Here is a 72,089-nt window from a genome sequence, read left to right on the forward strand (position 1 = left end):
GTCTCAGTATTCAGCTACCCAGGGATCAGGTCCTCCAAACCTATCGAATCCACCTTGCTTCCACGATCTACCGAGATTTCTCTTGCTTAGCCTATAACTAGGACTTTCCTTACCTAACCAAAGTTAGGACTAGTCACTCGGTTGACTTCACACCCTTGCCTAGCCACGATTAGGACTTCCCATGAACAAACTCCATTAAACATATTTGTTGGACATTAAAACCTTGGAGGTCAATTGTACCAACAATCTCCCCCTTTTTGATATTTGACAAATATGTTTAAGTTAGGTCTATTCATAAGATTTAGATTTCTAGCTTAAAACCTTCTCCCTTTTGTCATTCATCAAAAAGAATCCTTTATAAATATCATTGATTTCTATGGTATCACTAAGTTTTGCACCAACAATGACGTAAAACCTCCCTCTTAAAAGACACTAATAAGATATATTTAGGATTTTCAAAATGAACATGAATGAAATATATCATGAAAGATATCGGTTCTTAGTGTCAAAAATTCTTTTGAAGGAGTTTGCAACATCATTTTCAAAAGAAAGATACTCTTTTAAAAATATTTCCAAGAAAATAAGTAAAATCTTTCAAATATATAGATATTCCAAGGCTTAAAATATTTCTGCAACACTAAGATATAGAAGAATGAATGCTTTTAAAATTTTCAAGAATATTTTCAAAAATATTGGTCAAGGAATAAGAGTCCCATAAAAATAATTTTTAAAAATATTTACAAAGAGTTTTTCAAAGTATGAAAAATTTTTAAAAGAATTTTCAAAGTATGATTTTTTAAAATGTTTTCAAAAATCTTAAGTTGGGGAAAAGTCCTAAGTTATCTTAGGTAAAAGTCTTAGTGGATTTTAAGCAGGTGGAAAACCCTAGGGGGAGGTAACTCTAAATCCTAGGGGCGGTAACCCTAAGTGATGGAAAGTCCTAGCTGCGGTTAGGCAAGTGGAAACCCTAGGGGGAGGTAACCCTAGGTCCTAGGGGTTGGTAACCCTAGGTCCTAGGGGTTGGTAACCCTAGGTTATAGAAAACCCTAAGGGGAGGTAACCCTAAGTCCTAGGGGTGATAACCCTAGGTTATAGAATACCCTAGGGGGAGGTAACCCTAGGTCTTAGGGGGTGGTAACCCTAGGTTATGGAAAACTCTAAGGGAGGTAACCCTAGGTCCTAAGGGGTGATAACCCTAGGTTATGGAAAACACTAGGGGGAGGTAACCCTAGGTCCTAGGGGGTGGTAACCCTAGGCAGAAAGTCCAGTCGGTCTAGAGGACCGGTCTAGCAACAAGTAACTTCTCCTTAGAGGAGTAGGTGAGGATGCGTTCTCCGGTGAGGGAACAGTAGGTGTCGGTTTGACCTAGGGTTTCCGGAGGAAATCCGAAGTCAGAATCGGACAGTCCGAAGGCTGTCAAGTTATTGAGTTATATATTATTTGCTATTTTATCTAACTCTATTTTGTAGGAAACTAACAGTTTTGTAGGGTCGGACTTAGCCTTGATCAGTCGGCTGAACCGGGGATCGATCGATCCAATTGGGGATCAGTCGACTGAACCGGGGATCGATTAACCGAACCTAAGAAACAAATAGATAGATTTCCAACAAGATGAACGGGTTCGACCGAAGGATTGGTCGACCGAACCTGGAGTTTGTTCGACCAAACAGTGGATATACGGTAACGGAGATCAGGCCGAATTGATCGGATCAGACCAGATAAGCTAGTGAGAATAGTAGGATTAGTCGACCAAATGACGGAATCGGTCGATCGAACGAGGACTCCTCTGTAGCTAAATCTGAATGGGAAGATGGATCGATTCAGGCAGGATCGATTGACCGAATTAGGGGATCGGTCGATCGATCAGCGACGAGTCAAACCTGATCCCGAGATTAGTGGATCTGGATTAGGCCTAGCTTGGCTATTTAAGAAGGGCTCAACTAGTTGCTTCAACAATGCAATTTCTGAGATCAAGAATGAACAACTACTGCTCTTTTCAACACTACTTCAACAATCGACGAAAGACTTCTAATTCTATTGTTGTCGGTAACTTTGTTATATTATACTTTAAGTTTTGTAATCTTTATTCGAACTATTAGTGATTATCCACCGAAAGCGATCAACAATCACGGGCCTTGGAGTAGAAGTCGTCACAGGCCCCGAACCAAGTAAAAGAAATTGTGTTAGCATTGCTTTTGTCTTTTCTTTATTCCGTTGCATTATTCTGAGTTTTGCGAAATGAACGAATTAGCCACGAGTACTATTCACCCCCCCCCTCTCTATCACATCATCAATCCTACACAAAAGACCCTAAATATCATGGAAAAACCAAATATATCGACATGAAGTATAACTTCATCAAAGATATAGCTAAAAAGGAAAAGGTGACTTTGAAATACATGCTTACGCGAATGATGGTGGTTGATCCTCTTACTAAACCAATCCCAAGAGATGTATTTATAAATCATGTTAGATCACTTGGATTGCGTAGGATGTGATTGTAACTGAACATATAAGTATTTAAATATTGTGCTCGCTATTATAATAATGTTCTATTATGCATTATGTATACATATTTACTTTATGAGTCATTTATTTACACATTAAAGGTATGTTTGACAAGTTGAGATTGACTCTCTCACACAAGCAATTGCCTCTGATGATAAGAAACATGTAGAGATGAGACAATATTGATTTTGTTGTGAACAAATTAATACCTATGTTGCCTTAGTAATATGTTACTAAGATGATATTACTTCATATTTTTTTTGTGTAATCGAAATAAATTTTCCCACAATCCATTAAAACTTGCCTAATAGCCAAATGAGAGTTTTCATTATATTGATACATGTTAAAGGAAAAACAAGAAAAAAAACTCAAGTTAAGTGTTGAGACACACTTAGACTACTATCTGTATGATATGAATATTTTATTATGACATATGCTTCCAAAGAGGAAGAAGCACATCGTAACACGTGTTTCATACCATGTGTACTGAAGTAACCATTTGGAAAATGAGTAGTTGAGTCTCATCTCATTGTGTGAGATCCACAAGTTTATTTATATATATATATACAAACCTAATTTAATACCCTTAAGACTTTCAACTGTTTCTTTTATTTATTTTTTTGTGATGCTACTTTAGCATGCAACCAATAGCTATGAATGATTCGGTAATATGGTACATGTCTAAGAAAGCAGCTAAAAATAAAGATTGAAAGATGTTGGATCGAAAGTGTTAAAGGGGGTGAATAGTACTCATGACTTTTTAACTTTTTCATAAATCAATCAAAAGTAAACGCAATGAAAAGTAAAGTAAAGAAAGAGAAATTGCTAACACTTTTTTTTAACTTAATTCAGACCTTGTGATGACTCCTACTCCAAGGCCGACGATCGACGATCACTTTCGTTGGGAAATTCACTATCAATTTGAAGTATTAAAAAAAGATATCTTGATTACAATGTAAATGTGAATGTATAAAAGTTACTGACAACTAAATATTTGGAGACTTGAACTTTCGGTCGTTGGAGTAGCATTTCGACGTTATAGTCGTTTTCGAAGCAGCGCACAAAAGAATGAAATTTTGAAATTGATGTTCTGAAGTTGCTGCTCAAAGGCCTTTGTATAGGACCTCTCCAGGTGCCTGGAACCCCCCCCCCCCCCATACCCCCACGGGGCTGGCGTGGTGTTCTCCGGTCAAAACTTTATCCGACAAGTTTTATCCATCTCTGGGTGGCTCGACTGGTCTGGGTTCGACTGGTCTGGGTGCTTGGATCTCTAACATTGGTTGGCCAGTCAAAGCATGCCACTGCAGTCTACGGATAAAGTTTGCCCGATCCGAGCACCTGGACTATCTGAGTGCCTCCTGTAATGTAAGCTGGACACCTGACGCATTCCTTCTCAACCGTTGACCTAGGCGACTAGAGCAACTCCAAGCGCCTAGACGTCCAGATGCCTGGAGCCCTTTTTTAGCTTTTGATTTTTTGCAATATAAAGTTATCCCAACAAGTAGTAATATGTAAAGCATAATAATATTTAACAGTCCCCGGACTATCCAGTCTTAACTCTTTGTTTCATCAAAACTCTAAATCGGGCCAATGCCTATTGTTCACTCTATGGGGAGCGCGTCCTCACCTACTCCTCTCAGGAGAGTTTACCTTTTGTCAAATTGGTCCTCCAGACCGTTTGGACTTTTGCTCAACATCCAAGACCTAAAGACTTTCCGCTAGACATTCGAACCTCAACCCGTCTAATCTTTCATCTGGTGTCTGCAACCCCGAGGACTTTCATCTAGTGTTCTCGACTCTAAGAATTCTACTCGACATTCTCGACTTGGCAAGACTTTGCCAGTCCCTGAGACCAAGACTTACTTTCCTAGACGCAACTAGGACTTTTCATCTGTTAAATTTTCAGGGATGTCCTAAGGCAACCGCCTTATGATTTTTACTAAATATATATTCACTATCTGAGTGCATTTTATATATTGATTGTCTTAAACTCATTTACTGAATGTCCGCAATACAATTCATAGCATGAGGGAAATTATGATTGGATCACAACTAATAATTATCTCAACATGTGTAATTATGAAGGTATTAGAATTTTCCTAATCATCGAATTTATGCATTTAAACATCATCAATTCTGTCAGACTAGCATGGGTTATAATCCTTGGTTCACCAAGCAGCTATTTTCTCACTAACTGGAGACATTGAGATGTCGAGAGTTAAACATGAATGCTAGTTATGGTAACTAGTTCATTGGAATGACTTGCTATAAGACTTCATATGATTACCTATATATATGGATATGTCTATGAATCTCTTATTGTAGCTCGAGTGTAAGTTTCCTTTGACTTAAGGTATACAAGTCATCTTGATCATGAAGACTTATACTTTGATATCTTAAGCAAACACCTCAATGAGGTGTAGACCCAAGATGATTAGATATAAGTCGAAATGCACGAAGATGTTTGGATAGCCCACAGAAGATTAACCACTCGTTGCGAGGAAACGTATATCCTATGGTCACTCATTAAGATTATTACTCAAAGTTTTTTGCCAAAGTTTTTGGCCAAAGCATCACATGTTAAGAGTACGAGACTCTTAGATACATGTACGAATAATTTGAATCTGTAGAACGAGAAAGTATTACTTGAGCTAGGTGTGACATAGTGGGGATAGACACATAGACCATGTCCTGAACCAAGTGGGTATAAGATGAGTGAAAGGAACAAGGCACGACTCACTATAGTTGCTGAAAGGTTTAGAATTAGTTCTAAGGCAACTGACGCTCTTTCCGGTCTATAATCCGTACCGGAATCTCCTCATAAGTGACGTCAGGCTGAACGAGAACTGAGATATTTATCAGCACATGTGTCGGGTCGGGTGCGTATCTCCTCAGCATAAATACGTGGAATACATCGTGAACGCCTGCCAGGAACGGTGGTAGTGCCAGCCGATAAGCTGTTGCTCCAATCCTCTCCAGGATCTGGAAAGGGCCAATGTATCGCGGAGCTAGCTTACCTCTGAGGTCAAATCTCTTCACCCCTTTCGTGGGTGAAACTCGCAGAAATACATGGTCGCCTGTAGAGAACTCCAGGGATCTGCATTTCCGATCAGCATAACACTTCTGACGATCCTGCGCCTCTGACATCCTCCGTCTAATAATACGAACCAACTCTGCCTCCTGCTGAGCTCTATGAGGTCCCAACAACTATGCCTCCCCAACCTCATCCCAGAGGGTGGGTGTCCGACAAGGCCTACCATACAAGGCTTCAAACGGTGCCATCTGGATAGCCGAATGAAAGTTATTATTGTAGGCAAACTCTACCAATGACAAATGGTCCTCCCAACTGCTTCCCAAAATCTAATACACAAGACCTCAGCAAGTCCTCTAGAGTTTAAATGGTCCGCTCCGACTGTCCATCTGTCTACGGATGGAAAGCTGTACTGAAAAGGAGCTGAGTGCCCAAGGCCTGCTGCAGACTCTGCCAGAATCGAGACATGAACCGAGGGTCTATCCAAAATAATAGTCAACGGAACACCATGTAATTTGATGATCTCCCGGCAATACAGATCTGCCAATCGATCCAGGGAATCAGTCTTCTGTATCGCTAAGAAGTCTACCGATTTGGTTAATCGATTAACGATTACCCAAATCGCGTCATGGCCTCGTCGTGTCCTAGGCAAACCCACCACAAAGTCCATGGTAATATGTTCCCATTTCCACTCGGGAATAGGAATCCGCTGAAGTAAACTGGCAGGTCTATGGTGCTCAGCCTTCACCTGCTGACAGATAAGACATCTAGCTACGAATTCTGCGATGTCTTTCTTCATACCGTTCCACCAGTAGGAACGCCTCAAATCTCGATACATGCGGGTCTCGCCTGGATGGATCGTAAATCGAGAGCGTTAAGCCTCCTGAAGTAGCTCCTGTAAGACCGGGTGAGACTGAGGTACGCCTAATCTACCTCAGAAGTATATAATATCCTCCTCATCTCGTGTGAACTCGGTCTGTTTCCCGGAAGCTATCTAGCTGCCAGTGAACTGCAAATGCTGATCACCAGCCTGGGCCTCTCGGATCCTCGTCTTGATCGACGACTGAGCAACCATGGAAACCAGAATACCCTGCTCTGTCTGTCCCTGTTCCTCAAGGCCTAACTCGTAGAAACCCTGAATCAAATCTGTGACCACAACTCGGTGGCAAACTAAAGTCCCTCTGGACTTCCGGCTAAGTGCATTGGCAACCACATTAGCTTTTCCTGGGTGGTAGCTAATGGTACAATCAAAATCCTTCAGGAACTCCATCCATCTCCTCTGTCGGAGATTGAGTTCCTTCCGAGTAAACAGATTTTTGATACTCTTATGATCAGTGAGAATCCCAAATATAATACCATACAGGTGATGCCGCCAAATCTTCAAAGCAAAGATGATGACGGCTAGCTCCAATCATGTACTGGATAGTTCTTCTCATGCTACTTCAACTGACGAGAAGCATAGGAGACTTACCTACTATGCTGCATCAAAACAGCACCCAAACCCTGTAGAGACGCGTCGGTGTAGAGCACAAATCCGTCCTCTCCAGCGATAAACCAAAATCGGAGCCGACACTAATCTCCGCTTCAGCTCCTGGAAGCTGGTCTCGCAGTCCTCTGTCCAAGTGAACTTCACGCATTTTCTGGTCAGGTGTGTCAGTGGCATAGCTAGACGGCAGAAACTCTCGACGAAAGGTCTGTAATATCCTGCCAGTCTCAAGAACTGCGGATCTCCTGCACTGATTTCGGCTGCTCCCAACTGGTGACAACCTCGATCTTCTGAGAGTCTACTGAAATACCTCGGGTAGAGACCACATGACCCAGAAAACCGACTGAAGATAGCCAGAAGGCACACTTGCTGAATTTCGCGTATAACTGATGTCTTCGAAGAGTCTCCAAGACTATGCGAAAATGTTATGCATGTTCCTCCTCGGAACGCGAGTAGATTAGTATGTCGATGAAAACGACAACGAACTGATCTAGATACTCCATAAAGATGTGGTTCATCAAATCCATAAATACCGCTGGAGCATCGGTAAGCCCAAATGACATTACCAAAAACTCATAATGTCTGTACAACAGACATCTCAACCAAAGATCCCCGATAACATATCCGAAATCTGATCAATAACTACAAATCACCAAAGAATAGATTATCTAATGTGAGAGCAATGCTCCATCACAAGAAATACTATATATGTGGGAGCAACGCTCTACCACCAACAAGGTAACCTATATAGGAGCAGCGCTCCACCACAACAATCCAAAATATATAGGAGCAACGCTCCACCATAAACAATTCATAACATGTGGGAGCAACGCTCCACCACAAGCAATCCAAAATATGTGGGAGCAACGCTCCACCACAAACAACCCGAAATATATGGGAGCAACGCTCCACCATAAACAGTTCATAATATGTACAAGACATCTAACTATTCAACTAGTGACTGCATGAAATCACTCTATCACATATCACTGTGAGCAACCCAGGGTATCACAATCCAGTAAGCAAATCAAATCCATCATCAACTCTATCAACATCATAGTGGGTCCCCCACTAATAAAAGAATTAGTTGACAGAGTAATACCACAATGACATAATGTAGACACTGCATATAAGTAGAATCATCATAACGCTACCAACAATACACCTGGCACATGTGCACCTACAACATAGGTATGATCAACATAATCCCCCAATTAGTACACACCAAAATACTCATAACACAGGTAAAAATCAGTGTGATACCTCCAACATTACATACCGAACCCGTCTGCATAAATCATCGTAGGTATAATCGACAATACACCTCAAATAACACTCACATGACATATATACACCTATGCCAAGAGTATAATCAACATATACTTCCAATAAAGCATGCTAAACCCAGGTGCACTCACAAATCAAACATAATCAACAAGATACCTCAGATATCACACCAAACACATATGTACATATCACAACACCAATGTAATCGACAAGATACTTCCAATAAGACACTCAGTCACATGTGCACATACCACAACACAGATTAAATCAACAAGATACCTCCAATAAAACAATCAGACACGTACACCTAACTACATAGCTATGATCCACAAGGAACCTACAATAACCATATCAGAACAAGTATACATATACTACTTGCAAATGGACAGTCTACCACAGGGCTCCTACAACACATAACAATCATATATACATGCAACATAGCTATGAATAATCAATATATTTTACCCAATCAACCTGACATTCCCTATGCTACCTTCTAAGTTATCCAACTAGGAACATATAGTCAAAAATGAAAGTCTACATGAAATAGGATACATCGATCCTCTATAGACTGACCAAACCGATAATGGTATACCACAAATTCAGTCTTTTCCATGTCAGTACAAGTCATGCACTCAAATGTGCTCCAGATACCTAACTAAGCACAAATAACCCAAAGATTCGTACCTCTAAAATAGAGTATGATAGTCCCCTACTGGTCGGACCAACAAAACTAAATCGGTCATCTACTAACTAATCAAGAATACATTAATCCTCCATAAGAAACTAAGGTATATCAATCCATGACTACCCAAATCAACAAGTGTAAATCAGACTTCTACTGATCGATCTAACAAGAGTAAATCAATTATCTACTGATGAAATTAACTAAGATAAAATGGTATTCTACTGGCTAAGTCAACATGAATATGTAGATAACATCCACTACCCAGGTAATAATAAGAAAGGCTGGTATGTGCCTCCATCTCCTAACCAACTAGTAGTAACAGAAGCTAAAACTACTGGTGATATGATATAAAAAAAAATCACCAGAGACTAGTCCTTGATCTCTATTAGAGTCAACCCTGATCAGTGGCTAACCCATCACATGTAATATGTGCTACAACAACCAGACAGGTACTAAATGCAAAGTGCTAATACATGTCATAACTATCATAGTCAACAATGCATACTAACAAAAAGGTAGGATAACTGTATACCAACATACCTCCTATAGCTTGGAGATGTCCTGTCGCTACCAGGTCCCAAAACTCGAAAAGCCACATCGAGAAAACTAAAACACGAAATCCGAAACACGGGATATAAGACTCGTAAATCGTGCTCTGATACCAATAAATTGGTATTAGATAAATCTCGAAAATCCAGAACACATAGCAAGTATCGTATACCTGCTCTGATACCACTAAATTATCACGCCCCGGGGAAGTCCCTGTTCGAAAAAATTTCGGCAACACCACCCCTGTACAGGTGACAATCTGAAATATTTCTACAGACACAGTATACATCAGCCACAGGCAGCTGGAACATACATACAACCACGCAGTTTATATATAGATCTAACAGCCCACTCGGCTATACCAAACCAAACACAGCGGAATACAATATAAAACCAAATACAAACCAAAATACCAGACTGCTAGCCGGCTAGGCTTACACAACCAACAAACAATATAAATGTCACGCCCCCAAGGAGTCCCCGTCCGAAGAAATTTCGGCAGCATCTCCCCTGTACGGCGGACAATCTGAAACTTTCTACATATTTCCATACCTCAGCCACATGCGGCTGGAATAATAACAATAAATATAACACAACCACACAAACATCCACGCAGTTATATATAATCAAACAAAGCAGTAATACTCTGACTCGAAAACCACCCTACTCAACTACACTCGTAAAGCTCAAAACCGATGAACTCACCTCTTCTGCCGTCTAGGCAGGCATGTAGTAGAATAAAATTCAAATTCAAATCCATCGACATAATAAAATCTGTACCATGTCCATAAGTAGAATAATCCAAAAACAAAACAAGTTTAAAACATAGTCTATGAAAGAAAAACCAAAAGACTAATCATATCCTCGAGGTCTGCAGGGACCAGCAACTGGAACTCTCTCCTGACAGCATCAACCTGAAAATATCAACAATGGAGGCGGGGTGAGTCCAACACTCAGCAGGTACAATTGATATGCAAAGTAAAGAAATATCACCTAGCACTAATCATGCGTACAGTCTCCTGATAAGAAAGATAAAAATGCATCTGAAGTAAACAGGAGAATACTGTACTAACCAGGTCCTGAGTATAAGGTCAAACAGTCCGAGGGATAGGGAAAATCCTGTATGCATGTCAAACATAGGTATCCAAACAATATGCAGCATATAAATGCAGCAAACACAAACACAACCAATAAATGCATCATGCATATGATGCCAATGATGCGTCCTGGTCACCCCTGACGCCAGTCGATCATCTCACACAATAGTGAAGCCGAGTGGGTAGGGCTGTGACAACCGTGCACTCTGTCGTCACTACTCCTGATGAGTGACCGAGTGGACGGGATGCTGTCGGAGTACACCTATCCTCCTACCCCAAATCATAAATGGGGGAGCGCAATGCTCTCAACTCCCGGTACACGATGACGGGGAGGAATCCCTGCCGGATAACACGTTGTGTCACACTACCCATGAGCGGACCAACGGTGCCTAACAGAGTCCCTGCTGCAACACACTCTGCCTGAATCGACCACTAACCCATGAGTGGTGGTGTGTGCAGATTCATGTAACTGACGATGTGCTCAACAATAATGGAGCGGACTATCGCACAGCATGCAATCATGCATATGGTGCATGGCAATAACCATAAAAACATCCTGACCTAATCCATATATCTATAAAAGTGCACCCTAGGTCAAAGAATCATATTGAATCAAAGGTACACAGAAGGTATAAAAACCTAGGTCCCGAACATGGTGAAGCATGGTATATCACTACCCCCTATAAGCATGTATAAACAGGTAAAATATACATGAGATGCAAACCAATCAATCAATCAAGCATGTACCAAGATTTGGGTAGTGATTAACCGAAACAGATAAGAAACACAATTAATGCAACATATTAATTTCATTACTAAGCATATCAAAGACAAAAAGTCAAAAGTACCCGCCTCCGATAAAATGGTCCAAATCCTGACTCCGAGATACTCGTCTCGCGTCAAAGTCCTGAAATACCAATACACAGATATTTTATTTAGCTAAAATTCAAATGAATTGCTAAATAAAATTCTCAACACAATTTAGGGCAAAACCCTGAGTCATAATCATCAACCTACCTAATTTAACACATATAATTTAGTTACTCAACATATATTAAATAACTAAATCAAACTACTCACTCAATTAGGGAAACCCTAATTATTGATCAACCTTAACTGATAATCAATTAACTTATCCACATCAAGACCTAAATCCACAAACGTTAAACCCAAAAACCTTACCTTTCACTGATCTCCTGGTTCAATCTGTATCACCAACTCCTGCAACCATTCTAACCAACATCTATAACGAAAATAAAAACCCTAAACCTTACCTCAAACTCACAGCCAGATAGTTCCTACCGGATAAGGGTTGTTTTGCTGCTGTAAACAAAAACAAGCAAACCTCACAATTGTTACGCAAAGCTTGCAACCTTATAAAAACTTCCACTGACAGCTACCTAAAATCACCAAATCCTTACCTTGTTGCTACTGGATCAAGACTTGTGGCCGAATTGGGCTGTCCGCCCCTAGAAGGTGACTGCCTGTTGCTTCCTCTGCCGAGACTTCACTGTAGGAGGTGGCTGAAGGAAGACACAACAGTGGAATTAGGGCACGGACAAACACACCAAGGCTAGGGTTGCTGCTCCCAACTGAAAACCTACTCAAACCTCTGAATTCCAGCGATCTAGGGCACAGCACAGTGGAGGAGGCCGGCACAGAGGAGATCGGCAAAGGCTCAACTAGGGCTTGCCTCTTCCGTGCAGAGGGCGACTCCGAGAAAAGAAGACAAAGCCTGCGGTGGTGCTCGGGTCAAGAGTCGGCGAGGGTCGGAGGACTCTTGGTGGCTGGCGGAGGCGTCGGTGTGGAGAAGGCCGGCGTCGCTGGCATCGGGGCAGAGGCTAGGGCACCGGCGATTGAGGTCGTCGGCTGAGGTGGCGATTAGCGCCGTCGCTTGGCGAGGAGGAAGATCGCAGAGGGCGTCGGCGTCGTCCGCACCTAGGGCTCGGGAAAGAAGTAGAGCCGCTCTGCGGTTAGGGCAAAGGAGAATAGGCGCGCGTGGGTTCGACGAAGAAGAGAAACGGAGGAAAAGAGAATAAAGGAAAGAAATAAAAGAAAAATAAAGGAAAAAGTAAACTTTTCCTCACTTAAATGGGTAACCTAAACATGCTTTCCCGGAACCCAAATTTTATCCCCGTTAACTCGTCCATACAAGCTCCGAAAAATTCCCGAAAAATTTCCAAAAATTCCGGAAAAATTCCTTTATTAACCTTTGCCTATTTTCGGTATTTTACAATAAAATACCATGTAACAACAACAACATTCCAGAAACAAAACCGGAGTGCAAAGCTTAATACACTGACACATAAATCAAATAAAACATAAAGGGAAACTGTAAGTCTTCTGATGTGACGTGGGGACCGTCAGACAGGATACTCCAAGCAACTTCATAACAACCTGGTACCTGAAAAAGATAGTGTCCACGAGGATGAGTTCAACAACTCAGCAGATACCAGTTGACATGTATAGTAAGCTATAACAGACAGTAATAACTATAGAGTATAGTCTCCTGAACAAAAAGTGAAAATGCACAATAGAAAAGGCTGAAGAGAACTGTACTCACCAGGGTCTCCTATCATAATAGTCAAGTCGTCAGACCGAGAGTATCATAAATCCTGTATGCATGTCAAACATATGCATCCATCCAAATGCAGTATATAAGTGCAGCAAACACAATCAGTAAATGTATAAATGCATATGATGCCAATGATGGGTTCTGGTCACCCCTGACGATAGTCAGCCATCTCACACACGATGGTGAGACCGAGTGGATAGGGTTGTGACAATCGTGTATTCTGACGTCACTGCTCCTGATGAGTGACCGAGTGGACGAGATGCTGTCGGAGTACACCTATCCTCCTACCCCAAATCATAAATGGGGGAGCGTAATGCTCTCATCTCCCAGTGCATAATGACGGGGAGGGATCCCTGACGTGCTACCACTCTACGTCACACTACCCATGAGCGGACCAACGGAGCACCGACAGAGCAAAACTGACGTGCTACCACCACTACAAGAAAAAAGCTGATAGACAACGCTTTAAAAGCGTTGTCTATGTGGCTGAAAAAGCGTTGTTAAAAGCACTGTTGTTAAAAGTCTGCTCAAAGACAATGCTTTAAAAGCGTTGTCGTTTATAGCAAAGACAACTCTTTTGCAACGCTTTAAAAGCGTTGTCGTTTTTTATAAAGACAACGCATAAAAAGCGTTGTCTTTTTTAAAGACAACGCATAAAAAATGTTGTCTTTTTAAAAGACAACGTAGAAAAAATGTTGTCTTTTTTAGCAAAGACAACGCTTTCACAATGTATAAAAACGCGTTATCTTTTTTTAGCAAAGGACAAGAGGTTTTAAGCTATTATCTTTTAATACCAAAGACATAAAAAATAAATGAAAATGAATCTACTTCAATTAACAACATATTATTAAATAAACAACCAAGATAAATATACAAATTATCATTCTTATACTTCTATAATAAATATAATTACTCGCATACAAAGAAATTTTAATTAGGAGACACTCAAAACTACTCCTATCGACTACATCTTATTGCATGAACTTAAAGGATCTTGATAGATGCTACTTATCCTCTTGACTTGAATGTTCTTTACTCATTGACTTTAACCATCTTCTCGCTTAAAGCCTTCTTGATAGTTCTTCGTCGAAGTACTTCTCAGTCACACCCCTGAAGTTCGGATGCAGTGCCACATAGCATATAGTTGTTGTTCCTGTAATCTTTACTAACAATCAAAATTTAATTTTTATTTTCAAAATAAACAAGGGAAACATGTAAAAAACCTGAAAGCAGGGTAATCTTTTGATGTCATCTTCGATCAGGTAAAGCAGCCTGAAATTTTACAAGTAACATAACATTATTTTCATTTGTAGATGTTAGCAACATATGTGGGCAAATGAAAGAAAAAAATAGCGTACTTTTGATTACTTTCTTCTTCAGTGAACACACTCATGTTTTCTTGCATTTTGCTATAAAAACTAGAACATTTCAGCACACTATGCATATTGTAGCATGTTAGGCATCTGTAGATAGAAGCTACATTTAGTATTGGAACCAAACCCGATGCACTCATCCAACTAGCATTCTTGCAAGGCTAGGTTTTCAACTTCTGTAAGAAGGGATGAAAATATTTGGCAAACTTTAATGATCTTGTATATAAGCAAACAATTTAACAACAACTTACTCGAAACATGAAGATTTAAAATGGGTTTATTTGATTCTGCCAAGAAAGCAATGATGAGTCATACCTGCAGTATTGGCATATCATTTTCAACCTCTCCTAGCATTGCATCATCTAAGCCCCTTAATGAAAAGATATATTACATTCTAATCATATAATTTGTAGCCTAAATTTATTAGTCATATCATAATATGACTCCTAGCAACCATAGATGCATGAAGATCATATACGCCATGAGACCTAGCCTTGCACTAGGCCGGTGCATCATAAGATGACCCCTGGAAACCCTACAAAAATCATGTCTTAGATTGAACGGTATTTCCATAATAACAAAAATAGTTTGCTAGTATGAAATAAGAATCTTGTAGGCAGAGTTGCAAGTTATTTCTTGATAACTTAAGTTTGCTGGTGCTAGGTACCATACCATGAGAAGAAAAATGCCTTGAAAATGAATTTATTTGCTTCGTCAAGGAAACTAAAATCTCTTCAAATATGAAGATCAATTTCTATGAACTGCTTAGATCATTAGTTTGCAAGCTTTATTTGAACTGACGTTAAAGAAAAGTTCAAATAAATCAGATATTTTGAAGCCTTAATGATGTTCTATGTAAAATGTATACTAGACTAGAGGATCTAATGACCGTAGTTTTATTTCAAATAGATATATGACTTTGCATTAAAAAAGATTTACAAGATCTTTGGAGGAAAATATCAAGAAAGAAAAATACCAAAACAACATCAAACTTGAAGATATTGATTTAGAACTCACCAAATATTATCAAGTCTATCCGCAATCAGTTTTTCTTGTCTTGGGATTAGATCAAAAGTATTCAGAGATTTGAAAACATGACTTAATGATGAATTCCTTTTCTGATCAGAAGGTTGAAGTGCAAACCTTTAGCATCAGACTCTACTGCAACTGAATGATCAGACCCAGACTCGATGTTTAGAACAAGATAGTTGTCAGATCGCTTTCGCATTGTTCTCAATTGAGCAGCAGTTGAAATAGGTAATTTGGCATTTTTTTCCTAGTGGTCCCTGCAAAGATGTAGCAACAATTAAAATAATATCTTGAAATAATCCTCGAAAGGTAAAGCATCATTTATGTTACTAACATGTAATTTTCATAAAATACAAGTCATCTGTTATCAAGTTACCAATAGACCTTTTTCCATATTGATTTGCTTGTAATGTCATATTGTCTAAACAAATATAATTCAAGATGACATGGCAGATAAATCTAAAAATATCTTATGGAAAAATGTCTTAACATGTTTTCCAAGTAATTTGATTTATAACAATGTTAGTCTATGCTTAAATGATTTTCAATAAATAAACTACAAATGATTGGGACATTTCATCAAACATTTGGTGAGCTTGAATTGAATTATGCTAAGTACGTACAATCATAACATAGAAGGATAATTTAATACAATCAATCAAACCATCAACACATAACAAAGATAAACAACAACCGACAACCAACTCAATCCAACACAAGTAAAAAATAACCTAATATCGTTGACGTGAATGAAGCTTCAGTTGCGGATGGACCTTCAGATGTAGTGGTTGTCTAGAAGTGACCTCTTCCCCTCTTCTAACCAAAAGAGGGAATATGGAGGGCTTCCGGAGTGGAGCAAGTTGCTTGGAAATGATGAAGGGCTGCCGGAGTGGAGGAAAGGAACTCTCCACTTCTAACCCGAAGTAGAGAGGGAATGGGGGTTGTCGGTGGTAGGTATAAAGCTCTCCTCTTCCTAATCCAGAAGAGGAGAGGTGGTGATGTTGTGGAAACGAATTCGGAGCTTGATGAGGTAGAGAAGAGCTAGTGAAAGAGGGGATTACCGAAAGTAGGAGTGGAGCTTCCTCTCTTCTAACCCGAGGAGAGAAAGGGGAAGGCTTTAGTTCCTCCTCTAACCCAAGGAGAAGTTGTCGGATGATGGATGGAAGAGAGGTGGCTGCCGGAAGGAAGCTATGGCCTCTCCTCTTCTAATCTGAATAGGAGAGATGAGAGTAAGTAACTCCACCAGCGGTGATGGAGAGGAGGTGGTTGGCCGGATGTAGTAAAGGAGGAAGATAGAGAAGAAGACAACGACTTATGCTGGCGCCGGGAAGATGATGTTGCTTGATTGGAGAAGATGGAATGAGGGATGGCAGTCGGCCGGATGACGGTGGAGACCTGGGAGTTGGCCGGTGGATGAAGGGGTGAAAGTTGGTTTCGGCGGAGATGAGTTTTGACGTTTTGGCGGAGAGGCTAGGTTAATTTCGTGAAGGGAGGTTTGTGGAAGAAGTTAGGTTACGTAGTGTTAAAAAAAATGGTTGAGGTAGATATTAAAAAATACTGGTTGACAACACTTTTTTGAAAAGTGTTGTCTTTGATAAAACAAATACCAATAGACAACGTTTATTTGCAAGAGTATTGTCTTTAATAAAAAATATAAAACATAGATAACGCTTCTAGTGAAAAGTGTGGTAGAAAAAAAAAAGACAACATTTTTTTAAAAAAACGTTGTCTTTTAAGTGTTGTGAAATTATAATTTTCTTGTAGTGCACGCTGCGTCACGCTACCCATGAGCGGATCAACGGAGCACCGACAGAGATGAAACTGACGATGTGCTCAACAATAATGAAACAGACTATCACGCAGCATGTAATCATGCGAGAGTAGCAGCTACTGCCGATAAACTGCTACATGTTATACTAGCTGTTTCTGATTAGTTGCTACAACGTATAATAAGTAATATCTATTATCATTTTAAAATATTTTTTTTGTTATACTTGTATTTATATTTTATATTTTATTGGATATAGGATCGGATATTTAAATAACTGATAACCCGTCGGATATCAGTTATTGTAGTGCACACTGCGTCACGCTACCCATGAGCGGATCAACGGAGCACCGACAGAGATGAAACTGACGATGTGCTCAACAATAATGGAACAGACTATCACGCAGCATGTAATCATGCGAGAGTAGCAGCTACTGCCGATAAACTGCTACATGTTATACTAGCTGTTTCTGATTAGTTGCTACAACGTATAATAAGTAATATCTATTATCATTTTAAAATATTTTTTTTGTTATACTTGTATTTATATTTTATATTTTATTGGATATAGGATCGGATATTTAAATAACTGATAACCCGTCGGATATCTGATATATAAGGATCGTCGGATATAAGGCCGGATGTAGGTCCTGATATTACATTATCTGATCTAGTAAGATCGGATAATTTTTTACCCCAATAATCAATCAATCCGATCCGTAATCACCCCTAGGTTTTTCTCTAAATTGAAGCTCCATTAACATATGCACTAACTTATATATATATTGTATTCCTGAAAAGCAACAGGCTTTATTTAACATACTGAACGAGTGCTAATACAACAGTATAAGTACTCCATACATGACAACTTTATTTAAGATAATAATACTTAGATAGCTAGCCAACATATATCGTAGGACACTTGCCGCAGCCTTATAATTAACTGGTTCAGTAGCACAGCCACGGTTACGAACCTGATACAAATTAAGCAAATATTAGTATATATATTTCACAGTAACAAAAGCAAAGAAAAAAGAAAAGAAAAATGTGGAGTTACAACATAAAATGGTATATATATATTATATGTATATGTCACTGGGATTATTGGATTATATTAATGTGTGCATATATATAGCCTCTGAAGTTTACATATACCTAATTCTAGTCGAGATGTTATCCTTTTCAACGTTTACAGGGAGGATAAGTGCATGGCGGATTCCGTCTGGGATACGTTGCATAAGTAGGAGGATATTGAGGATCACCATAATTGTCGTTCTTGCTGATGAATTTTTCTGCACGCATGCACCATCGATCATTTATTAGAAATATAATTACGAGAGAAAATTATTAGGAATATACCAGAAGAACCTGTATATTCACTTCCTTCTCACCAACAATGGGATTAATTATATATTGTTAAGACGAATCAGATTAACTTACTTTGAACAAACGCATGATTGCTCATCACTCTGGTAGCCAAAGCCGCCGGCGAGACGGCGATCACGGTGTAGAAGACAAGCACTAAGAGAAACAAATATGCAATCCGCTGCGCCATGCTCTGCTTCTGTTTCTGCTTATAGGAAGTGCGAATGGAGTTGCATGGCTTGTGGTATATTTATAGGCAAAAGGATACATATATAACGGTGACCACTTCTCAATTCTAAGTTATGTAATGAACATCTTCTTTATATTTTTCACATCAGATGTAATTAGTTTTATATTAGACAATGATTATTAATTAGATCGTTACATTGATAAATTATGGAAGCAAAATTAGCCTATTGGACATGAGGACTATTATTATTGTCCATGAAGCCGATGAGTATTGATTTGATTTATTTATTTTTTATCCTTTCAAAATCATATGCCGACTGGACATGATCACTCATAGAGTTAAAGTTAGGTTAAAGTCAAGTTTAAGTCAATGTTTTGTTGGAAAAGAGTAAATTAGAAAAAAAAAAAAGAAAAAAGGAAAAGAGTAAAGCCTACCATTTTGGAATTGACTAGGTAAACCTCTCCTTTTGTTCCCTGTTGGAATAATTGAGTAAGTAAATTCTATCATTTTTCTAGAGAAATAGAGACAAATGATAATAGGTGGAAGTCATCAAATATGTCATGATTGATACATTGTTGTCTTCTCTTTTCTTGACTATGTATTGTGGTTCAACTATTGCATTTGGATTATATATAATTATATATAAGATAGGAAATTGACTTGAGTAAACGGCAAAATTTTCTCTATGATTGTGCATTATTTGTCTTCTTTTTTTCTTTTTGACTATGTATTGTTACGTTGTCCAACTATATACTGTATTTGGATTGAATATAGATACATAAAACAGGAAATTGACTCTATTAAACGGCATATAATTGATATATTGTTCTACTTTTTTTTTTTTGAATATATATGTATGGTACCGACTAATTGCATTTATAGTATATATAATATAGTTATATAAGACAAGAAAATGACTTGAGTAAACGATATAATTTTCTCTGTGATTGATGCATCGTTCTACTTTATTTGTTTTTTCTTTCTTTTTGACTATGGATCATGGTCCAACTATTGCATTTGAATTATATATAGTTATATATAAGATAGGAAAAGAATTGACTTGAGTAAACGACATAATTTTCCAACATTCTATTACTATTTAATATGATCAAATTTATATCCTGGGATACCGTATAATGGTTAGATCTTTTAAATAGTTAATGAGATATTTAAAATTTAAAGTTTAGTTGTGGAACAATGTAGAGATTTTTGTCTAATGGAACAATAAATCTAAAAATATTGATTATTTGGATGGGCTTCTATGATTATTTTTTGATGTACTCTGATGGTATATATATATAATCGCACTGAAAAACGATAGCAATCACAGTATTTACCTAAATTACTAAAATGAAAAGTAATACAATCGAATACTATTGATCCTGTCTAAAGGCTAAAGAGATGGTGAAGTCTAAGGAGATGGCACGTTGACTTTAGTAGATGGTCTGTTGACGGAGAAAAGATCTTTCAATTCGCGGTGATGCTCCTCAACGATCCTACGCACAATCCAATGATTCAACAAAGCGTTAGTGACCAAAGACCAGGGAAAGGGTCCCTAGCAAGGCTCTCCGACCCTCAAATCAGTATATTTTCCGATGGGTGAATGAAGAACAGTAAAGGATACACGCAAGCATAAGATTTAAGTGATGCCAATTGTGTACAATGTCAATCGAGATGACCCCCTTTATATACCACCTCTCACAACCTCCGTGATCGTGAGGTGACTTCTTGCTTCGGAGTTTGTTAGGTGATGAAAAGTGTACAGTCTGAGTCATATGCAATAATTATCCGAGGAATCTTTTGTGTACCCATTGATGTACCTCTTTGTCGTTTATATTCGACGTCATTACTGAGACAGTTAAAAAAATATGCTGTTATGAAATGACCGCAATCAGAGATGTCTAGGATCATCAGTCTACGATACTTAGATTTATCTAAAATTGTAAAATACCAAAAAAAAAAAGGTTGAATAACCATAAGGAAAATTTTCAAAATTTTTAGAAATTTTTTCAGAATTTTTCGGAAACTGTATGCCTTCGGTTACGGGGATAAAAACTGGGTCTCGAGAAAGTCTGTTTAAGCTACCTCATTTAACGAGAAAAAGTTGATTTTCTTTTTTATTTATTTTTAATTTCTATTTTTTTCTTTCTCCCCCGTCAAACCCGAGTGCCCTAGCCTCTCGACGTCATGCCCTGCCGAACTCACGCTCGATTTGCCCTAACCACAAGCGTCGGTTCCTTTCTCCCGTGCATACAAAGCCCATCTGCAAAGCCCCTCTCCTTGCGTCGATTCCTCTTGCTCGCGAAATCCCTCTCTTCGCGCCTCTCTGCATTGTCTCCATCCGCCACAGCTCGACGCCACCGACCAGGGGAGATCTGGTGTCGCCGAGTTCCCCTCTCTTTTGTGATCATGTTGTGCCATCCTCGATTGATCGCTACCATCACTGATCGCTCCGTCACCAATTGCCCCCATCGCGCCGATCACCGACCACAGGAACCCTAGCGTCGAATCCTCCCTCTCCTCTCCTAGTCGCGGGCATTGGAGATCGCCGGGAGTCTATCATCCGAGTCTCCACCTCACCTATGCCCAGGGCCGCCGATTGCTTCTTCTCCATCGTGACACCGCTACTGCCCGTCACTGCCGACCCTCTTCCGGCTGCGAACACCGAGCAACCGTCGCCAGTCGAGGTCCCTACTTCTTCATCTCCCCTCGTGTCTGTGCCCTAGACTTCCGCCACCGCCTGTGGGAGTTGCTGGACAAATTATCCGATTACAATTCCTTCCTAACTGCCAAAAATATGAGGTAATCCTCAACTCTAACCACTGATTTGGGTAGGGGAATGTGAGATGGTTAGTTTGGGGTACTTGGTTTGACAGGGAAATTGTTGATTAGGGTTTCTGGTTTCAGTAGTGGCTCTAATCTTGATTCTGGCAGCAACCCCATCCAACAGCCCCTTGTTCCAGCAGCAACAACGACTCTGAATTGAGGTAAGGAGTAGGGTAATGAAATGAATATTGTTTATGTGTTTGAATTAGGTATGAGGTAGACTTCATGATTGGTATAATTGATTTAGGTCTGGATTATTAATCTAATGGGTTGATTGGGGATTAGGTGACTAACCCTAATTAATTGTTGGATTTAATTTTAGCTAGGTTGAGATTTATGGTTTAGAGTTTTCCCCTAAATTGTTCTTAAGGATTTTATTTAGCTATTCATTTGAGTTGTAACTAAATAAAAATGTATATATATTGGTGACACAGGACTTTGACGCGAGACGAGCATCTCGACGTTAGATTTGGACTGGATTGGACCTTTCTATTGGAGGCGAGTACCTTGACTTATCTTTTAGATATGTCATTTGATATGTATAGTAGTTTTAACAAGTAGTAATAATTATGTTTCTTATCTGCATCGGTTTGTCACTACCGGATACCTGTTACATGTTTGTTTTGCTTACTTTTTATGCATTCCATGTTAGTACCCACCTGACTTTATATGCTTATAGAGGTAGTGACATAACCATACTTTATTATGTTCAGGACCTAGGTCTTTATACCATATCTGCCTTGTATACCTAGACCATTGATTGGATCTATTTATCCTATGGTACACATTATGTAGAGATGGACAGGATCAAGATATTTCCATACTTAGTGTCATGCATCATCTCGCATGATTGTATACTGTGCGATAGTCGGCTCCATTATTGTTGAGCACATCGCCAGTTACATAGATCTGCACACACCACCACTCATGGGTTAGTGATATGTTAGGCAGAGTGTATGACAGTTCTGCTGTTAGGCTCCGCTGGTTTAGTGACTTAGCGTGGTAGCCGACAGACAATTCTGCTCCGTTAGGCTTCTTCGTTGGTCTGGTGACAGAGCGTGGTAGCCGACAGACAGTTTTGCTCTGTTTGGCTCCGTTGGTCCGCTCATGTGTAGTGTGACGCGGCGTGGTAGCCGACAGAGATCCCTCCTCTGGATTGTCTCAGGGAGATGAGAGCATTGCGCTCCCCCACTTATGATTTGGGGTAGGAGGATAGGTATACTCCGACAGCATCTCGCCCACTCCGTCACTCACTCAAGAGCAGTGATGACAGAGTGCACGGTTGTCATAGCCCTACCCACTCGCATCGTGTGTGAGACGGCTGACTGACAGTAGGGGTGACCAGGACATGTCATTGGCATCATACGTATTAATGCATTTATTACTTGTGTTTGCTGCACTTATATGCTGCATATTTGGTGGATGCATATGTTTGACATGCATACACGATTTCTATATCTCTCGGTCTATTATTCATACATCAGGTCCTAGTTAGTACAGTTTTTCTCCTATATATTTCAGTTTGCATTTATCATTCCTATATCAGGAGACTGTACGCATAATTATTGCTATTGGTTATTTCTTACTATCCATGTCAGTAGTAACCCGCTGAGGAGTTGACTCACCCCGTTGATATACTATTTTCATGTTGAGGTTGTCTGGAGGATTTCTAGTCGCTAGTCTCCCTCCAGATTTCGAGGATTTTCATATGGACATTTTTATTGTTCTCTTCTTACTATATAGTTGTCTATGTATTAGACTTATGTTGGTTTTACTTTATGGATATTGTATTATCTTTATTGTCGATGAGTTTTATTGGATATGTTTTACTACATGCCTGCTTGGATGGTAGAAGAGGTGAGTTGATTTTAATTGCGTCATGATTTGAGTTTTATGGGTGTAGTTGAGTAGGATATAAGTTTTGAGCTTTATAAGTGTAGTTGAGTAGGATATTTGAAAGGATTTTTTCTTATCGTTGCATTAGTTTAGTTTTACTATTAAAATGTGTGGGTGTTTGACTTATTTTTATTGTTATTGTTCCGGCCGTGTTGGCCGAGGTATCTGGATTGATGTAGTAAATTTTAGATTGTCACTCGTACAGGGGAGATGCTGTCAAAATTTCTTCTGGCAGGGACTCCCCCGGGACGTGACAAAAATTACCTTCCCTATGAAGGTTCAAGCTAGTAGAAGCTATATATGGTGTCAAAACATAGTTTTAACCAATACAAATAAAGCTCTTGCTCCGTGCCATTTGGCATGGAACATGTCAAGCTTATGAATTTCTTTAAATAAACATCATTAAATTTACAACAACAGTAAACACCACCAATTTATTTTAGAGTCACAACCTAGTTAGAGATTAAAGCTATATTAAAATACTATTAGATATTACCAATCACACGCTGTAGGCTTAAAACATACTGTTGGACCTAGCCTACTGAAATTTCTATACTATTTCACAAATCGTACCGAGTTTATATCTTATAGAAGGGAGATATGTGTTGATGCGGGAACCATTCGACGATCGAACTCGTGTTTTGATAATGGCAAAGGATTCAAAGTTAAGGTACCTTGTGATCTAACAAGTCTGCTTGAGTATTTCAGGAAAGTCCTAGCTGCGGTTAGGCAAAGGGAAAAACCCTAGGGGGTGGTAACCCTAGGTCATAGGGGGAGGTAACCCTATGCGGAAAGTCTTGGCAGGTCGATGGCTTCAGGCAAAAGTCCTAGGGGGTGGTAACCCTAGGTGGAAAGTCCTGGTGTCGCGAACCAGGTGAAAGACTGGACTAGCCGGGAAGCGGATGTCCAGCAGAAAGTCCGGAAGCGTCGAGTGCTGAGCAAAAGTCCATTCGATCTGGAGGATCGCACTGGCAACAGGTAAATCTCCTGAGTGAGTAGGTGAGGACGCGTTCCCCGTAGAGGGAACAGTAGGTGTCGGGTCGACCTAGGGTTTCCGGTCGGAAATCTGAAGTCAGACTCGAACAGTCCGAAGACTGTCATTATCATATTTATACTGTTGTTTTATGCTAAACTTTGTGCTGCAGGGTATTTTGGGGATTAACATATCTTGCAGGGACCAAAATGCATAATTGGCCTCGGATGAACAGTACCGAGGCGCCTCCATGGAGCTTGGAGGCGCCTCGGGTGCAAGGCTGGAGCTGGCTGCGAAGCAAGTTTGGAGGCGCCTTGGTGAACAGTGGAAGGCGCCTTGGACAGCTTGATGAAGGCGCCTTGGAGTGGTTGGAGGCGCCTTGAACCTGATAAGGTTCGACCAGTTCAGCACTTATCTCCGCGGCTGACTCGGCTCTTTCAAGGCGCCTTGTTGAACAGTAGAAGGCGCCTTGAACACCCTTTATAAGGGGTTTCGACCAGCAGCTCTCTTCAACAATTTCCAAGTCTTCTGTCTCCAACGTGCTGCTCTGAAAGACGCCCGAAAGTGCTGCTACAAGTTTACGACGACCCGAAGATCCGAGATTCTATTCTTGTCATCGGTATAATTAGTTTTTGCATTTATTTGTACGTCATCTTGTAATCATTTTATCGAGCTTATAGTTGTTGCCTACGCAAAGCGATCAAGGATCGCGGGCCTTCGAGTAGGAGTCGATCAAGGCTCCGAACGAAGTAAAATTCTCTGTGTCCTTCTGTTTGTGTTTCTTTCCTTTATTCCGCTGCGTTTTAATTACTCCGATAGTTTTTGCGATTCGAAAAATGAAATAGTCGCGAGCACTATTCACCCCCCCCTCTAGCGCGTCTCGGTCCAACAATATGGTGTCAAATTTTAGATTTGGAGAGCAAAAACTTGGAAGTGATCGGCTGAACAAAGAGGCCCAGGTCCCAACCTATCAGCCCAACTTAGGCCTGATATGTTAGCATATCGGACCCACAATAAGGCTGAGATGTTTCGTAGCGTTCGATCACCTCTATGGAGCTTTAAATCATTAATGGATAGTCTTGGCATACTAGAAACTCACAAGACTTGAAATGGTCGCAATTAGAGATGTCTAGGTTCATTAATAGATTTTGGTCAAAATCCATTGATGGCCCTATGATATTTAAATTTCTCCAAAATCACCTTTCTTATGAAGGTTTGAGCTAGTAAAAGTTATATATAGTATCAAAACTTAATTTTAACTAATACAAATAAAGCTAGTTCTAAGCTGTTGTGCAAGATGTAGATTTTATCGTTAGTAATGTTTGCGCATAGAATGTTGTTTGTGTTAGTTAGAGCCCTAGAGTCAATCATTTGATGATTGTTGTATGGACTCATTGTATCATATTTCTTATATATAAAGGAATTTGGTTTTTGGTTATTATGCTTACTTGTATTGGTGCCAAATAAACTAAATATAATAGCGTCCTTGAGTAGAAGGTTCTTACCTATATCAATCGATTGGTTGAATCGATAGTGAGATGATATAGGGAACACTACTCTTAATCATTCCTAGTCGAGTATTAACATTCAGGGGTAATGTTAATGCAATAAGACTAGCATGTAGGTCAACTCGATGACTTGATCTCACAAGTCATGGATATGAAGATATCAAGTTGACACATGGGTATGCATTGGAGAATGTATACTGAATGACCCGCCATGAGAAAGTATCATGGATCGTTATATGAGTGTCATATACTTTCTCATGTGACTATTAGTATGACTACTAGTCCTTAGACCTGAAGTCACCATGATTCCCTACATAAGGAGTTATGTACTTTGGTTTCGTCAAACGTCACCCGTAACTGGGTGGACTATAAAGGCGATTACTGGGTATGTAACAAATTATGCGGAGAGATGTGAGTAATGTAGATGAGATCTATCCCTCCTATATGACGGGAGTGACATCGATATTCTTGATAGAGTGAGACCACGAAGTGCATGGCCATGCCCAAATGAGTCAATATGAGATATTGAGCTCATTTGATTTAGTGAGTCTACTTGAAGTTCAAGATTTAGATTGATTAGAGGATGACACGGTCTATGCCTCACATTGATCAATCTAGATGTCTAGAATAGAAGGACAATGTCATATATTGTGAGGAGTCACAATTAGTAGTCACAAGGTGATGTTGGATCTCAACATTCTTATAACTTGGGTAGTAATGATGTGTTGCTAGATACCGCTCATTACTTATGCTTCTAAATGGGTTTAGGAGTATTGCCAACGTTATAAGAACCTATAGGGTCACACACAAAGGACAATTAGATGGAGATTAGGTTCATATGATGAACCAAGAGGGTTAGATTCATGTGATGAATCAAATTGGATTAAGAGTAATCCTAATTGTACTAATTGAGTTGGACTCAAGTTGATTCATGTGTTCAATGAGTCTAATTTAGATTTTGACTCATTGAATCAATTTAATTAAATGAATTAGATTCATTATATTAAATTGACTTGAATCAAATGGTTGGATTAGATCAACCATGAGAGTTATAATGTCAACTTTGACTTGACTTAAGAGGAAGAGGAAAAATCAAGTTTGACTTGACTTTATGTCACATCATTTGTGAGTTGGCATTAAGTGGCCAATAATGGTGTTGCACATCATCATGTTTAGAACATGTGTGTGCCACCTCATGGAGGTTACAAATCTCCTTCTCATTTTAATGGCCACATTAAATGAGAGGAGGTTACAATAGTGGCCGGCCACTTATTGTGATGAATGGAATTCATTTTTTTTTATTCAAGGCATTTTATTCCATCTTCTCCCTCTTGCTCTCATTCTTTTCTCCCTCTCATCCTACCTTGGCCAAACCCTACTAAGGTGCTAGCACACTTTAGTTTGGTTTTCTCCCTCTTTTGTTCGTGTGGATACGTGTAGAGGATTGTCTACTTTGACAATCTTGAGATCCGGCATCGACGAGCGGGATTCGCGAAGGGCGCGCATCAAGGGTAAAACTCTTAACCATCTAGAACTCTAATGTAGATCTAGAGTTAGTAAACTCGTACTCGAAGGTTTTTCGAAATTTTAATCTTCGCACGGATCCGGTGACGGGGGTTTCATGGTTTCCGCGACCCGAAAAAGCGGTTTTCGCGGCCCGAAAAGCCCAACAGTGGTGTCAGAGCCACGCGCGAAGTCTTGTATGAGTATATTTTGTATTTTTATGAAAAATAAAATTTCTGTAATATTCTGTAAATTTCCTATTTTTATAGTTTTTATGGGTATTTTTCTCGTAGAAGCGAAGCACAAGTGTTTTGACACTTGTAGGCTTCGACTACCGAGAAGATTTTTCCGAAACGGCAAGGTTTCGCCCCAAATCTTTTTGGGACAGCGGGCTAAGGCGCTGTAGGATCGCTAAGGAACACTCACGATGGTTAGATCGTGGGTAGGGGTGTTGCCCCTGGCCCCGCAAGGGGATTCGTTCCGCGATTGTGCCCGAAAACCCGCTAAACGGAACCGCCGGGAATTTTACTCATAAAAATTGTAAAAATTATAGTAAAAATTACAGAAAATTATAGAAAATACATAATTTAGAATTATGTATTATTTTATGATAGTCATGGCCCAAAAAAAGACCCAATCTGATTGAAAATATGTTGTAATTCATAATACGGCCTGCGTGCCGTCATGTGATGTGCGTGTTGTATATTTGATTCACGACCTGCGCGTCGTGCCTTTCTCTATTTTTATATTCTTGTTGTAAATTAGTTTAGACTCGAATGTAACTCAAGTATCAAAATTGTAATGTACAAAATTAGAGCAGTGGAAGGTCCACTCTGTTGGTTGCTACTCGGAAAACCTAGAGGTTCCACTGTACAAAAATTTTGTACAAAGGTCTGAACCTTTTCCTAGCTACCATGTGTTCTTTTAAATTAAATTTTGGATCGCCTGCGAAACTTAACACGTTTGATCCAAAACTTAATCTATTCGTTCTTTTAGGTTTTGACTTGGGTCTCCTGCGGAACTTAACACGTTCGACCCAAATCACCTTAAGTTATTAATTCCATTAAATATTAATTTCCATAATTGGTTCCCAGTACTGACGTGGCGAGGCACATGACCTTCTTGGATATGGGAGCAACCACCACCGACTAGACAAAACCTTTTATGGAAAGCTAATATTTAATTTCCTAAAATAACTTTACGTTAACCGAAAAGAACAATCAAATCACAAGGAAAAAGAAAACAAAAGAACACAACATCGAAAAATATATTCGAAATACTAGAATCGCATGCCTCTTGTATTTGGTATTATTTCCAAAAATAACTAGTATGATGCGGAAAGAAAAATTACTAGTTATACCTTTTAGAAAGACCTCTTGATCTTCTACCGTATTCCTCTTCTAACCTCGGACGTTGTGTGGGCAACGATCTTCCGAGATGAGAAACCACCAAAGCACCTTCTTTTCCTTTCTTCAAATTTCGGCCAAGCACAAAGCTTCCAAAAGATGAAGATCTTTTCCACCAACCAAGCTCCAAGGGATGTAAGCTTTCTCTCCTTCTTCCTCATGCTAGATCCGGCCACCAATTAAAACTCCATGAGCATGAAGAGGTTCGGCCACAAAGAGAAGAAGAAGAGAAGAAAGAAGGGCCGGCCACACCACCAAGGAAAAGAGGAAGAAAAATAGAATAGAGTCGTTAGCCTTGAAGCTTCCTCTACCCCCTCTTTTATAATCCTTGGTCTTGGCAAATAAGGAAAATTTAATAAAAACTTCCTTAATTCTTTTGCCATTGAAAAGGAAAATTTATTTAATTAAAAATAATTTTTCTTTTCAATTTTGCAATGGCCGGCCACACCAAGAAATCTCCAAGCAAATAAAATTTTAAACACCAATTAAAACTTCCTTATTTGCTTCCGGAAATTTATAAAAACTTCTCAATAATTTTTATCCCTTCATGATTGGTTTATAAAAAAGAAATTTAATAAATTAAAATCTTTTAAACATGTGGATAAAAAGAAAGTTATCTCTATAAATTAAAGTCTCTTTTAATCTACAAATAAGGAAAGATATCATATCTTTTCTTAATCTTTTGTAGAAACTTATAAAAGAGAATATTTAATTTTAAACTCTCTTTTAAATCATGAACATGATTAAAAAGGAAAGTTTTCTTAAAATTTAAAATCCTCCTTTAATCAACAAATAAGGAAAGATTTCAAATTTTAAACTCTCTTTTAAACATGTAGATGATTTACAAATAAGGAAAGTTTTTACCAAAAATTAAAACCATCCTTTTAAACTACAAATAAGGAAAGAGATTAATCTCTTCTCTTAATCTTTTGTAGAAAGCTATAAAAGGAAATTTTTAATTTTTAAACTCTCTTTTAAAATCATGATATCCACATAAGAAATAATTTTAATAAAAATCTTTTTTAATATTCTAGTGGTCGGCCACCTAAGCTTGGGACCCAAGCTTTGGCCGCCCACCTACATGACTCATCCACTTGATCTTGGCCGGCCCTAGCTTGGGTTCCAAGCTAGCTTGGCCGGCCCCATTGGATGGGTAAGAAGGTGGGTATGCGGTGGGTATAAATCTCTATATACTAGAGGCTACGATAGGGACCGAGAGGAGAAATTGGTTTTGGTCTCCCGATGAAATTAAGCATCCCGTGTTCGCCCCGAACACACAACTTAATTTCATCAATAATAATTCATTCCACTAAAGAACTATTATTGAACTACCGCACCAATCCTAAATTACATTTTGGGCTCCTTCTTATTATGAGTGTATTAGTCTCCCTGTGTTTAAGATAACAAATGTCCACTAATTTAGTAAGTTACTGATAACTCACTTAATTAATATCTAGCTCCAAGAGTAGTACCACTCAACTTCATCGTCATGTCGGACTAAGTCCACCTGCAAGGTTTAACATGACAATCCTTATGAGCTCCTCTTGGGGACATTCTCAACCTACATTACTAGGACACAGTTTCCTTCTATAATCAACAACACACACTATAAGTGATATCATTTCCCAACTTATCGGGCTTATTGATTCATCGAACTAAATCTCACCCATTGATAAATTAAATAAATAAATATCAAATATATGTGCTTGTTATTATATTAGGATTAAGAGCACACACTTCCATAATAACTGAGGTCTTTGTCCCTTTATAAAGTCAGTATAAAAGAAACGACCTCTAATGGTCCTACTCAATACACTCTTAGTGTACTAGTGTAATTATATAGTTAAGATAAACTAACACCTAATTACACTACGACCTTCCAATGGTTTGTTCCTTTCCATCATGGTCGTGAGCTACTGTTTATAATTTATAAGGTACTGATAACATGATCTTCTGTGTGTGACACCACACACCATGTTATCTACAATATAAATTAATTGAACAACTACATTTATCACAAATGTAGACATTTGACCAATGTGATTCTTATTTCTAGATAAATGTTTATACCAAAAGCTAGGCTTTTAGTATACACTCTAACACACTCGAGACGGAGTTACGAGAAGGGCGCGAGCAACACAAGGTGGTCAAAGGGAGGAGCTTGAGAAGCTGTTGACCTTAGGTTGACCATCCGATCTTCTCATTGGCTTGAGAAGATCGTAGTAGGGCCATGACTAATCACAAATAATTTAATTAATTGTTTGTGTGTATGTGATGCATAATTAGTAATTAATTAGTGTCTAACGATTAGATTAGATCTAAATCGTGTACAAGATGTACCCTCTCGATTAGATTAGATCTCAATCGCGTCAACTCAAATGTCTATCGTGTCGTGATACCTATCACTACCTCGATCACATGTGTTGTTGAATCTGCCAAAGCAGAGCAACACATATTATCTTGGTAGGATACGGAGGGACAATCTTGGTCCCGCTTATCAACGCATGGGTGAGTACAACTCAATTAGATTGAGTAATTAGTTAACTCAATTGGATCGAGTTTAACTATAGGCATTTTCCAATGGTTGGTAGATAGGTCAAAATCACATTTATATTAATTCTTGGTCGTATTAGCCAAAGCTAACTCGAGTTTTAATATAAATGCGGATCTTGATCTTATAAACAAGAGTTGCATAGAGATTTAATTGGTAAATTGTTACCTACCGATCATACTAAGTCTTGGGCGATTTAGCCAAAGCTAACTCAAGGCGTAGTATGATATGGATCTTGTCCCACATGAATTATAGAATTCAGTGGGAGCATCATTTAGTTAAAGGCTTAATTAAATGATTTAAAAGAATATAATATTTATTTTCTATATTTTTGTTGTAGATAACCATGACGTCAAATACGAACTCTTTCTCCCTGCGTTCTGTCCTTGAGAAGGACAAGCTCAACGGAGCAAATTTCCTGGACTGGTACAGGAACTTGAGAATAGTTCTCACTCAGGAATGTAAACTGTACGTTCTGGAGCAGCCCATTCCGGAGGCTCCTCCTTCCACCGCCACGCGAGCTGACTGAGATGCTTACAAGAAGCATCAAGATGACGCATTAGATGTGTCCTGTCTGATGCTCGCAACCATGAACTCTGAGCTTCAGAAGCAACATGAGTTGATGGGCGCTTACGATATGGTTGAACATCTTCGTCAACTGTATCAAGGACAAGCGAGGCACGAGAGATTCGAGATCTCTAAGGCACTATTTCAGTGTAAGATGTCAGATGGGGCTCCCATAAGCCCATATGTACTCAAAATGATTGGGTACATAGAAAACCTACAGAGGTTGGGATTCCCGCTTGGCCAAGAGCTAGCCACTGACCTGATCTTGCAATCCTTGTCGGATAGCTATAGTCAATTCGTTCTAAATTACAACATGAACGAAATTGACAAGCCACTGCCCGAGCTGCTTAGCATGTTAAGAACTGCTGAGCTGAACCTTAAGAAGGTTAAGCCCAACTCTATTCTCATGGTTCAGAAACACAAGGGCAAGGGCAAACCCAAAGGCAAAGGAAAGTCCCAAGCCAAGGGCAAAGGCAAGGCACTGAAGCCTAAAGGAGGGGTCGCCAAGGATGCTACCTGTTTCCACTACGGTCAGACCGGACATTGGAAGAGGAACTGCAAGGTGTACCTGGAAGATCTTAAGAAGAAGCGAAGTGAGACTTCCACTTCAGGTATATATGTTATAGAAGTCAATCTATCTATTTCTTCATCATGGGTATTAGATACCGGATGTGCTTCTCACATTTGTACTAATGTGCAGGTGCTGAGAAATAGCAGGGCATTGACGAAGGGCGAGATGGACCTACGAGTAGGCAATGGAGCACGGGTTGCTGCTGTTGCTGTAGGAACTTATCATCTATCTCTGCCCTCTGGGCTTGTATTAGAATTAGATGAATGTTGTTATGTGCCTGTTTTAACTAAGAACATAATTTCAGTTTTTTGTTTGGACAAGAAAGGTTTCTCTTTTATAATAAAGGACAAATGTTGTTCTGTTTATTTAAAAGACATGTTCTATTGTAGTGCACCTCTGATAAACGAACTCTATATTCTAGACCTTGAGAGCCCTATATATAACATAAATACCAAGAGGTTCAAGTCAAATGACATGAACCAAACCTATCTCTGGCACTGTCGCTTAGGTCATATAAATGACATGCGCTTATCCCAGCTCCATAAGGATGGTTTGCTGGACTCATTTGATTTTGAATCTTATGAGACGTTCGAGTCATGCCTACTAGGCAAGATGACCAAGACTCCCTTTAGTGGGCACAGCGAAAGAGCGACTGATTTGTTAGGACTTATACATAGTGATGTATGTGGCCCTTTCAATGTCGCTGCTAGAGGCGGTTATAGGTAAGTCAGAATCCTTTGAAAAGTTCAAAGAATTCAAGAATAAAGTACAGAACCAGCTTGGCAAGAGTATTAAGATACTTCGATCAGATTGAGGTGGAAAATACTTTAACCATGAGTTTCGTGACTATCTAGCTGAGTGTGAGATTCTATCCCAACTCACTCCTCCTGGAACACCACAGTAGAATGGTGTATCCGAAAGGAGGAACCGTACCCTATTAGATATGGTACGGTCTATGATGAGTCACACAGATCTTCCGACATTTCTTTGGGGCTATGCTCTAGACACGACAGCTTTTATACTCAACCGAGTTCCATCCAAGGCCGTGATAAAGACACCATATAGGATATGGACTGGGAGAGATGCCCAGGTGTCTTTCATGAGAATTTGGGGTTGTGAGGCTTACGTTCGACGTCATATCTCAGACAAGTGAGGACCCAAATCCGACAAGTGCTACTTTATTGGATATCCCAAGGAAATTAAGGGATATTACTTCTACATTCCCAGTCAGCACAAGGTAGTTGTGGCAAAGACTGGGGTCTTTCTAGAAAGAGACTTTGTTTCTAGAAAGACTAGTGGGAGTATGTTCGATCTTGAAGAAGTTCAAGATGCAGAACATAGCACTGAAGCCTCGATGGAAGTTAAACTGGAACCACAAAATGTTGTGGATGATATTGTTCCACAAAGAGTTGAGGAACAATAATCAGTTCAAGTAGACATACCTCTTCGCATGTCTGATAGGGTACGCCGTCAGCCTGAGAGATACTCATTTCTCTTGTCTAACCATGATGGCATTGTGCTCATAGAGGATGAGCCTACCACCTATCAGGAAGCTGTGATGAGACCAGATTTCGGGAAATGGCTAGAGGTCATGAGATCCGAAATGGAATCCATGTACACCAACCAAGTATGGACTTTGGTTGATCCACCTGAAGGGATAAAACCCATTGGGTGTAAGTGGGTCTTTAAGAGAAAGACTGACATGGATGGACTTATCTATAAGGGTTGCTTGGTAGCTAAAGGTTTCAAGCAAATTCATGGTATTGACTATGATGAAACCTTTTATCCAGTAGCGATGTTTAAGTCAATTCGGATCATGCTTGCTATTGCAGCATACCATGACAATGAGATATGGCAGATGGATATCAAAACCATGTTTCTGAATGGAAACCTGCTTGAGGATGTGTACATGACACAACCTGAGGGTTTTGTAGATCCACAGCATACTGGCAGAGTATGCAAGCTGCATAGGTCCATTTATGGACTAAAGCAAGCTTCTCGGAGCTAGAATCTTCGATTCGATGATGCAATCAAACAGTTTGGTTTCATCAATAATGAAGATGAACCTTGTGTCTACAAGAAGGTTATAGGGGATATAATTGTCTTCCTCATATTGTATGTGGATGACATACTACTCATTGGGAAAGACATCCCTTTGCTTCAGTCTGTCAAGACCTGGCTAGGGAGTTGTTTCTCAATGAAGGACTTAGGTGAAGCATCTCGCATTCTAGGCATACAGATCTATAGAGATAGATCTAAGAGATTGCTTGGCCTAAGTCAGAGTACATATATTGACAAGGTACTCCTACGGTTTGCCATGCAGAACTCCAAGAAGGGATTTCTGTCGATGTCACATGGCGTGAGTCTTTCAAAGACTCAAGGTCCCTCTTCTAGAGAGGAGAGAGATCGCATGGATCAGATCCCTTATGCCTCAGCCATAGGATCTATCATGTACGTCATGCTATGTACTCGACCTGATGTCTCGTATGCTTTGAGCATGATGAGCAGATACCAGTCAGATCCAGGTGAAAGTCACTGGATAGCGGTCAAGAATATTCTTAAGTATTTGAGAAGGACTAAAGAATATTTCTTGATATATGGAGGCAATGATGAGCTAGCTGTAAAGGGTTACAGTGATACTAGCTTCCAGACCGACCAGGATGATTATCGATCGTAGTCAGGGTTCGTGTTTTGCATAAATGGTAGTGTTGTGAGCTGGAAGAGTTCGAAGCAGGACACAGTAGCTGATTCTACTATAGAGGCCGAGTACATTGCTGCATCAGAGGCAGCAAATGAGGCAGTTTGGATCCGCAAGTTCATCATTGAACTTGGGGTGGTTCCTAGTATCGCTGACCCTATTGAGCTCTATTGTGACAACAATGGAGCTATAGCACAGGCTAAGGAACCTCGCTCACACCAGCGGACCAAACAGATACTACGACGCTTCCATCTCATTCGAGTGATTATCGAGAGAGGAGATGTGAAGATTTGCAGAGTACCCACAGAGGCTAACATCGCAGATCCCTTGACCAAGGCTTTGACACAGAGGAAGCATGATGGTCACACTAGGTCATTGGGGCTTAGAGCCTACACTGATTGGCACTAGTGCTAGTGGGAGATTGTTAGTTAGAGCCCTAGAGCCAATCATTTGATGATTATTGTATGGACTTATTATATCATATTTCTTATATATAAAGGCATTTGGTTTTTGGTTATTATGCTTACTTGTATTGGTGTCAAATAAACTAAGTATAATAGCGTCCTTGAGTATAAAGTTCTTACCTATATCAATCGATTGGTTGAATCGATAGTGAGATGATATAGGGAACACTACTCTTAATCATTCCTAGTCGAGTATTAATATTCAGGGATAATGTTAATGCAATAAAACTAGCATGTAGGTCAACTCGATGACTTGATCTCACAAGTCATGGATATGAAGATATCAAGTTGACACATGGGTATGCATTGGAGAATGTATACTGAATGACCCGCCATGAGAAAGTATCATGGATCGTTATATAAGTGTCATATACTTTCTCATGTGACTATTAGTATGACTACTAGTCCTTAGACCTGAAGTCACCATGGTTCCCTACATAAGGAGTTATGTACTTTGGTTTCGTCAAACGTCACCCGTAACTGGGTGGACTATAAAGGCGATTACTGGATATGTAACAAATTATGCGGAGGGATGTGAGTGATGTAGATGAGATCTATCCCTCCTATATAACGGGAGTGACATCGATATTCTTGATATAGTGAGACCACGAAGTGCATGGCCATGCCCAAATAAGTCAATATGAGATATTGAGCTCATTTGATTTAGTGAGTCTACTTGAAGTTTAAGATTTAGATTGATTAGAAGATGACACGGTCTATGCCTCACATTGATCAATCTAGATGTCTAGGATAGAAGGACAATGTCATATATTGTGAGAAGTCACAATTAGTAGTCACAAGGTGATGTTGGATCTCAACATTCTTATAACTTGGGTAGTAATGATGTGTTGCTAGATACCGCTCATTACTTATGCTTCTAAATGAGTTTAGGAGCATTGTCAACGTTATAAGAACCTATAGGGTCACACACAAAGGACAATTAGATGGAGATTAGGTTCATATGATGAACCAAGAGGGTTAGATTCATGTGATGAATCAAATTGGATTAAGAGTAATCCTAATTGTACTAATTGAGTTGGACTCAAGTTGATTCATGTGTTCAATGAGTCTAATTTAGATTTTGACTCATTGAATCAATTTAATTAAATGAATTAGATTTATTATATTAAATTGGCTTGAATCAAATGGTTGGGTTAGATCAACCATGGGAGTTATAATGTCAACTTTGACTTGACTTGAGAGGAAGAGGAAAAGTCAAGTTTGACTTGACTTTATGTCACATCATTTGTGAGTTGGCATTAAGTGGCCAATAATGGTGTTACACATCATCATGTTTAGAACATGTGTGTGTCACCTCATGGAGGTTACAAATCTCCTCCTTATTTTAATGGTCACATTAAATGAGAGGAGGTTACAATAGTGGCCGGCCACTTATTGTGATGAATGGAATTCATTTTTTTTTATTCAAGGTATTTTATTCCATCTTCTCCCTCTTGCTTTCATTCTCTTCTCCCTCTCATCCTACCTTGGCCGAACCCTACTAAGGTGCTAGCACACTTTAGTTTGGTTTTCTCCCTCTTTTGTTCGTGTGGATATGTGTAGAGGATTGTCTACTTTGACAATCTTGAGATCCGGCAGCTTGGACGAGCGGGATTCGCAAAGGGCGCGCACCAAGGGTAAAACTCTTAACCATCTAGAACTCTAATGTAGATCTAGAGTTAGTAAACTCGTACTCGAAGGTATTCTTCGCATGGATCCGGTGACGGGGGTTTCGGGGTTTCCGCGACGCGAAAAAATAGTTTTCGCGGCCCGAAAAGCCCAACAGTTTGTACTAGGTGTATGATGCTGTGAATTGGTATTATATATTAGTTATGTATGTTGCATTAGATTCTATTAGTATGGATGCGTTGTTTTATGAGTTGTCGATGTATACTGCGTTATGATTAAAGTGTAGTAATTTAAGAGTTAACTGTGCATGTTTGTTGTGTTGAGTGAGATTGTTTTATATGTGTGAGTGTGTAGAGGTAGTGCTGATGAGGTTAAGTTATCTGATGTGGTTGTAGTGAGTTGAAGTAGTGTAGTAAGAGTTAATTGTGCGATTAGTTTTATTTTTAGTGATGTGTTTAGTAGGTATGTTTAAGAGCAGTAGTTGCAGAGTTTGAGTAGATATGTTGTTTAATGTTCGGTGACATGGGTATAGGCTACTTGTTTATTGTAGTTGTGTGTGTTTGATGTATTGTTTTAAATAAGCTGTTGAAGTATGGAATAGTGATTGAGTGTTAGTATTAGTTTGTATTAGTTTTATAGTTGTTTATTTAATATGATTACTGTTTAGTGAGTGTATGGATAGTTGAGCCGTTAGTAGTTGAAGGCATGTTCTTCTCATATTACGTTTTTTCCCCCTAAATTCATGCATGTTTAGTTCCCTTTAGACTAGTTTTGAGGATTTTAGGAGCCCATGGAAATCTTCATGTTTTGGGAACCTTGTGAGTTGTTAGTTTCGGTTTTATTAGTTTTCCATGCCATGAAATCCTCCTTATTGATGATACCTTTGAAGGTTAAGTTAGGTTTGACTCTTAAAAATTTTGATACCATAAAATTGAACTCAAGTTTATGATTACTTTGTACCATGTGTAGGTTCGGATCTTAGGGATTAAGTTGCCATGAAACTAACCATCTTGTGCTTAAGATATATGTAATTGCTTCTAATCATGCTAACTAATGAGTCACATGGTAATGTTACAAATTTTTGATGTTTGGTTCTAGTTATGTCCATGTTTCCTCTTGCTCTTTATCATGTTAACTTAATGAGTCACATATTAATTTTATGTGTTTCGGACTTTTGGGGTTTAATATATACACTCAATTATGTTGACAACTTAGTATATTAGAGTAGTACGCTATTTTAGGGCATGTATGTTATGAAATTAATGATAATATGCATGTGTAATGTGATTCCAATGTGTAACTGATACCATGTGAAACTATAAGTAGTTCTCTTTATGAAGATAGTTTAAGATCCATGCATATATACTTGTGTTGTATGATATGAAAGAGTTATATGGGTAACTAGAGGAATACTTGCATGTGTGGTGATAATACAGGATTGGTGTCTCAGGATGAACTCCAAGGAGGGCCTTTACAAAATGAATTATGGTGCAACGCATTGATTTCGACTAGTGTGATTTGTACCATAAGTCATATGCTTGTTGCGTAACTAATTACATAATCATGGACCAAATGAACGGGCTCTAATGATGATTACCACACCTGCGTTATGTTAGTCCCTTATTAAGTTATGTATATGTTTTCCTTTCTATAAAGTAGATTTATGTCCCTTGCTTCCTAATTTTGTTCTTGCTTATGTTATGCTCTTGTTAGGTTTTAGATCTTTTCATAGTTATGCTTAAGATTATATTTTTGTTATGCTCATGTTATGCTTTATTTATGCAATTATTTATGTGGGGCGAAAAGTATGTTAGCATATATGTTTGGCAAGAGTATGTTCACGATTATGCTCTCCTTATTTTTATGCAAAACAATTGGCTAGAAGATAAATTAGTTAGTATAGGTTCCTCGATAGGACGCGTGAATATAAGAACTAATTAATGAATATTATGGTTTGAATGTGCTGAGTCTCTCGACTCATAAATTTTAACTATTTCAGGTAATGAGACGAATGAGGCAGGAGATATTGACAAGTAGGCCAGCTCAGGACAACGACAGTACAAACCAAAGACCTTCCAGTTTAGTTTCCGTATCAGTTGGATGTTTTCTTTAATAGAATAAATTCTAGAACTATATGACCAATACCTATTGTAGCTAGTAGTTAAATGTTTTAAGAACTATCTAAGTACCTCAGTTAAATCGAGAGTATGCTATGATTATAAGTGCCCTTATGATTCAGGATGTCAAAAAAAAACTGGGACATTTCTGTTGGAGCAATCTGGGTATCCTAAGTTTTGATATTTGGGCAAAGATTTAAGTTAGGTTTATTGTTATATTTGATATGCATTGTGAGTGTGCAGGATATAGGTACAACAAGGAAAGTCCAAGTGTGATCTTGGCAAAGGAGGAAAGTCCAAGGATGAGTCTTGGCGATGTAACTCCAAGTATGTAGTCTTGGCAATGTAAGACCAAGTGTAGCTTAGCAATGGATGAAGTCTCGGAGACACCTCTTAGCAAAGGAAGACCCGACAATAATGACAAGATCGATGGAAGCTTCAGAAGGCAAGACGTGAAGGATGGGGAGGCATCCGAGGGACGCAAGGCTGATGGAGGAGGCTAGAAGGTTAGGTCTAGGTTGGTCGGGTAAGAACAAGTGCTGAGTGAATATACTCGGGGGTTAATTCCTAAGATTAGGGTTTTACCGTAGCGTTATTGTAACAACATCGTAGCGTTACTGTAGCGTACTGTAGCAGTACTGTACCAGTCGACTGGTGTTTTTATCAATCGACTAGGTGTTGGTCCCTTTAGAGGCCGGCAAGAGGGGAGGGGTGAATTGCCCTACAAAATAAAACCAAAAACCCTTCTCGGATATTCAACTAACTTAAAAGAACTTGTAATTAAAAAGGCAGAGACTAATTAAAACAGAAAATAGACACAGAGGAATTACTTGGTTTGTAATCAGAGGATTGCTAATCCAAGGCAAAGAAGACGCACTAATTGATTCTCCTCTAGGCAGAGTAGTCTCTTACAGCGTTGAAAGCACAGAAAGAAATAACACAAATGAAAGCACTGGATTACAAGTAGTTGTTCTTGATTTATTATTGCTTCTGGACCAAGGCTATATTTATAGTCTTGGTTCGGGCGCCTGGAAGGGTTCCGGGCACCCTGGGGGGGATAAATTTTATCCCCCAACGGTCGGATCGAGTCAAAACTCGATCCTGTTGAAAAGTCGATTCCGGGCGCTCGGAAGGGTTCCGGGCGCCCGGAATGGTTCCGGGCGCCCGGAGCCCTAAGGTCAACTTAAATTGACTTTTCGACTCCGGTTCAGCTCGTCTCGATCCAGCTCATCTCGGTCCATGTCTGTTCGCTCCGGCTCCGTTTGCTTGGGTGATCTCGGCCTTCCGGAATAGGGCTCACCCGAACCCATGTTCCGGTCTTCTCCTCGAGCAGCCTTCCTTCCCGGTTTCTCGTCCCTCGAACGCCGCGCACGTTCTTCTCGTCCGTCGGTGTACTCTTCCGCGGTCACCTCGTCCCTCGGACGCACCGAGCCCGTCGGCTCTCTCCCCGTGCCGTTGTTACGCTCCGCAAGTGTACGGAAATGTCGCAAGTAATATAAAAGATTATCGTATCCACAGGGACTGGAATAAGCACTAGAAATGTCTCAATGCGAATTAGCTAAACAACTATCCAATCGTTTCAAAAGCAAAGTAAAGGTAAACAAATCTAATATTAGAGATCAACAAACAAGAGTTTAGTGTTTTGGGTTATGATAAAGGGAGATTCTAGGAGTTTCGATTTCTTTGTAAGATTTCTTGAATGTAAATGGTTCACCAATTCTTATTCCTCAATTGCCAAACATGTAGAAAGTTGTCGGTTCCCTCTTGCAATAGACAACCGGCTAAGGACTGAGAAATGTATCTAAATAGGATTAATTAGACATGAACCTACGTTGTTCTTACACAGAAGCGCACCTATTACTATGCCTTCCTCGGATATCAACATAGAAGCCCACAACTTATTAATCTATAAAGATACAAGAAGCTAATCATAGAATCCATCCTACTCTCTTGAATATTCCTATTTCCTCTTCAAGATTATCTCTCAAACGTCCTTACACGGACTTGCACCTGTCACGTGGATCCCTCGGATGATCGAGTGAGAGTTTATCCTTACCAAGTCCATAAGAAATCCAAACAATCAATCAAGAATGAGAATTAAGCACAAACCACCATCAATCATTCAAGATCTAATTGATACAAGCAAGATAATGTCATTGAAACAAGAAAATGGCAAATCCATAAGAGATTACATCAATCCATCATACAAATACTCCCTTAATCCTAGAATACAAGATCTACTCCATGAATCGAGGAAGAAAACCGGAAAGAATAGAGATTACAAGCATTCCTTGAATCCCCAATCCAAGAAAACAAGAATAGGGGAAAAGAGAAAACTTATCTACGAAGAAGCCTTGTCTTCGGATCCAATCCTCGCTCCGGAGCCGGAATCGCCAAGAACTCCCCTTGAATTGCCCAGAAATCCTCCCAAGAATGGGAGGAAACCACCAAATCTTACCTTCTCCCAAAGGGGGAGAGATCCCCTTTCAATTCATGAAGAAGGGTTTAAATAGAGGAGGGAATCGGGCGCCACACGGCCCCGTGACACGGCCGTGTGAGATTCACACGGCCATGTCCAGTTCCCTCTCTGCCAAACCTGCACGGTCGTGTGACTCCACACGGCCAGAACCCTTCTGCTCTCTGTAAATGCTACACGGTCGTGTGGTGCACACGGCCACAGCCTGCTTGGTCTCTGGAAGTCTCACACGGCCGTGTAGATCCACACGGCCATGTAAGGCTTCTGCTCTGGTTGGCTTCAAATCTTGACACGGCCGTGCGAGGTTCACACGGCCATGTCATCTTTCTCTTCTGTTGGTGCCAAACTCCACACGGCCCGAGCTCCATACCAGTGTGAGGTACACGGCCCGGTGCTTTCTCCCTTAGTCTCCTCCAATGCATGCCCAAAGATGTAGATTCTTCACCAAATCGACTCCTGTGTACAGAAAATGCACAAAAAGCATATCTCCGAACCAAAAGAGTAAATATGCTAAAAGGAAAGCTGGAAGTATAAAAATGCATAGATCAAGCATGCTCAAAGTATGTAAATGTGCGTAAAAACATGCATAAAAGAGTATATAATCTACGCACATCACACCCCCAGACTTAAACCTTTGCTTGTCCTCAAGCAAAATGCTGCAGTCTAAATTCATATGTCCTACAACACATTCATAAAACCCAGTGCACTTTCCTAACTCTATCAAAAAGTTTCATTAACGAGCATGATCATGGAAACAAGTAAAGTATGGTTCAAGCATAAGAATCTTGTGCGCAGTGTAAAAGTAACTCAACACCCTTCAAGTTTCAATCCATGTCCTAGTCAAGTCGTCATCAAATTTGAATTCCTAATGTTTCCAGTGAAAGACAAGTAACCAGTGATAGGCACTTACTTACCATTCACTTGGTTCATATTTCTCAACTAACCCAAGGTCTCAAAGGTGTGCTCAATCTCAAGAGAAGCTAAACAGTCATTTCCCCAGTAACCTAACTCGGTCTCAAAGGGGTGACTTGCTAGATTCCACTCATGACAACTGTTTTTTATATCCTTTTTTTTTTTTTATAAGTGTTTGCATTGTGCAAAACTTATTCATAAATGTACTTTTAGCACACATGTTGGGATATTTTGATTTTTCCAAATGAGCTTTAATGATTCGAGTCTCATCCAGTAACCAAAATGAAAGTTGAGAAATCACCATAGAAACCAAGTACTAAGCAAACAAGATGAATCATGACTATTTCAATGACATCAACTATTCAAGCATCAAGCACAAGTGTAGTGAAGATAAAATCCTTAAGGTTGAACCAAAACTAAAACTCATCACAATAAGATTCTTAGCTTATTAATGCTTCCCAAGATAGAAAAAAGAACTACACAAAGTTTACTACTAGCATCATTCGAACATCATGAATCAAGTTAATAATCGTGCTAACATTTCACTTGAATCCAAGAAAGCATATAAGTGAAGTTTTGATGTTCTCAAGATGTATGCCACAAAAAATCAAAACACAATGCAAGACATAAGCAAAAACAAAAACAAACAAAGCAAATCAAATGCATCTAATGCATCCCCCCAGACTTATATTTTTCATTGTCCCAATGAAAACTAAAAATAATGTGGAGGAGATTTTAAAAGAAGTTACCAAGTGATGAGCTCCAAATGGTTGACGTTCATGTTTTTAAAGATACTCCTCCATCCAATACTCACATTCCTCCACAACTTTGAATTCTACAACAATAAGATAGACAAGAAAAATTAAGTAGAGGATACATGTTTATTATAAAGAGAGAACTAAAGACATAAAAGAAAATAAGGAAAATGAACTTGGGTTGCCTCCCAAGAAGCGCTTGTTTAAGGTCATTAGCTCGACCACCTCATTAGATTCATCTAAATCTTGCTCTTGGAGGGGTAAGATATTTTAGAACCCTCCTACCAAGGGCTCTTATTATGGAGGGAGCTTTCATCAAAGGAGCTACAAAGTAAAGTATAACTCTCTCCATCTTCGTCTTCTTGGAAATTTTTTCAGGTGGTTGAAGACGGTTCAGATTGAGCTTCCAATTATTGGCCCATGTGAAATCTGCACATTCAAAAGAAAAACAAATCTCCCACAAGCATGTTATATAGTATAGAGCTAGAACCATATCAAGATAAGATGAATAAGTAATAAAAACTGAATCACATCCAACAAAGTCAATTATAGGTACCTCCAAAAAGTTTTCCAAAAGATCCCAAGAAATACTAACCTTACTTTGTTGAGAAATACCTGAAATTTCTAAACATGTAGATGTGACTTTCTCTGAATCAAATGATGGTTCTGGCTCTAGCTTAGGTGTTGATGATATCAATGATGGTGATTCTCGAGACTCTACTAGCTCTGTATAAGTCCCTACACATTGTTCCACAACATGATCAATTCTTAAAACCTCTAAGGGTTGTCTTGACAAATGTGGTGATCCTTGAGATGCTGCTTCCACAATACAGCTCCCTACACATTCTTCCATATCATCATCATCAACACATACATCAAAAAATAAACCAACATCTATGTTCTCAATAGGAGAATCAATAATAAGAGGATCAATAACTTCACTTGCAGTTTTAAGTTGATCTACCACATCACATTCATCATCTGAAAATTCGATGTCACTATAACACCTTATAAAATTTTGAGATAGATCTGAAAACTTATTTACCACTACATTATCAATAAAATCCTCATCTGAAAAATCTTCATCTTCATATATATTCAAAAATCTACACTCAACCATATTAGTGTCACAGGATTTGCCGAAGTCTTTATTTTCATTGACCCCCACTAACATTTGTGGAAAATGAACCCTTAGTGAAGGTCCTGGGAAAGACTGAACTCCCTTTTTCCCAAATTCTCTTTGAGCTTTTGGAGGAGGTCCAACTTGCTTATCTAATGTTGGTGTGATTAATCGTTGAGGGAAAGGTACTTCTGGCCTTTGGGAACTTCCCAGAGAAATGGAACTGAGTTCTTGTGATCTTCTATTATTCTTCTCCTCAATTCTAAACATGTCGTTCTTCAGAAGTTCTTCATGATTTTTTCCACTTCTCAACCCAACATCATCACACTTTTCATTGGATCTTGACTGTGTAGGAGGGAGATCTTCTTTAAACCATTTTGAAACAATACTATCAAGATTTGCCCCCAAATGTTTGAACTCCTCACTCTGTGACTTATGAATTTCAACATTTTTAGGTGGTTGAATTTCATTTTGTTTGACAGACTCTCTTACATTTATAGCTTGCACTTTTTGAATATCTGAGGGAAATTCCATCCAACTTTTGTTCGACCATTCATGGAGGTTCAATGTCACTTGATCAATTAACGAATAAGCTTCATCTACACTTTTGTCCATAAAAGAACCTCCAGCTGATGAATCCAATAAAGTCTTGTCTGAGAAAGAAATTCCCCCATAGAATATGTGCAAAATCAACCATTTTTCAAAACCATGATGAGGGCACTGTCTTTGAAGACTCTTGAATCTATCCCATGCTTCAAATAATGATTCTCCATATGCCTGAGAAAAATTTGTTATGCAATTCCTCATATACACCGTTCTACTTGGAGGGAAAAACGATTCAGAAATTGCTTCTCCAATTGTTCCCAACTTGTGATGCTTTGAGGACAGAGAGAATATAGTCAAGTCCTTGCTTTATCCTTGATACTGAAAGGAAATATCATCAATCGAACTGCATTTGCTGATACTCCTTCACATTTCACCAAATCACAAATCTCTAAAAATGTTTCAAGATGTAGATAAGGACTTTCTGATACTTCTCCTCCAAATTTGTGACCTTGTATCATGAAAATTATCTCTGGGTCTAGTTGGAAACTTTCTACTACAATTTGAGGTTGCACAATGGGAGATAAAAATCTTGCAGAAAAGGGTGTAGAAAAATTTCTCATGGTCCTGCTTGACATGTTAGTGCTCATGGATATTCAAAAAGAAAAAGAAAATTATCAAGAATCAAAAACAAGAAATAAAATGCAATATGAAAAGCAAGAAAGCAAATGCAGAATTTAAATTGCAAGAAAGAAAGTGCATAATGAAAACAAGAAAGAAAAGATAAAAGAAAAAAAGAAAAATGTCTAGAATAATTCATATGCTGAAAATTGCAAGATATATTTACAAAAGAAAAGAAGAAAGAAACAAGATCAAAAGAGAAAACAGAGAAAAGTTAGATTAGAGTACTAGAAATCAAGAATGCAAAGTTAGAATTAGAATTAGAATTCCAACAAAAAGAGTTGTCAAGAATGTTATTCAAGAAAGGAAAAACTTACGAAAACAGAATTCTAACAATTAGTTATAACTATGCAAATCAAAAGAAAAAAAAGAAAAATTATGTTTAGTCTAACTCAATTGATAATTCCTAATGTTATAGCGCAGTCCCCGGCAACGGCGCCAAAAACTTGTTACGCTCCGCAAGTGTACGGAAATGTCGCAAGTAATATAAAAGATTATCGTATCCACAGGGACTGGAATAAGCACTAGAAATGTCTCAATGCGAATTAGCTAAACAACTATCCAATCGTTTCAAAAGCAAAGTAAAGGTAAACAAATCTAATATTAGAGATCAACAAACAAGAGTTTAGTGTTTTGGGTTATGATAAAGGGAGATTCTAGGAGTTTCGGTTTCTTTGTAAGATTTCTTGAATGTAAATGGTTCACCAATTCTTATTCCTCAATTGCCAAACATGTAGAAAGTTGTCGGTTCCCTCTTGCAATAGACAACCGGCTAAGGACTGAGAAATGTATCTAAATAGGATTAATTAGACATGAACCTACGTTGTCCTTACACAGAAGCGCACCTATTACTATGCCTTCCTCGGATATCAACATAGAAGCCCACAACTTATTAATCTATAAAGATACAAGAAGCTAATCATAGAATCCATCCTACTCTCTTGAATATTCCTATTTCCTCTTCAAGATTATCTCTCAAACGTCCTTACACGGGCTTGCACCTGTCACGTGGATCCCTCGGATGATCGAGTGAGAGTTTATCCTTACCAAGTCCATAAGAAATCCAAACAATCAATCAAGAATGAGAATTAAGCACAAACCACCATCAATCATTCAAGATCTAATTGATACAAGCAAGATAATGTCATTGAAACAAGAAAATGGCAAATCCATAAGAGATTACATCAATCCATCATACAAATACTCCCTTAATCCTAGAATACAAGATCTACTCCATGAATCGAGGAAGAAAACCCGAAAGAATAGAGATTACAAGCATTCCTTGAATCCCCAATCCAAGAAAACAAGAAGAGGGGAAAAGAGAAAACTTATCTACGAAGAAGCCTTGTCTTCGGATCCAATCCTCGCTCCGGAGCCGGAATCGCCAAGAACTCCCCTTGAATCGCCCAGAAATCCTCCCAAGAATGGGAGGAAACCACCAAATCTTGCCTTCTCCCAAAGGGGGAGAGATCCCCTTTCAATTCATGAAGAAGGGTTTAAATAGAGGAGGGAATCGGGCGCCACACGGCCCCGTGACACGGCCGTGTGAGATTCACACGGCCATGTCCAGTTCCCTCTCTGCCAAACTTGCACGGCCGTGTGACTCCACACGGCCAGAACCCTTCTGCTCTCTGGAAATGCTACACGGCCGTGTGGTGCACACGGCCACAGCCTGCTTGGTCTCTGGAAGTCTCACACGGCCATGTAGATCCACACGGCCATGTAAGGCTTCTGCTCTGGTTGGCTTCAAATCTTGACACGGCCGTGCGAGGTTCACACGGTCATGTCATCTTTCTCTTCTGTTGGTGCCAAACTCCACACGGCACGAGCTCCATACCAGTGCAGGGCCGTGTGAGGTACACGGCCCGGTGCTTTCTCCCTTAGTCTCCTCCAATGCATGCCCAAAGATGTAGATTCTTCACCAAATCGACTCCTGTGTACAAAAAATGCACAAAAAGCAGATCTCCGAACCAAAAGAGTAAATATGCTAAAAGGAAAGCTGGAAGTATAAAAATGCATAGATCAAGCATGCTCAAAGTATGTAAATGTGCGTAAAAACATGCATAAAAGAGTATATAATCTACGCACATCAGCCGTCCTTCTCGTTAGCTGCGTCTTCCGCTCGACTTCCTGTGTTCCTAAGCTCCTGCACACTTAGACACAAGGGTTAAACAACGCAGGACCTAGCTTAACTTGTTTGATCACATCAAAACACCTCGGGGTTCTAACAATCTCCCCCTTTTTGATGTGAGCAACCCAAGTTAAGCTAGGAAAAAATAGATGCAATAAAAACAATTTATTTGCAATTAAGTCCAAAGATATTTCTCCCCCTTAGACAAAGTCTCATAAAGAAATTAGTTGTTTAATTTCTTTGCTGAAAATGCTAAGTCTGATTTTAATTTTAAATTAAATAGGTTTTTGGAACCCAGTAGAGGTTCCTACCTACAGGATTAACCAAGTATTTTCTAGGTATATAGATTTTTGATATATTTCTAATTTGACTTTGATGAAATCTATAATACCAATTTAAACCTCTATAATTTCTAAAAGTTGAAATATTTGAACCATTGGATTTTTTTCAATCTTTCTATTTCTTCTTTTAGTTTTTCATTTTCAATTTTCAATTTTTCAAAATCCTCTATAAGACATGATTTTGCCAAAATTCTCTTTGTTTCTAAAATTTCATTTTCTAATTTGGCATTTTTATTTTCTAATTTATACATGGACTTAGTCATAGCTTTGATACCAAAGTAAAGTTCATTAGGGGATAAGAGGCATACCTCACTTACCATATCAGACTTGAAGCCTGAATCTCCCCCTGCTTCGCTACTTCCATCTGACGTCGCTCCCCCTTCATCGATGCTGGGTTCTGATGTGCTTTGTCCTTCGTGGCTTGCCATCAATGCAATCCCCGCATATTCTTGAGCTTCTGATTCAGATGAAGAAGTGTCATCCCAAGTTACTTTTAGGTTGTGTTTCTTGGGTGTCTTTATTTTAACCTTCTTGAGTTCTGGGCACTCTTCCCTTAGGTGTTCCTCCTTCTGACACTGGTAGCACCGTACCTTTCTTTTACCTTTTTGATTCTTTTGATTCTGTATTTTAAATTTATTAGATCTAAAAAACTTTTTAAAATTTCTTACCATGTATGCTTCTTGATCGTCTTCGGAGTCTGACTCGAGTTCATCCTTCTGGGTTGTGTTCAGCGCCATAGTCTGGGTTGTATCCTTTGTCGTTCCTGCACACCTGGTTTCATGCAATTCAAGAGTAGAAAACAACTCTTCTAAAGTACTTACCTCCAGGTCTTTTGAGATGTAGTAGGCGTCGACGATTGATGTCCACTCCGGAGTTCTTGGAAACGCGTTGAGCGCGTAGCGTATAGTGTCCCGGTTTGTTACCGTTTCACCAAGGTTTTCGAGACAAGTAACTAGTTCTTTTACCTTCGCATGTAGACCAGCTAATTTCTCACCTTTCTCCAGACGGATGTTCATCAGTTTGTTGCGGAGGATGTCCCTTCTAGCGAGCTTCGCTTCGGACGTGCCTTCATGGAGTTCCAAGAACTTCTCCCAAAGTTCTTTAGCAGATAAATAGTTTCCGATGCGGTTGACCTCTTGAGGCGGTAACACGCTCAGCAGGTGATGTTCCGCACGGCTGTTTGCTACCGACTCATTCTGCTCCTTCTTTGTCCAATCGCTCTCTTCTTTTTCTTTTTCATCTTTATCTATTGGAGCTAAAAAATCATATTTCATAATAAACCGAATTTCAAAATCTGTTTTTAGGAATACCTCCATACGACGCTTCCAGTCTGCGAAGTTCCCCTCGAATTTTGGTGGAACAATGCTTGGTCCGGCCATCTTTGTTGCTTCGATCGGCGGTTAGTCCTCCTGAAGCGTGCCTTGCTCTGATACCACTTGTTGGTCCCTTTGGAGGCAGGCAAGAGGGGAGGGGTGAATTGCCCTACAAAATAAAACCAAAAACCCTTCTCGGATATTCAACTAACTTAAAAGAACTTGTAATTAAAAAGGCAGAGACTAATTAAAACAGAAAATAGACACAGAGGAATTACTTGGTTTGCAATCAGAGGATTGCTAATCCAAGGCAAAGAAGACGCACTAATTGATTCTCCTCTGGGCGGAGTAGCCTCTTACAGCGTTGAAAGCACAGAAAGAAATAACACAAATGAAAGCACTGGATTACAAGTAGTTGTTCTTGATTTATTATTGCTTCTGGACCAAGGCTATATTTATAGTCTTGGTCCGAGCGCCTGGAAGGGTTCCGGGCGCCCTGGGGGGGATAAATTTTATCCCCCAACGGTCGGATCGAGTCAAAACTCGATCCTGTTGAAAAGTCGATTCCGGACGCCCGGAAGGGTTCCGAGCGCCCGGAGCCCTAAGGTCAACTTAAATTGACTTTTCGACTCCGGTTCAGCTCGTCTCGATCCAGCTCATCTCGGTCCGGGTCTGTTCGCTCCGGCTCCGTTTGCTTGGGTGATCTCGGCCTTCCGGAATAGGGCTCACCCGAACTCATGTTCCGGCCTTCTCCTCGAGCAGCCTTCCTTCCCGATTTCTCGTCCCTCGAACGCCGCACACGTTCTTCTCGTCCGCCGGTGTACTCTTCCGCGGTCACCTCGTCCCTCGGACGCACCGAGCCCGTCGGCTCTCTCCCCGTGCCGTCCTTCTCGTTAGCCGCGTCTTCCGCTCGACTTCCTGTGTTCCTAAGCTCCTGCACACTTAGACACAAGGGTTAAACAACGCAGGACCTAGCTTAACTTGTTTGATCACATCAAAACACCTCGGGGTTCCAACACTAGGTAGTCAACTGGAAGCGAACAGAGTCTCTCTGTTCATTCGGCCAGTGTGGAGTAGTCAACTAGTATCTAGCCGTTGGACTGTAATAGTCAAATTTTCATAGAGGGCAGTCGACTGGCACTTTCACCAATCGACTGGTAGGCGGGTTTTCCAACTCATGGCCTATATAACCAAAGCTTGGAAGCTTGGTTGAAGTTGATGAAATTAGTGGTAGTTAACCCTAATTAGAATCTTCAAGTACCCAAGTGATCTAGCGCCCTTGTACAAGATTGTGGCCAGGTTTCTCAACCCACAATGAGCTAAGCTAGCCGGAAGTTCTCCGGGGAATCATCTACTGACGGATCGGGATCATCCACCTTATGGACAGCCATGAAGTAGGAGCTTTATCTCCGAACCACGTTAAATCAACGTGTTAGGTTTGCTTTCTATTGTTAGTATTTGTTTTTGTATTCCGCTGTGCGTACTAACCATTGTAGGAAGCGACGTTTTAGGTGAGACGCTATTCCCCCCCCCCCCCCCCCCCCCTCTCCTCTAGCGGACATCAAGGTCCCAAAAGTTTCACTTAGCCCCTGTTCCACATGTAGGGCGAATTTGTCCTAAAGAAGATGAGATGCCAGAGCATCTTCAACGTATTCATGAGTAAGTGAAACTGACAATTATGGAAAGCAATACTAAGTATAAGACTCGGGTCGATCGTCATCGTCAACAAGTACTTTTTGAGATTGGAGATTTTGTGTGGGTTGTATTGACTCGTGATTGTTTCCCTGTTGGAGAATATAATAAGCTAAAGGATCGAAAAATTAGATCATGAGAGGTACTGCAGAAGATTAATGACAATGCCTATAGGTTGCATTTTCCTAGCCATATAAAGACTTCTGATGTCTTCAATGTGAAGCACTTAACTTCTTATTCGACGGTTGCTAATGAAGTAAATCTAAACTCGAGGGCGAGTTCTTTTCAAGACGGGGAGACTAATGCAAGTCCAACTGTGTTGAAGTCCAATATGAGTCTTTAAACTTCAAACGGACATAACATTTGACTCGAGACTCGGAATCAGACTCTGTCTGTCATCACGTGTGCAGAATTTGAAAACCAACAATTTTTACTTATGAAACTATAAGTATCAATTTTGAGCCCCAAATTATGACATTTAAATCTTTTTTAGGACCTTTTTGCTATTTTTTATCATTTTTAGTTTTTGGATATTAGGAAAATTTTCATATTTATGATATTTTTTTAAAGAGAATTTGTCTTGATCCACGTTTTGATTTGAGTTAAGATCATTAAGTTAATTACTTTCTTTTTCGAGTAAAATTTATTTCCTTTTTTAAAAGATTGGAATTAAGATCTATTAATTGTAATTATTATAATTTTTTTTTTTATTTGAGTTTTAGATTGCATGTGTTCTATATAAGTGTCATTATTTAGATGTTGAAGGATTAACCTTTCAAATTTTAATAAAAAATTTTCTTTTTAAAAGTTTCTCTTCTTGTCTTCTCCTTAATTGTCCTTTTCACATCAGCAAGTAGGATAATCACTATCCTACCTGATGTCATTTTTTTAATCAAATTATTATATTAGATTATATATAATATGGTAAAAGATAACTCACTCACGTAATTATTGAATATCAGATTATATGTATATAAAAGACAGGAAAATAACCTGAATAAATGAAATAATTTTTCAATATACTACCATTCAGAATACCATACTGTGACAAGAACATACCACCATTCAACATACGGTAGTGTCACAAGAAATTGACTAGTAAACGACCTAATTTTCCAATATATTGCCGTCCAACGCACGGTACTTTTCCAAAATCCATCGGTCAGTATTATTAGGCATGAGAATAATGCAAAGTCATGAACATTTCTCGCCGATGAGCGAAACGTGATTGTACTTTTTCTAAAAGAAAGTTTCAATCACATATTTACCTATGTTACTGAAACTGAAGGGAAAAGTAATAAAATTGAGTACTGTCAATAGGATTATTAAAAAATTTGACAACTCGAGGAAAAAGAACTCGGACACGCAACTCAATGTATAAATTAGTCGAGCAGCCCAGCCCTATTCCCACACCACAATTGCTCACACAGTTTAATTGTTTGTAGCAATTATATGGACTCTCCTGTGAGCGTAACTCCACTCTCTCTTCTTCAAAGAATCCTGCTAGCCTACATAGCCGCGTCAACCTACCAATTCTACCTTGTTTCACCCTCATCCGCGTCCAACTCAATGTCCGCCGCCGGCGATGCCACGACTCTACTAGCCTTCAAGTCTCTGTTACTTGATACCCACTACACCTTATCGTCATGGAACGTTAATAACACCTTGAATGTGTGCAATTGGCACGGCATCGGTTGTCAGTCTGAAGGCCGACGGAGAGTCGTTACAGCCGTGAGACTAGAGTCCCTTGGCCTAACCGGCATGATATCTACGGCCATCGCCGACCTCACTTTCCTCAGGGTCCTTCACTTGCCGAACAATCAACTCAATGGAAGCATTCCGCGTGAGCTCGGCGACTTGCCTCGCCTGCGATATCTCAACCTCAGCTCCAACGCTCTCGAGGGTACAATTCCCGACACTCTATCGCAATGCTCCAGACTCCACACCATCAGCATTCACAGCAACAAGCTCCAAGGGAGCCTCCCGTCGAGCATGGCCCGATGCTCGAGGCTCCGCGTCATCGACTTCTACAACAACCTCCTCACCGGAGAAATCCCAGACGAATACCAAACGCTTCCGGAACTCTTGTGGCTCTTCCTCAGCAACAACAATCTCACCGGCGCCATTCCTGCATTTGGGAGCAACAGCTCATCCTCTCTTGTCACTCGTATCTTGCTGTCCAATAACAGTCTCACAGGGCAAATTCCACAATCTTTTGGTAACCTCACCTCTCTCACTCTTCTCTACCTCTCTAGGAACCATTTGGTAGGACACATACCTCCTTCCCTCGGAAACTGCATGAATCTTACTAGTGTTTCCGTGGGAGACAATAATTTGAAGGGGAACCTACCAGATAGCCTAGGCCAGCTCACAAGATTAAGATATCTTGATTTTTCCGCCAACTATTTATCAGGTGTCATCCCTTTGTCTCTGTATAATCTATCATCCCTAACTATTCTGGACCTGGCCGTGAACCGCCTTGTGGGAGCTATTCCTCCTAATATTTTTCAGGCCCTTCCCGAGCTTCAATACCTCTATCTGTCTTGTAATAATCTGCAAGGGTCCATTCCCCGGTCATTCTCTTATGCCTCTCAGCTCCAATACCTCGATCTTTCTGACAACAGTTTCTCAGGAGTTATTCCTTCAAATCTAGGCCAGCTTAACAATCTTGTCGTGCTAGGCCTGGCGATTAATCACTTTGAGGCGAAGGAGGCCAAGGATTGGGATTTCTTCAGTTCTTTGGCCAACTGCACAAATCTCAATCAGTTGTTACTGTCCCATAATTATCTTGCTGGGAATTTTCCTGCTTCCGTCGGAAACCTCTCTTCGCGGCTCGACTGGTTGGCCATGGATAGGCTCCAAATATCAGGAGCCATTCCACCGGAGATTGGAAAGCTCCAAGGCCTGCAGTTTCTTGATCTCAGCGAAAACTTTATAACCAGTTCCATTCCTAGCACAATTGCAGGGATTCCCAACTTGACTCAATTATATTTGTTCAGAAACAGGCTTTCCGGACACATTCCTGAATCCCTAGGGAACCTCACTTGGCTAGAAGTCCTCCAACTGGGGGACAATGATCTTCACGGGAACATTCCGTCAAGCTTTTCAGCTCGCAATCAACTGAACGAACTAAACGTTTCCTTTAATCGGCTAAATGGCACCATTCCTAATGAATTGGCCAAAATTTCTTCTCTAACGAAGGTTCTTGATTTGTCTCACAATTATTTTACCGGACCAATTCCAAGAGATGTAAACCAGTTGAATCTTCTTGTCCTACTTGATATTTCTGAGAACAAGCTTTCTGGCGAACTTCCTGTTACACTTGGTGGCTGTGAGACCTTGAATAGCCTTTACATGCAAGGAAACTCCTTCCAAGGCGCCATACCTAGGCAATTGAGAAACTTGAGCTCCCTCCACAGGCTTGATATTTCACGCAACAAATTTTCAGGCCAAATTCCAGAGTTCTTTGCAGAGTTGGAAAGTCTCCAATATCTCAATATCTCTTTCAACGATTTTGAAGGTCCTGTCCCAATAAAAGGCGTATTTGCAAACACGAGCGAAATTTTCATGAATGGCAATTCTAGACTTTGTGGAGGTGCTCCAGCGTTACAACTTCCATCATGCCTCGTGCATTCTTCTAAAGATGGAAAATTTTTCAATACTCCACGAATCGTTGTGCTCACAATTCTCAGTTCTTCTCTCTGTTTCATTCTCCTCGCCACCATCATTATCTTGAGAAAGAAGGTTTCGAGCCAGAGATTACCGAGGCTTTCTTCCTCAAGGGATAAATTTAGAATGGTTTCCTATTTAGAGCTACAAAAAGCAACCGATGGATTTTCTTCTGTCAACCTCATTGGCACCGGCAATTTCAGTTCAGTGTACAAAGGAAATCTCGATGGCTATCAGAACCTCATCGCTGTTAAGGTACTGAACCTTGCAGAGAGAGGGGCTCTAAAGAGTTACATGGCAGAATGCGAGGCTCTTAAAAGTATAAGACACCGAAATCTAGTTAAGATCCTCACTTGCTGCTCTAGCATCGACCACAGAGGCAATGATTTCAAAGCTCTGGTGTTAGAATTCGTTCCTAACTGGAGTCTTGAAGATTGGCTGCATCCAAAACATCCCTCAAAGTATTTATGCCTCGAGCAAAGATTGAAAATAGCCATTGATATTGCCTCTGCACTAGAGTATCTCCACCATCATCATGGCCAGACTCCAATTGTCCACTGTGATGTGAAGCCAAGCAACATTCTACTTGACTACGACATGCACTCTAAATTGGGTGACTTTGGCTTGACAAAGTTCATCCATGGAGCGTCCTCAGCGACGACGACGGGAGACCCGAGCTACTCCATCGCAGTAAAAGGATCCATCGGATACATACCTCCAGGTACAAAATATTTATTAAGTACTTTCTTTTAATTTCTCTTTTGCTTATGAGATTATAAGTATATGTTTGATTTTTCATGGCAGAGTATGGCATGGGAGGAAAGGTCTCCACACATGGAGACGTGTACAGTTATGGCATACTTCTGCTGGAAATGGTGACTGGGAAGAGGCCTACGGATAACATGTTCTATGATGGTCGATCGCTTCGAAGTTCTGTGGAGGAGTTCTTTCAAAATGTAGATGAAATTGTTGATCCTGTAATATTGTTGACTATGGGAGATGACAGGCAGAAGGACAAAATTGAAGTGTGTCTAGCCTCTATGGTTGAGATTGGCCTATCATGCTCAAGGGAAGCACCTGATGCTAGGATGGACATGAAGACAGTCACTACCAAGCTGGCCGCAATCGAAAGTGCATACTTGGGCTGCGATAACACAAGCCAATAAAAGTTTGCAAATGAAAGTGCAAACTTGGATTGATCAATCTTTACTATTTTCCCAGTAAATTATGCATCCATCGGAGAACATGAAGACACGAGATTATTTAAGGCCTCCCTCTGCATCTACTGTTATAAAATTATGTAAATATTAATGCGTGGGTTGATGAGTTGGCACGTTAAATATTTCGTCTTCAATTAGCGACCTAAGAAATATTCAGTCTTAATTGACATACAAAATATTTATAAAAATATAATTCTATCACTAATTAATTTTGATCAAAAGAATTAATTTTCATCCCTAATTTAACAACTAAAATATAATTATGATGGTTGCTACTTAGCGAATCTTCTCACGCGATCTCTCGAAAGGTCCTGACATGCATCCTACTTAATTAGTGGACGATAACTAGGAAATAAGAATAATAGTATGATTTAGAGGCCTAACTCCTTTCATCATGGCTTAAATTTCACTTCATATTTTTCTCTCGAAGGTATAATAAATATATGTGAATTTATCTTTTGCCCCTTGACTTAGTACAGTTCGTATCTACATAGATAATTGCTTTAATAAATTTTAGGATTAATTTTTAACGTGTGTAAAATGTTTCGGTAGGTGTCTAATATGTTAGATTATATATTTATTTGTTTATAATTTTTAGGGCAATTTAGACTTTTTCCTTTTTTTTATAGAGTTTAGGGTTTCTTAATCTAATTATATTACCTTATACTCTGTATCAATTTTAAGATACAATAATATGGTTAGTTGTTTCCTTTTCTTAATTCATACATGGTATCAGAACGGCTCTTCTTCTCTAATTTAATTTTTTCTATCACCCCCTGTTATTGCTTCCTGTTGTCACTGTCGTCTCCTACTGCTGTTATTGATTTCGGCGCCAACATCTATTTTCTATCCTACTGCTGTTGATTTTGGCGCCAACGTCCTGCCCTACCGATTTCGACGTCGACATTATTTTCTGCCGATTTCGACGCCGACGTTATTTTCTGTCAATTTAGGCACCGACGTCTTGTGTTGTCAATTTCGACGCTAACGCTCTTTTCTACCAATTTCGGTGCTGAAGCTCTATGTTGTCAATTTTGGCACTAACATTCTTTTCTACTGATTTTAACACCGACACCCTATACTACTGATTTCTACATTTGACATCCTTTTCTGCCTCAGATTCTTTGTGTAACCACGAGTCGTCCTGACATCAGTTTTTGCGGATCATACAAATGTGTATCCTTACAGTTTGGTTATTCTGAGAATTATTCGTTCTATCATCATTCTTGGTCGTGCAGATGCTTCATGGAAATCTGATTCATATATGTTTGCGCAGTTTCAACAGTTCCTTGGTTCACAACCCTCTGCCATGTCAGCTTCCTCTCATATAGGTTTTTCGTCGTCTGGTATTTAAGGTATATCTTCATCCTTGTGGATTTTGGACTCTGGTGCCTCCCAACATATGTCATCCAATTTGACATCTTTTGTTTCTTTTTCTCCCAGTTCATCTATATCTATTGTGACTGCTTATGGTATTCATATGTCATTAGTAGGTGTTGGTTCAATTGTTACATCTTCTTTATCTCTTACAAATATTTATTATATTCCGAGTCTTATTTTAAATCTTATTTCTGTTAGTCAATTATGTGAGTCTGGATACCTAGTCTCTTTTTCTTCATCCAATTGTTATGTTCAAGACCCACAATCTCAGAGGTTGATTGGGACAGGCCATAAGAAAGGAGGACTCTATGTTTTAGATCAACTCAAATTACCAGAAGTTGTAGCTTCGAGTGTGGATTTATCGTCGTTTCATCTGAGTCGTTCATCTTCTGGTTTTTATTTGTGGCACTCTCGCTTAGGTCATGTTTCAGCACCTCGTTTGTAGTTTTTAACCTCTACAGGAGCATTAGGACCTTTAAAAAGTTCTGATATTTCTGATTGTAGTTGTTGTAAACTGGCCAAACTTTCTACCTTACCATTTTCTAAAAGCCTTTCTTCTTTTTTTGCTCCATTTTATCTTATCCATTCTGATATGTGGGGACCCTCTCCTATTCCTACAAAAGGGAGGGGGGGGGGGGGGGGCAAGGTATTATGTTTAATTTATTGATGATTGCACTCATTACTCTTGAGTTTATCTTATGAAACACAGATCTGATTATTTTATAATTTTCAATAACTTTAGAGCTCTTGTGAAAACTCAACACTCTAGTATCATAAAGTATTTTTGTTGTGATTTAGGGGATGAATACACTTTGAATCAATTTTCACATTTATCTGCTTCTGATGGTACCATTCATCAAACCTTGTGTACAGATACTCCTAAACAAAATGACGTGACTGAACGGAAACGTAGATATCTTATTGAAACAGCCCGTTCATTTTTATTATCTGCCAGTGTTCCCAGTGTCTTTTGGGGGGAAAGTAATCCTGACTGGTGCTCATGTCATTAATAGAATTTCAACCTCACACAATTCAACTTTGTCACCTTTTGAAAAATTGTATGGGTATGCTCCTGTCTATTCCTCTTTGCGTGTTTTTGGTTGTACTTGCTTTGTCCTTCGTCCACATGCAGAGCGTAATAAGTTAGCCTCTTGGTCTGCTCTTTGTGTCTGTCAAAAATGATATCGTTGCTTTGATCCCGTTAGTCAAAAATTGTATGTCTCTCGTCATATTGTATTTCTCGAGCATATTTCATTCTTTTTTATTTCAGCTAGTTCGTATAATATAACAAAGTCAGATCTACTTTGCATTGATCCTTTCAATACCGATACTGAGGAAGATTCATCCACAAATCCTACTGGTAGTTCAACTGAATCTGGTACTTTGGTTCCCGAGATATCCGCTCCACATGTTCCTCCTTCCGCCACTACCCAATTATATCCTGAGATTGTGGATGATCCTTCTCTCCACCGTTGTCAATCCACTAGTGTTCGTAAGTCTACTAAACTGCCATATTTTGCTTACTCTTTTTATTCTCATTCTTTTTCTTCATTTGTTGCATCTATTCATTGTCTTTATGAGCCTGAATCCTATAGAGAAGCTGTTTGTAACCCACTTTGGTATAGTGCTATGACTGAGGAACTAACTGCTTTGCATCAGAGTCATACATGGAATTTGGTTCCATTGCCATCAGGAAAATATACTATTGGTTCTCGTTGGGTATATAAGATCAAAACTAAATCTAATGGATCTATCGAACGATACAAAGCTCGTCTTATTACTAAAGGTTAATATCAAGAGTATGTCATGGATTATGAAGAAACATTTGCTCATGTTGTAAAAATGACAACTGTTCTTACTCTGATTGTTGTTGCTTTTGTTTGTCAATGGAGAATATCTCAGATAGATGTCAAGAATGCATTTCTAAATGGTGATCTTCATGAAGAAGTTTATATAACACCTCCTCCTGGTGTTTCACATAAACTCGGTGAAGTTTGTGTTGGTGCAGCGGAGACCGGCAAGAGGGAGGTGAATTGCTGAAAACAAAAACAAACTATACCCTCCTCGGATTTTAACTCCGAATTTAAATCAGCAATAAAATAACAACTAAATTAAAGAGACAGAAAAAGAAACAGAAACAGAATTTAACCTGGTTACAACCAAGGAGGCTGTTAATCCAGGGCGATGAAAAAGCTCTACTATCAGAATCTCCTTTACTGTAGGCGGAGAACCCTTTTTACACTTAGAACGCTCACTTAGTTGCTAGGAATTGATTACAGATTGATTGCTTGAGTTGTTCTCTCATTCCTAGCTCCAGGGGGCTTTATATAGCTCCTGGAAAGTCTATCCCGAGGGTCCAAGGCGCCTCCAACAAGGTTCAAGGCGCCTCCAGCTCGGTCAGCGGATAAAACTTTATCCGCAACGCAAACGGTCAAATCTGACCTGTTGAAGGCGCCTTCATCAAGCCTGAAGGCGCCCTTGGAGGCGCCTTCAGCAAGGCTGGAGGCGCCTTCAAGCTGGAGGCGCCTCCAAGCCTGATGGAGGCGCCTCCAAGCTGGCAGCTCAACATTCCAGCTTGTTTCTTTGCTCCACTTTGACTTCCGACGCTCCGATCTTTTGGGTGATTGCGGCCAACCGGAATAGGGCTCACCCGAACCCAATTCCCGGCCTTCTCCTCGAGCAGCCTTCCGTCCCGGCTTAACGTCCCTCGAACGCCGCGCACACTCTTCACGCCCACCGGAGTACTCTTCCGCAGCTCTCTCGCCCTTCGGACGCACCGAGCCCGTTGGCTCCCTTCCCGTGCCATCCTTCTCGCTAGCTGCGTCTTCCGCTCGACTTCCTGTGCTCCTAAGATCCTACACACTCAGACACAGGGATCAAACAAAACAGGACCTAAATAACTTGGTTGATCACATCAAAACTACCATGGGGTCCAACAATCTCCCCCTTTTTGATGTGCATCAACCCAAGTTCAAGTTAGGGTTAAAATAGACATAAAAAGTAATTTTAAAGGTAAATTACTAAACTGACAAGTTAAACATAATTTTTGCAATTAGTAAAATTGCAAAACTTTTTATATAAAAAAATAATAACACTTTTTCTAACTCCCCTTAAACTTGTACTTCTGTCTCCCCCTTTGATCACAGCAAAAATGGGGTCTTAAGAATATTCAAGTAATATTGAAGTTTTTTTTTTTTTTTTTTTGAAAATTTTCTAAGTTAAAAATGAATTTCCGAAAAAAAATTGCTAAGTTAAAATAAATTTTTCTAAAAAAAATTTCTAAGTCAAATTTTTAGATTTTCAGAAAAAATTTTCTACCTCAATATGAATTATTTAAAAAAAAATTCTAAGTCAAAATAAGTTTTTCCCAAAAAAAAATTCTAAGTCAAATTTTTGAATTTTCAGAAAAAATTTTCTACCTCAATATGAATTATCTAAAAAAAATTTCTAAGTCAAAATAAATTTTTCTAAAAAAATTCTAAGTCAAATTTTTGAATTTTCAGAAAAAATTTTCTAACTCAATATGAATTATTTAAAAAAAATCTAAGTCAAAATAAATTTTTCCCAAAAAAAATTCTAAGTCAAATTTTTAAATTTTCAGAAAAAATTTTCTACCTCAATATGAATTATCTAAAAAATTTCTAAGTCAAATTTTTGAATTTTCAGAAAAAATTTTCTAAGTCACTAAAAAAATTTCTAAGTCAATTTTTTTTTTTTTTATTTTCACAATCTGACTTTTTAGAATTTTAAAAATATTTAAAAACTTTTAAAGCATTATTTGTTTCTAGTTTAATGCTTTTTCAGAAAGTTAATTAAACATTTTCTTTCAATATTTTAGCTTCCAGGTCGTGGCGAGGCACTAGACCTTCTTGGTTATTGGAGCAACAACCACTTCCTTAGACAAAGCTTCCATAAAGAATTTCAATGTTTAATTTTCTCACTTTAAGCTTTTTAATTTTTGAAAAATTAATTAAGCACAGTTTTTGGAACCCAATAGAGGTTCCTTCCTACAGGATTATTCAAAAATCTAGGGGGTACATAGTTTCTTGGTATTTTTCTAAGTTGACCTTGATGCTTTCTTATATACCAATTTAATTTACCATAAGTTCTAATTTTTTACTTTGGAAATTTCTTTAAGCATGCATCATTTTTCAATTTTTCAATTTCTAATTTTAAATTTTCATTTTCTGATTTTAGATGATCATACATTTCTAACGGGCATGCTCTTGCTAGGTTCAATTTTAGTTCTGCATTCTCTTTTTCTAATTGATCTAACTCTTTAGAAAGAGACTTGATAAATTTGAAAGATTGAGTTGGGGTTAGATTGCGTACCTTACTTACCTGGTCTGGTGACGCTCCCCCTTCACTGCTGCTTTCTTCTTCTGACGTTCCTCCCCCTTCGTCGATGCTCATCTCTGAGCTAGACGTTTCTTGTTGCTGATGGTTGGCCATCAGTGCTAGTCCCGAGAATTCTTCGACTTCCGATTCGGAGGATGACGAATCATCCCACGTTGCCTTTAGGTTCTTCTGTTTGAAGGGTTCTGGCTTCTTGTATTTTGGATTTTCCCTTTCTTTCTCCTTTCTCTTTAGCTTTGGGCAGTCATCTTTGATGTGCCCCTCTTCGTTGCAGTTATAGCAGCGAACCGTCCTCTTCTTTCGATGATGCCTCTGCGGTTTAAATTTATTAGTACTGAAAAACTTATTGAAGCGTCTTACCAGTAGTGCCGCTTCGGATTCGTCGACTGAGGCTTCGGAGTCAGAACTGTTCATCTTTGCCTTTAAGGCAATATTCTGACTTGTCTTCTCTGCTCCATTGGTTTCTGAAACTCGAGACTCGTGAAATTCGAAAGTGGAAAATAATTGTTCTAAAGTACTTACCTCGAGGTCCTTAGAGATGTAATACGCATCTACTAAGGAGACCCACTCTGGCGTTCTCGGGAAGGCATTGAGCGCGTAACGGATGGAATCCCGGTTGGTTACCTCTTCTCCAAGGTTCGTTAGTTGCGTTATCAGCTCCTTGATTCTCGCTTGGAGTTGCGCTACCTTCTCGCCTTGGTTCATCCGGAGGTTCGTTAACTGGTTCCGGAGGATGTCGCGCTTCGCTAGCTTCGCTTCGGAAGTACCTTCGTGTAGCTCCAGGAATTTTTCCCAGAGATCTTTTGCTGAGTCGTAGCTTCCGATCCGATTTACTTCTTGTGGTGGCAGCACATTGAGCAGGTGGAATTCTGCCTTTCCGTTGGCGACGAAATCGGCTTGCTCCTTTTTGCTCCATGCATTTTCTTCTTTGTCTTTCGGTGCTGAAAAATCATATTTCATTGTAATAAGAATATCAAAATCTGTTTTAAAAAATACCTCCATTTAGCGCTTCCATGTGGCGAAGTCTCCGTCGAACTTCGGGGGATGGATGTTCGCTCCGGCCATCGTCTTGATCGTAGTGCTTCAGTTGGCGGTTAGTCCTTCTGAGGCGATCAGGCTCTGATACCACTTGTTGGTGCAGCGGAGACCGGCAAGAGGGGGGTGAATTGCTGAAAACAAAAACAAACTATACCCTCCTCGGATTTTAACTCCGAATTTAAATCAGCAATAAAATAACAACTAAATTAAAGAGACAGAAAAAGAAACAGAAACAGAATTTAACCTGGTTACAACCAAGGAGGTTGTTAATCCAGGGCGATGAAAAAGCTCTACTATCAGAATCTCCTTTACTGTAGGCGGAGAACCCTTTTTACACTTAGAACGCTCACTTAGTTGCTAGGAATTGATTACAGATTGATTGCTTGAGTTGTTCTCTCATTCCTAGCTCCATGGGGCTTTATCTAGCTCCTGGAAAGTCTATCCCGAGGGTCCAAGGCGCCTCCAACAAGGTTCAAGGCGCCTCCAGCTCGGTCAGCGGATAAAACTTTATCCGCAACGCAAACGGTCAAATCTGACCTGTTGAAGGCGCCTTCATCAAGCCTGAAGGCGCCCTTGGAGGCGCCTTCAGCAAGGCTGGAGGCGCCTTCAAGCTGGAGGCGCCTCCAAGCCTGATGGAGGCGCCTCCAAGCTGGCAGCTCAACATTCCAGCTTGTTTCTTTGCTCCACTTTGACTTCCGACGCTCCGATCTTTTGGGTGATTGCGGCCAACCGGAATAGGGCTCACCCGAACCCAATTCCCGGCCTTCTCCTCGAGCAGCCTTCCGTCCCAGCTTAACGTCCCTCGAACGCCGCGCACACTCTTCACGCCCACAGGAGTACTCTTCCGCAGCTCTCTCGTCCTTTGGACGCACCGAGCCCGTTGGCTCCCTTCCCGTGCCGTCCTTCTCGCTAGCTACGTCTTCCGCTCGACTTCCTGTGCTCCTAAGCTCCTGCACACTCAGACACAGAGATCAAACACAACAGGACCTAACTAACTTGGTTGATCACATCAAAACTACCAAGGGGTCCAACAGTTTGCAGGCTTCGTAAAGCGCTTTATGGCCTCAAACAAGCACCTCGTGCTTAGTTTGAGAAGTTCTCTACAGTGATTACTTCGTTTGATTTTCATCCTAGTAATCATGATTCAGCATTGTTTGTCAGATGTACGATTGCAGATCGTATTTTTTTATCATTATATGTTGATGGCATGATTATTACTGGTGATAATTCTGATAGAATTGCTTCATTGAAGTCTGAGTTGGCTCATTATTTTGATATGAAAGAATTAGGTATACTACGCTACTTTCTGGGCATTGAGGTTGCTTGTTCCCCGAAAGATTATCTTTTATCTTAGTCAAAGTATATATCTGATCTGTTTGATCATGCTCGTCTTACTTATAATAGAGTTGTTGATACTCCTATTGAGACTAATGCTCGATATTCTCCATCTGATGTCTCACCTTTGTCGGATCCTAGTTTGTATAGAACTATTGTTGGAAGTTTGGTTTATCTCACTGTGACACGTCCAGACATTGCATATGTTATTTGTAGGACCGTTGGACCGGCTAGAAGGGGGGTTTGAATAGCCCTAAAAAAATAAACAAAGACCCTTCTCGAACTTTCAACAGAACACTTGCAGAATAATAAAACAAACAGAAAACAGAAAGTAAAGGCTCACAGGGAGTTGACTTGATTACAACCGGGGAGGTTGTTAATCCAAGGAAGATGTCGTACTATTATCTCCTTCTGGCGGAGAAGCTTTTGATAGCAGTGAAGCGCACAACTAGAGAAGCTAAACTAGAGAGAGCGTATAAGTGTTGTTACAATAAGTTGTTCTGAATTGATGAAAAGCTTCTGGACCAAGGTTATATTTATAGCCTTGGTCGGGGCGCCTGGAAGGGTTCCGGGCGCCCTGAGGGATAAAACTTTATCCCCCCAACGTTCAGATCGTGTAAATCACGATCCCGGTCAAAATCAAGGTCCGAGCGCCCGGAGGGCTCCGGGCGCCCCGGAGCCCAAAGTCAACAGGTGTTGACTTTTTCGTCCGGAATCTCTTCTCTAGTTCAGTCCCGCCTCGGTCCGGTTCTTCTCCTCCGGATCCGCTCGCTTAGGTGATCTCTGCCATCCGGAAAAGGACTCACCCGAACCCAACTTCCGGTCTTCTCGAGCGGGCTTCCCTCCGGCTTCTCGTCACTCGGAATTGCCGCGTGTTTCCTTCTCGTCCGCCGGCGTACTCAACCGCAGTCTTCGTCCCTCGGACGCACAGCATGTCGTCATTCTCGCTAGCTGCGTCTCTTGCTCCTCGAGCAATCTTCCGCTCCGGCTTTCGTCCCTCGGAACCACCGCACGCTTCCTTCTCGTCCGCCGATGTACTCTTCCGCAGCACCTCGTCCCTCGGACTGCCGCCCTTCTCGCTAGCTGCGTCTTCCGCTCGACTACCTGTGCTCCTAAGCTCCTGCACACTTAGACACAAGGTTATAAACACACAGGACCTAACTTAACTTGTTGATCACACCAAAATAACCTTGGGGTTCCAACAATCTCCCCCTTTTTTGTGTGATCAACCCAAGTTAAGCTAGAGTTAAAATAGACATTAAATAAAATTAAGTAAATTAACTTAGTTTGCAATTTAAGGGCAAAAAGATAGACAAGAAAAAAAATTAAATTTATCTACCTCCCCCTAGACTTATACTTTCCCTTCTCCCCCTTTGATCACAAAAAATGGGGTTCCAAGAAAAACAATCTAAGGGTTAAAAATTTAGTAAATTTGAAAAAAAATATTTAAAAGAAATTCTAAGTTAAGAAAATCATTCTAAGTAAAGTTTTGAAAATCTGACTTAGACAATTTTAAAAAATTTCTAAGTAATTTGAGCATAAATTTCTAATTTTAAAAAATCTTTTAAAGATTATTTTTGAAAGAAATTTTTCTAACTTAATCATTTGAGAATTTTTATAAAAAAAATTCTAAGTAAAAAAACGACTTAGTCAATTTTTTTTTAAAAAAAATTAAGTAAGTAAATTTTTAAATTAAAAAAATATTTTGAATAACCTTTTTAAAGCACTAATTAATTCTTGCAATAATGCTTTATTAGTAAGTTAATTAAATATTTATTTCAATATTTTGGCTTTCAGGTCGTGGCGAGGCACTAGACCTTCTTGGTTATTGGAGCAACAACCACTTCCTTGACAAAGCCTCATAAAAAAATTTTTTGTTTAATTTTCTCACTTAAAGCGCTAATTTTAATTTTAAAATTAATTTAAGCATGACTTCGGAACCCAATATAGGTTCCAGCCTACTGGATTAACCAAAAAAATTTTAGGGACATATTTTCTTGAAATATTCTTAATTTTTCCCGGGTGATATTTAAAGTACCAATTTAAATTATTAAATCTTCTAAAATTGATTTTAGATGAACATGCATAGTTTTTCAAGTTATCTACTTAAATTTTCAACTCATTATTTTCAAGTTTCAATTTTTCATTTGCTAGTTTTAATTTATCTAATTCTTCTAAGGGACAAGACTTAGGTAGAATTACTTTTAAATTTTTATTTTCACTTTCTAATTTGCAGTAATCTTTTGTTAAAAGTTTAACGAACTTAAACATTTTATCGGGAGGAAGAGATCGTACCTGACTTACCTTGTCGATCTCGTTATCCGTTTCTCCCCCTGAGCTGCTGCTTTCTTCCGACGTGTCTCCCCCTTCATCGATGCTCTCGATGCTCATTTCGGAAGAGCTTGAATCACAGTCGTTGTCTTGATGACTCGCCATCAGTGCGAGTCGGGAGAATGCTTCGACTTCCGATTCGGACGACGTATCGTCCCACGTTGCCTTCAGGGCCTTTCGTTTTTAGATAGGCTTCTTGCCCTTCTCCTTGTCTTTGTTCTTCAGCTTGGGGCAGTTGTCCTTGACATGCCCTTCTTCGTCGCAGTGGTAGCAACGGATCGTCCTTTTCTTCTTCCCCTGCGGATGGTTAGTAGTGTAAGGGATCGGCGGCCGGCTAGAAGGGGGGTTGGATAGCTAGGTCACCCCCAACTTCTTTTCTTCTCTACGAAAGATTAGTGCACACGCGGAAATCCAACTAACTAATGAAAACAATAAAGAAAGAATATCAAATCGCTAACAAGCTCGATGTAACGTGGTTCGGAGATTGCTTGCTCCTACTTCACGGCGTGTCCTTGAGGTGGACAAGCCCTTGATCCTTCGGTGGATCAATCCCCGGCAATCTCCGGCTAGAGCTTTCTCCTTCTCGGTGGAACAAATCTCTCACAAAGGATCTCTTCCTCTTTACAATGATGAACTTAGGTTTAGGAGGAAGAGAATAGGCTTGGAAACTTTGGGCAATGACAAGGAGTTATTCAACAAGCATGAGTAAGCTCCTTCAAGCCCCAAAGCTTCCCTTAAATAAGAGGAGAGAGTTGGTCATCATATCAACTCATCTCGGCACCAGTCGACTGGCAAAACCATCAGTCGACTGGTGTTACCGTTAGAGGTAGCCAACGGCTACTTTCTAGCACCAACGGTCATTTACCAATCGACTGCTAAAACTAGCAGTCGACTGGTGCAGTCGACTGCTAAAACTTGCAGTCGACAGATCCACACCGACCGAACGAACAGAACCATTCTGTTCGTGCCCAGTCGACTGCGCAGTCGACTGCTAAAACATGCAGTCGACTGCTACAGTACTGCTACAGTGCTGCTACAGTAACGCTACAGTGGCACTACAGTAAACCCTAAAATTTATACTTTTACTCCGGGTACAATCTCTCGTACCCTCACCCTTACGACTCTTTTTACGCTTCATTTGCAGCTTTAACAGAACCTTCAAGCATACTTTCTTTGGCTCTCGTCCCTCGGATGCATTCAAGCCTGCGGCTCGTCCCCAATGACATCCTTCGCGTATGCCTCGAAATTGCTTCCCTCGGCCCTTGTCCTCGCTGCCTTGTCCACGGTCCCTCGGATGCTTCATCCTTCACCGGACCCGAAGCCATCAACTTGAGTCGCATGTGTATCCTGCGAACCTGCACAACTCAAATACACATATCAGATACAAGGGTGAACCTAACTTAAACTCTTTGACACACATCAAAACTATGATCGTACCGATCAAAACCTAGGTCGATTGCACCAACAAGTAGATCTAGATTTACAAAGTTTCTTGAATCTTCTTACCATCATTATCATTTCCTCGTAGTCGAGAGAAGATTCCGACTCAGGTTCGTCTCTCGAAGCTTTGAGGGCGACGTTGTTCTTGAGCTCCTTCATTCCTGCACATCTTGACTCATACACTTCAAATGTTGAAAAAAATTCTTCTAATGAAATTTTTTCTAAGTCCTTCAAAATGTAAAAAGCATCTACTAGTGATGTCCATTTTGAATTTCTTGGAAATGAATTTAACGCGTACCTGAGCGAATCTCGGTTACTTACCTTTCTCCGAAATTCGTGAGTCCGGTGATGATTTCTTTTATTCTGGAGTGCAGATGTGCCACTGTCTCGTCTTCCCCAAGTCACAGGCTGGTGAGCTGATTGCGAAGCAGATCTCGTCTAGCGAGCTTGGCTTCGGACGTACCTTCATGCAGCTCGAGGTACTTCTCCCAAAGTTCCTTTGCAGAGTTATATTTACCGATCCTGTTGACTTTTTGAGGCAGAAAAACGCTCAGCAGATGGTATTCTGCTTTGTCGTTCGTCACGAAGTTGGCCTGCTCCCTTTTTGTCCATTGATTTATCTCCTTGTCCTATGGAGCTTCAAAGCCAAGTTTCATTGTTAAAATTAATTCAATATCGGTGGTAAAGAATACCTGCATATGCTTTTTCCAAGTGGCGAAATCCCCTTCGAATTTCGGCAGGTGGATGCTTGGTCTGGCCAACTCTTTGTTGCTTCAGACGGCGGTTAGTCCTTTTGAGGCGTCTCGGCTCTGATACCACTTGAAGGACCGTTGGGCCGGCTAGAAGGGGGTTGAATAGCTCTAAAAAAATAAACAAAGACCCTTCTCGAACTTTCAACACAACACTTACAGAATAATAAAATAAACAGAAAACAGAAAGTAAAGGCTCACAAGGAGTTGACTTGGTTACAACCGGGGAGGTTGTTAATCCAAGGAAGATGTCGTACTATTATCTCCTTCTGGCGGAGAAGCCTTTTACAGCAGTGAAGCGCACAACTAGAGAAGCTAAACTAGAGAGAGCGTACAAGTGTTGTTACAATGAGTTGTTCTGAATTGATGAAAAGCTTCTGGACCAAAACTATATTTATAGCCTTGGTTGGGACACCTGGAAGGGTTCCGGGTGCCCTGGGGGATAAAACTTTATCCCCTAACGTTCAGATCGCGTAAATCGTGATCCTGGTCAAAATCAAGATCCGAGCGCCCGGAAGGGTTCCGGGCGCCCCGGAGGGCTCCGGGCGCCTCGGAGCCCAAAGTCAATAGGTGTTGACTTTTTCGTCTGCAACCTCTTCTCTGGTTCAGTCCCGCCTCGGTCCGGTTCTTCTCTTCCGGATCCGCTCGCTTGGGTGATCTCTGCCATCCAGAAAAGGGCTCACCCGAACCCAACTTCCGGTCTTCTTGAGCGAGCTTCCCTCCGGCTTCTCGTCCCTCGGAATTGCCGCGTGTTTCCTTCTCGTCCGCTAGCGTACTCATCCGCAGTCTTCGTCCCTCTGACGCACCACATACCGTCCTTCTCGCTAGCTGCGTCTCTTGCTCCTCGAGTAATCTTCCGCTCCGGCTTTCGTCCCTCGGAACCACCGCACGCTTCCTTCTCGTCCGCCGATGTACTCTTCCGCAGCACCTCGTCCCTCGGACTGTCGTCCTTCTCGCTAGCTGCGTCTTCCGCTCGACTATCTGTGCTCCTAAGCTCCTGCACACTTAGACACAAGGTTATAAACACACAGGACCTAACTTAACTTGTTTATCACACCAAAATAACCTTGGGGTTCCAACACTATTCATGTGGTTAGTCAATTTGTTGCTGCACCAACTACAGTTCATTGGGTTGTTGTTATTCGTATTCTCAGGTATCTTAGGGACACTCAATTTTAAAGCCTTTTATTTTCTTCTATTTCATCTCTTGAGTTGCGTGCATACTCAGATGTGGATTGGGCTGATGATCCTACGGATCGCAAATTTACCACTGATTTCTATATTTTTCTTGGTGATTCCCTCATTTCTTGGAAGAGTAAAAAGTAAGATGTTATTTCTTAATCTTCCACAGAAGTTAAGTATCGTGTCATGACCTCAACTACTTGTGAAATAGTTTGGTTGCGTTGGTTACTTGCAGATATGGGTGTCTCTCTTCATCAACCTACTCCGTTATATTGTAATAATCAGAGTGCTATTCAAATTACACGCAATTCAATTTTTTATAAGCGGACAAAACATATTGAAATTGATTGTCACATTACTCATCATCATCTTCATATTGGCATCATCACATTGTCTTATGTTCCTTCAAAGCTACAGATTGTTGATATGTTTACCAAGGCACATTCTGCTTCACGTTTTCGTTTCTTATCCGATAAACTCTCAATGCTTCTAGCTGTAGCATCGTGAGTTTGAGGGGAGATGTTAGATTATATATTTAATTGTTTATAGCTTTTAGGGAAATTTAAACTTTTTCATTTTTTTTATAGAGTTTAGGATTTCTTAACTTAATAATATAAGACCTTATACTCTGTATCAATTTTAAGATTCAATAATATGGTTAATTTTTTTCTTTTCATAATTTCTACATAACATTCTACATGTAAAGGACTGTTATGCTAAAACAAAATGTTCTCTATGATTTAATTGTCTATATTTTATTATAGAGCCAATGATAATAGACCGCTTGAAATGAACGATGATAATAGGCCACTTTAAATGAATGATATCATCTTTATCCAACAAGAAGGTATAGTAAACAGTGGAATTATTGAAATGAACATTGAAATCTTTATCCATAGTAACAATAGTAAATAAATATGATTTTCTAAACTGAGAAGATAAGTTTAATGGTAATACTTAATCTCTTTTTGATAGGATGATACTTGAATTAACCACATACAATAATTAGGAATTAAACCTCAATGATCAAAGTTTAGATTATCATATGTGGATTTAATCTGTAAAATCATTAATCCAGTTTGTCAATACTAATATGTTGCTAACTGGTAATGGATTTTATGCGAATGGTTCATACAGGATGGGCCAATGTATAAAAGGGAATAAGTGTTAGCGTGTATACTAAAAGTCTAATTTTTGTAAACATTTATTTTTGAAATAAAAAAATCACATTAGTCAATATCTACATTTATTTGTTAAATGTAATTGTTCAATTAATTTATATAGTAAACAATTTGGTGTGTGGTGTCACACACAGAAGATCATGTTGACGATTTTTTATAAATTATAAACAGTTGCTCATGACTAAGATGGAAAGGAACAAACCATCGGAATAGTCGTAGTACAATTAAGTATTAATTTATCTTGATTAATAAATTACACTGGTACACTCTAAGTGTATTGAGTAGGACCATTTAGGTAAATTTTTTTGTACTGACTTAATAAAAAAACTAAACCTTAGTTATTATGGAAGTGTGTGCTCTTAATCCTAATATAATAACAAGCCCATATATTTAATATTTATTTTTTTGACTTATCAAACGTTTAGGTTTAGCTCGATAAATCAATATGTCCGATAAGTTTGGAAATGATATTACTTATAATATGTGTTGTTAATTATAGAAGGAATCTGTGTCCTAGTTATCTAGGTTGAAAATGTCCCCAAGAGGAGCTCATAAAGATTGTCATGTTAAACCTTGCAGGTGGATTTAG

The 72,089-nt window shown here is 39.7% G+C and overlaps 1 protein-coding gene, 2 long non-coding RNA genes and 1 other non-coding gene across 11 annotated transcripts; 2 read left to right on the top strand and 2 right to left on the bottom strand.

Annotated features, from left to right (window-relative positions):
• Positions 1-14,049: 14,049 nt before the first annotated feature.
• On the bottom strand, positions 14,050-17,160 carry LOC121985241. Of its 8 annotated transcripts, none has more exons than XR_006113105.1 (5): positions 16,685-17,160; positions 16,355-16,596; positions 14,580-15,880; positions 14,445-14,493; positions 14,050-14,374 (listed from the first exon to the last, which is right to left on the bottom strand). It is a non-coding gene; the product is annotated as an uncharacterized LOC121985241 (long non-coding RNA). The 8 variants fall into 8 exon arrangements; XR_006113100.1 differs by having other exon boundaries at positions 14,580-14,770; positions 14,910-15,880; positions 16,355-17,159; XR_006113101.1 differs by having other exon boundaries at positions 14,580-15,120; positions 15,738-15,880; positions 16,355-17,158.
• A 994-nt stretch (positions 17,161-18,154) lies between these two features.
• On the bottom strand, positions 18,155-19,008 carry LOC122009972. Its single transcript, XR_006119754.1, has 3 exons — positions 18,832-19,008; positions 18,547-18,683; positions 18,155-18,365 (listed from the first exon to the last, which is right to left on the bottom strand). It is a non-coding gene; the product is annotated as an uncharacterized LOC122009972 (long non-coding RNA).
• A 26,613-nt stretch (positions 19,009-45,621) lies between these two features.
• LOC121993392 lies at positions 45,622-45,727 on the top strand. The gene has a single exon (XR_006115248.1). It is a non-coding gene; the product is annotated as a small nucleolar RNA R71 (small nucleolar RNA).
• Positions 45,728-53,045: 7,318 nt separating this feature from the next.
• Positions 53,046-56,555, top strand: LOC121985263 (receptor kinase-like protein Xa21). The gene is made up of 2 exons (XM_042538604.1): positions 53,046-56,009; positions 56,093-56,555. Exons 1-2 carry the CDS (start codon positions 53,072-53,074, stop codon positions 56,452-56,454), a joined length of 3,300 nt encoding a protein of 1,099 aa, XP_042394538.1. The 5' UTR covers positions 53,046-53,071; the 3' UTR covers positions 56,455-56,555.
• Positions 56,556-72,089: the final 15,534 nt, after the last annotated feature.

This window comes from Zingiber officinale, chromosome 1B (genome assembly GCF_018446385.1).
Source record: "Zingiber officinale cultivar Zhangliang chromosome 1B, Zo_v1.1, whole genome shotgun sequence".
Taxonomy (NCBI): domain Eukaryota; kingdom Viridiplantae; phylum Streptophyta; class Magnoliopsida; order Zingiberales; family Zingiberaceae; genus Zingiber; species Zingiber officinale.

Excerpts from the sequence above, each read along its gene's own strand:
- LOC121985263 (XM_042538604.1), top strand. The coding sequence starts at position 53,072 with ATGGACTCTCCTGTGAGCGTAACTCCACTCTCTCTTCTTCAAAGAATC. Across the intron at positions 56,010-56,092 it reads CATCGGATACATACCTCCAG|AGTATGGCATGGGAGGAAAG; the intron begins GTACAAAATATT and ends TTTTCATGGCAG.